Below are 60,948 nucleotides of genomic sequence, written 5' to 3' on the forward strand. Positions count from 1 at the left end.
TCAGCATGCATAATAAATTTCATATGAGTTACTTTTCCCATTGCTGTGATAAAATACTTGGATCAAAGCACCCTGGGGAGAATGGACTCATTCTGTCTCATAATTTGAGAGTAGTACAGTCCTGGCGGCAGGAGCTTGAGGAGGCTGCTGGTCACATCGATCTGTAGTCAAGAAGAGAGTATGGTGAGCACTTTTGCTCAGCTCACTTTCTCTATTTTTCCTCAGTTTAGGGCCCCAGCTGATGGAATTATGTCACTTGAAATGAAGGTGGCTCTTCCCACTTCCATTGACCTAATCTAGATAATCCCTGAAAGGCATGCCCAGAGTCCTGCCTCCTGGGTGACTGAGATTCTGTTGTGTTGGCAATCAGTAGGAACTACCATTTATGTTCATAGTGGATAATCTTTTGTAATTATGATCTTGAAAGAATTATATCAGGTAATGAACTCATAGGGGGAGAGATGTGAAGGCTACAGCCAGGATAAGCAAGATGTAGCTAAGTTCCCTGAGGCTTTGAACCCTGGCCAACTCAGTAAGAATCCCATCTCTATTACTTTCAGCAAATGGAAACTCAACTCCACAGGGCCTAGGCAATAAAAATGATGATAAGACCTTGATTGTAAAAAGATGACAAGCTCCTGGGATTACAGGGATCCCTGTATAGAGCCAGGTACACAGCATATCCCCATTCAATGTGAGCCACTCTTATATGTGGCTTTCAGCATGGTGTCATGACAACCAGTACTAAAGGAAGAAACAGGAAAGCCTGGCCCTGTGCTCTGAATCATCAAATTTTCCTTTGGTAATTTTATGACATGTTATTTATAGAAACCAAGCTGGACCAGGCACATCCTTCCTGGGTTCGGGAAGCTGGGGTAGTAGTTGCCTGGGAAGCAGAGGCACATCTATCAGCTACAATAGTCTAATCCCTCCTCTCTCACGCAGAGTACTGTCCAGATGAAATCTGGTAGAAAGAAGTGGAGTGGAGGAAAGAAGCCACAGAGGGACATTACAAAGGCTGGAAAAGTTGTGAAGCCAGGCAAACAATTCCTACCTCCATGGCTCTGTGGAGAGGCAGAAAAGGAAAACAGTCAATGAATTAACAACAATGACAGGGAAATCAGACAGGACCCAAGGTCCTAGGGAAATCACTTCAGGAAACTAGAAAAGGGTTAACTTGTTGGCTGTTGGAAGGACACTGAGCAAGGGACTCCAGGGGACTCGGGAGAGGGGACAGGGTATGCACTGTCTTCTTCAGGGAGAGATTCAGATGGATACATTTCTTCTGGTTTCTCTTTTTTAGGAGAAAGGATAAATACACACACTCTCTTCCCCATAATTAGCAGTTTATTCTGTACTTCTTTTGGACTTCCTCAACACCAGCCACTGGGAGCCAACTAAAGATTCTGGAGCTTTGGGAGTGGACCCTTGAAAATGCATTCTGCAGCCAGGCAGTGGTGGCGCACGCCTTTAATCCCAGCACTTAGGAGGCAGAGTTCTCTGTGAGTTCGAGGTCAACCTGGTCTACAAAGCAAGTTCCAGGAAAGGCGCAAAGCTATACAGAGAAACCCCGTCTCGAAAAACCATAAAAAAAAAAAAAAGAAAGAAAGAAAGAAAGAAAGAAAGAAAGAAAGAAAGAAAGAAAGAAAGAAAGAAAGAAAATGCATTCTACTTCGAGATCTGAGCAATCCAAACTAAACCAAACCAAGCAGCCACTTGTGATAGATGGTTTATTTCTTCCAGGGGCCCTGAGTCTCTTCTCTAGTTTGCTGCCATTCAGAGTTAAGATACCATTTATAAGTGCACAGACAGAGCACACATCAGACCCCCTCCCTGCCAGTTAAACCCCTTGTATCTTCCTGCTGCCTCAAGACTAAAAGTCAAACAATAAATTGTGGACAATAGGCTTCACGTGATCCCGTCTTTGCTCACTTCAGTCCCTAGTCCTCATTCCTCTCAGCTTCTGGCTGTTCATGTTTGCACTGCCTTTGCCTTAGACATTTTTATACTGGGCTCCCTCCTGTGTAGGCCTTTGTAGGAAATTCTCTTCCCTCTGATTGTGGTATGACCAACACCTTGCCTTTCCTAGTCCACATAAACAAGGGGCCTTCCAGAAACACATGATCCAAAGTCCTCACTCTCGCTCACCAACACTTCTCACCTTCTAGCATTTTTCTTGGGTACTAGCATGGTGACTATGGCTGCTCATTCTCCTCTGCCTGATCTGTCATCTTCACCACTGAATCTGTAGTAGAGTGTGCCTGAGTAGACTCATCTCCCTACCCTTGCCCTCTCTGCTTCCTTCCATGATTTTGTCATTCACTTTGCAATTAATTCCTTCCTGCTTCCTTCCACACCATGCAAGCACAGCATAGCCACGTTCTAAACTTTATCCTCAAATTCTGGTGTCCTGAAGGAAGAGAGACAGTGTGTGGATGATTGATTGGTAAATAAAACGCTGATTGGCCAGTAGCCAGACAGAAAGTATAGGCGGGACAAAGAGAGAGGAGAGGTCTGGGAAGTGGAAGGCTGAGGGGGAGAGACGCTGCAAGCCGCCACCATGAGAAGACATTAAGATACTGGTAAGCCACAAGCCACGTGGCAGCTTATAAATTAATATAAATGGGTTAATTTAAGATATAAGAACAGCTAGGTAGAAGCCTGAGCCATTAGGCCAAACAGTTTAAATAATATAAGCATCTGTGTGTTTATTTTATAAGTAGGCTGTGGGACTGAGGGGAGCTTTGCAGGACCTGAAGAGAAACTCTCCAGCTACAAGTCAGGGTAGGCACAAGCCTAGAAGATGCCCAGGTATTCTGGCTCTGGTTCTGTGATTCATCCACATTAAACTGTGAAACCCTGTCCTTGGCTGTCTTTAGATATATCTAAAGACCCAACTGTGGGGAGTTTTTCCCTTGAGAATGTCCAAATTCATTTAATGACAAATGCACCAAGCTTGGGAGAGTGGGGACAACATAATGCCCTAGTTGAGGGATAAAGGATGAATTCGACATCGAAGTTGCTGGAAGAGAAATCACGATAAAGAAAATGTTTCAGTAAAGCCAACAACATGTTCAAAGGATAAAATATGAGGGGGTGGACAATTTTACTCATCTTCAACAGAGCCTAGCCTTGAGGATGGTCTAAAAACTTCCCAGGTGACCTTCATAGGTAGTCAAGGTTGAGAGAAAAAGAATCAGAGCATGGATAAAGGAGAAGGGATAATGAAAGGTGATGCTAAGGAAGTCAGCTCTACAGGTCACACAAGACTTGGAGGACCTTGCATTTTCCTCCCTCACCACTGGGAAACTCAAGAGTTTTTTATAAAAGAATGATGACAGGATTAGTCTTGTATACTTCAGAATATTCCTGTTGTGGGCAATGGATTGGTTTGGGGGGGGGTGTGAACATAAGACAACCAGTTTGGAGGCTCTTGCAATAATTCAGGCAAAAGATAATCACAGTCTGAAGTTGGGCTGATGAAAGCAGGGGTGAAGAGAAGGTGAAATCAAGAGATATTTAGCAAGTAGAAATGCTTGGGCTTGATGAAAGACTGAATGTGGGAGGGAGATGCCAAGAACCACCTGCTGTTAGTACAGTTGGGTGGAGCATGCATCACTCACTAAGATAGAGATCACTGGATGGGAGGCACCAAGCACAGGGTAGAGGTGATTCTGTGGAGATGTGGGTGAGGACATCAGTCTGGGAGCTGTTGAGTTTTGGGTGCCAATGGGCCATCTAAATGAGACCAGAGGACCTCGAATGATACCTTAGACTTAGGAGAAATTCCTAGATTGATAATAGAGATTTGGGAATCACCAGAAAAGGTTAAGAACGCATGAGACTACCCAGAAGTGAGTGAGGAGTGCGAAAAGGCAAGGGTGCTCACAGGAACTCCGAGTTATTCTCTCTTTCAGACAGGCAGCTCTTAACTACCGAGGGTAATTACACTGAGTGGCAAGCTGGCTTGTCCTAGCTGGTTCTCTTCAAATCTCCAGCCAGTACGAGCACCTGCTGCTGGCCCATGTTACCCCTGGTTCTACCGGTGTAGTGAAATCAAACGGTTATGCAGCGAGGGAGCTGGCAATTGTGCTTCAGACTCGGATTCAGTAAGCCACTCTAAATTTCACGTTCCTGTTTAGAGTTTCCTTAATATATTGGGAGCTGTGCGTGTGACATCTGAGCTATTTCAAAGAATGCAGGTCTAAATCATCGGAGAATGGGGATGGTCAAGAACTAACTCAAGGGCCATTGAGATGCCTGAGTGGGTAAATGTGCTTGACACCAAGCCTAGTAGCCTAAGTTCAATTCCTGGGACCCACACGGTGAAAGGAGAGAGGCAAGTCATCCAAGCTTTCCTCTGACCTCCACATATTTACTGTGGCAGACATAACTATGTGCTCACATATGCCCACTATATACGCATGCACAAAATAAATAAATGTGAAAATAAAATACGATAAAAAGGAGAGCTAGCTTGGGATAAAGTCTAGGAGGAATTTGCTATGAGCAGTAGCAGAACTTCCTATGGGTGAAAGGAGGAAAGGTAACTACACTTTAATTCTAGACTTTGTGTGATTTTTATCTTTGGCTTTCAATCTGAATGAGTCCAAGTTACCTGTTATACTCTCCTCAATTAAAAAGCAACCCCTGTGTGTTATAAATAATGATGGCCAAGGGGTTTCTTTTACATCTCACAATAGCCCATAAAATAGATAAAGCTCCATTTTAAAGATGAAGAAACTCTAGCTAGGCATGCACTCAGGAGGCAGGGGCAGGCAGATCTCTCTGTGAGTTCAAGTCCAGCCAGGTCTACATAGTGAGTTCCAGTTCAGCCAGGGCTACTACGCAGAGAAACCCTGTCTCAAATAAAATAAAATAAAATAAAATAAAATAAAATAAAATAAATAAAATAAAATGAAGAAAAAACTCAGACTTGAACTAATGAACTTGACCAAACACACACACACACACACACACACACACACACACACACACACACACACAAGTCTGAAGAACTAATTTAGTTTGTCAGTGTAAATTCCCTTCAGCTTCCTAAACTAGCTTTCACTTCTTTCTTAAGGACCTCTGGAAGAGCCCCAGCAGAGAGCTACAAGAGATGGAAGGAGGGTCTGAGACAAGCCCAGCAGACATGCCCTGAAAGTCCCGTGTTTGTGACTTTGCCTTTTGTCTTCAATCCCATCTCAGCACAGATCGGAAGTATCACCACCAAAAGTCTGGGAGGAGGGGAGCCAAAATTGTCTGGGCAGTGGTAGAGTGCTTGTCCAGCATGTGTAAGACCCTGAGTTCAAACCCAGCAATAAAAATAAACAGCTACATACTCTTAGGACTGGAAGAGACTAATGGGTCATCTCCCTTGAAGTCTAACTTACAAATGGGTAAAGCAAGGCCATAGAGGACCAGAATCATACCATGTTAATGTATCCCATATGGCAGCATGACAATAACTTCAAACTCTGAGATAAATGAAAGTAATAATAATAAAAAGATAAGGAGGTGACAAAAAAGTAGGTGCCCACTACATGTTCTTCTTTTCTTTCATCTATATCTTCATAGAGCTGTGATTGAGGAACTTAACTAGGAAATGGCTAGTTAAGACACCCCCCACCCCCTCCCACCACCCCCACCCCGTCTTTCACCAAAGGCATAGGAAGAAGTAGATGGAAGTGCCTAGAAGGTAGAGTGGGTGGAACTAGTCAGGGACAATAGGATTATTGGTTCCACCGGTTTATTATTCACTAGTCACTAGAATTAGGCATAATAATAGTTTGCATTTATATAGTATGTTCTAATTTATAAAGGGCTTTTATGACATTATCTCATTTGATCCCACTGACAACTTTGTAGACAAGGCATGTATAATTATCTTGTTTTATGGATGAGAAAGACCAAGACTTGGAGAAGTTAAATGAATTATATATTCAGTTGTTAAACTAGAGCCTGAACTAGAAAACCAAATGTTCTTACTTAGAAAGCTTGAACTTGACAAAGGTCATTAAGCTACACTAAGCTCGAACCTTAGGAAGGTTAAAAGCATTTGCTTTTAAACACCATGTTCCACTAGCCATTCAACATGATATTTACTGTGTCTTGTGTTCGTAGTTCCTTGCTCATTCTAAATATAATCTGCGTGTTCTTGCTGAAGCAGGTACTCATTAATGAAGACAAGTTTGCGTAAGGCTTCCAGAAACTTCTCCATACCTCAGCAACCCATTTGCTGACCACGGAAGCAAACACATGCCTGTGGCCTAATCGCAGAGTCCCCACAAGCGCTAATTGCAGGGAAGACGAACCAAGCTGTGACTGAGGCACAGCCCAAAGATTGTCACTCAAGGCCTCTCAACCTTTGGGCACTGGGCTCATGAAAAGCTGCAATGTGGTAGCATCCAGCCAGGGGCCAGTGGAAAGCGACGAAGAAGCTTTTACTCCTAGGAGTCCGCGTCGTCGTTCTCTTTTGCCCTGCTAGCGATTCTCTTTAGATACCGGTAGCAGCTGTTGGCTGTCTTGGAAATTGTCTAGCCTTAGTAGAGTGCATCAAAAGCGCCCTGTGGAGTTGGACCCCTGGGGCTGCTCTGTAAATAGCACCTGTGACGTGTGAAAGGAAGAGAGCCAGAAAGCTCTGCTGGTGCTCCTGCGAGACTGTCAGCCGGTTTGTGAGACCTGGAAAAGACAACCCAGGAACACGAGTCTCCCACCGAAGGGTCTTCTGACTGGCTGGGCACTTTCCTCTCTTTTCTCTCCTTTCCCCGGCTCAGTCCTCTGCCAGCATGTTTTATCCACCCTGTCTGTCAGATGATATTCTACAAGAATCCAGCTTGCCCGTCTATTTATAGAAGCCAGTCCTGCCATTCAGCCCCCTGGGGAACGAGTTTGGTCCTGGATTATGTCGCATGTGAAAATGTACTTATTTCCAAATGCTTCAGCTCCACCCTTGTCCCGTCTCATCAAATACTCCTCTTTGAAGAACACTCCCTGCTCCGACGTCCACTGAACATTAATGTGTTCTAAGTCACAAAGGTCGTTCACACTAGTGGAGAGTGTCACAGACAATATAAATGTGTAGCTAAAAATCTGAAAGTTTCTCAGGCTCTTGCTCCGACATAAAATTATTGGTGCCTTTTAATTATTAATTAATTAATTTAGTTTAGCTTGGAGGTCCGGTGAAAAGACTTATGGGTAGGTAACGCTTTGGTAGTAGGACTGGAGACTCAGACAGGAGAACTCGCCCCAGCAAAGTCAGCAGGTTATCAGAAGAGAAAGGTGAAGGAAGTAAACACTGATCTTTCAGCCCCCGGGGGAGGAGAGTTCTCACAGGGAGTATGGGCTGAGTGAGACACAGAACTGGGAAAGGTGTCTCATCTGCTAACATAGATAGCCAGCTAGTGCCGGTCATCAGCGTTCCAGGAGTCACAATTACAAATGCTTGAAAGCCCTGAGACAGCCTCTCAGATCCCAAACTCAGGCACTTTAAGCATCTCAGCAGCTGAGAATTTTCAACTAGAAGAGATTGACTTGTCAATAGGCCTAAGGACCTGAGTTACTGCCCAGGTCCCACATGGTGGAAGGAGAGAACTTGACTCCTGCAGGCTGTCCCCTGTCCTCCACAGTTGCATCCTGGCACGTGCGTGAACACATACACAACAAACAAACAACAAACAAATAACGGTGTGTGTGTGTGTGTGTGTGTGTGTGTGTGTGTGTGTGTGTGTGTGTGCGTGCCTTAAGACCAAGGAAAGAGATGGACTTGTTTCGCTTTTGTGTTTTGAGTTTTGAAACGGGAGCTGCCCCTCCCCCACCCCAGCCGCCACCAGAGTAGTTCAGGCTAGCCTCTAACTAGCCATCCCACAAACCTGCACCACCACACCCTGCTCCAGCCAGACTTCCGATCCAGTCTCTCTTGCCACCATTTAATGCTGCTGATGTTGCTGCTTCACTCGCGGCTCTGTGGAAAACTGTAGCCGGGCACCTGATTAACAAGTCCCACTGGTTTTTTCTCTGTCTTAGCGCAGAATCTGACAGGCTGTACTGACTTGGCGATACTAACACCAGCTCCCCCACACCTGGAGAGAGGCTAGGGAAGCAGTCAGTCTCCCATCCTGCTGACTTCAGAGAAGAAAGGTAATTGCTGCAGGTTTACAGCCCAGACTCCCTCGAGACCCTGGTTTACCGGGATTGTGCCTCCTGCGAGTCTTTTGATGGGGTGATGATTGAAGTGTCTGCACTTTTCTTGCTTTGCAATGATTACGGAAGAAAAGCAAAACCCACTGTTCATGCTTGCTGCTGTATAGTTATTTTATTTCAGTTTAATTTGACATTTTAGGTTTTTAATGCAGACTTAATTCAACCAAAGTTTAAATTTTCTCACCATCATCCAAGGAATAGAACAAGGGTAGATTGAGGAGAAAAAAAAAAAGGAAAAAGAGGCAAATTTTAGCATTTCTAAAGATGTCAGTCAAAGACTAAAGAAAAGGGTGGCTGATGATGTAACTCAGTGTAGAGGGAATATCTAAGGGTCACAAGTCTCTGGATCTAATTAACAACAAAAAGGACAAACACGAGGAGAATGAGGCATTGACCAGAGAGATGGCTCATGGATAAGGGTACCTACCATCAAGCCTGATGACCTAACCTTGAAACTCCAGGGCCTATATGGTGGAGCCAACACCTACCAGTTGTCCTCTGACTACCGTACACATACACAATAAATAAATTACTGTGAAATAGTGATCATGACAATAATAAATAGACTGATATCTATGCCTACTATTTGTCAATACTTTTCCTTATTAGACACACAGAGAGAGAGAGAGAGAGCCAAAGAGCAACTTCAGGACTCCCAAGGTCCTTTTCTCTCTAGCAGGAGTCAAATGAAGTCAGTGTGACCTGTTATTAGATGCAGTTGGGATACAGCTTGGGCAAAGCAAGGTGGTTGAGGATCTCAAAATTATACCAGAGAGACATCACTTGCATATTCTCGCCAGATTTTTTTTCCCACTCTGGCATTTCATATCTTGAATTATAAATGCACCATGAAAAGATCAGACACTAAGGGATTAAACTTAGCAGAGTCAACACACACACACACACACACACACACACACACACACACACACCCTAGACAGCCTTTTACTTATTCTCATTGAGAACATCACTGCAGTGGGCAAGATGCATCAGATCACTGAATGCATTACCAACTGTGAAGGAAAAGAATAAGCTTGAGGAGCCAGAGAGAAGGCTCAGTCGCTGCTGCCAAGTCTGGTAACCTGAGTCCAATCCCCCAGGATGCACATGGTACAAGGAGACAATTAACTCCAGCAGTTGTCCCCTGACCTCCACATGGACGCCGTGGCACATACACATACGAATACACAAATAAATGTCATTGTTTAAAGGTTGGGGAGTGGTTAGAGAGATGACTCAGCACTTAAGAGCACTGGCTGCTATTTCAGACCTGAATTTGATTCCCAGCACCCACATGGCAGATCACAACCACCTGTAACTGAAGTTCCAGGGGATCCCACACCCTCTGGCCTCCATAGGCACCACACACACGGGGCACACACATACATGCAAGCACACACCTATATGCATAAAAATTAATAAATTTTAAAATTCTGGATAAACATGGATTAAAAAGTCACAGCATCCACAGGATCTTAGAGATGGAGTATCAAGACTGTCAAGTCAGGATTTTATCATTCTTGAGGTACTCTAAGCAGATTTGGGCACACTCACCTTTAGTGACCTGTTTAGTTTTTGAAGACAGATATATTTTCAGTCTGTCTTTACATGTTCAGGGTCATTTCCATACTTACTGAGCATACTTAAGCTGTAGATTTTGATTCATGCTGAATGCTTTTCTCAGAGTAACCTCAGTCCAGTCATTCCCAAATAAGGTTGCAGCTTAATGCTTCCCTGACTACAGTGTATCCAATTATTGAATGGGAAACTGTAATAAATGGCCTTTATGGTTCTTTTGAAGGTAGGGTTTATGGTTGCATGGATAGAGCAAGAGCAGGAAGGAGGCATGGGAAAGGTTAGAGACTTGAGGCAGGTAAATGAGAAGAGGTGAACCCGATTTTTCTTTAAGAGCTAGGTTGACCCCTGTTCCTCATGCTGCTAGACAAACCCTTCATTGAGCTAGATCTTTGGCCTTGGACCTGACTTAACTAATGCAATTATTTTCTGCTGAGGAGAGAAATGTTGAACTATGCATGCTGAGTATTTTCTCCTCTAATTGTTCACTTCCAAAGTGCACCCCTAGCTGCTATCAGCTGAGGAAGCTGTCCTGGGACAGGCGAGGCCGTTGCTTAGACTGGTGCCTGGGCAGTGGTTCCCGGTGCAGAAGGGTCCACCTCTCACCGGAGTGCCCTAAACACTCTCCAGCTCTATGCAGGAATTGATTTCGTCTCCACTCCATGTAGCTAAGTAGCTTGCTGTGTCTAGTCATTAACTTGTTAAACTGACTGAGACAGCTGCAGTAGGAAGAGTAAGACATTGCCACCAGGAGCTAAGAGGATGCAGAGGAAATGGTTTGAAAGCAGAAATTTTCCTGTTTTGCCTCCGAGAAATTCTAACTACTAGGGAATTCAGAGGACAGAGCAGAGCCTCCAAGATTTGTCTCAGCTACCTACTTCTACCTACGTCTTCCACATGGCAATATTTAGCATTGCAGCTTCTTCTAATGCTTTTTTTGAAAATTTCTCAAGATTTCCTTTTTTTATCCAGGAATTGTTTGTGCGGCGATTTATTTGTTTGGAGATGCTTGTTGTCTTTCTGTTATCCTAATTTTATTTCGCTGTGTTTGGAGAAGATACCTTGATGTTGCCCAGGCTAGCTTGGAATTCAATACACGGGTGAGGCTAGCCTCTGATTTAAGATCCTCCCATCCTGGCCTCTACAGTGATGGGACTATGGGATGTACCACCACGCCTGGTTGATATCCTTTTACTTTTTAGGGTTTTTTTTTCTCTACCCTGCTTTCTTGTGAGCTAGTTAAAACTTTTGTTATTTTTGCTTGCTGGTTTTGAGACAGGATCTCACTGTGTAGCCCAGGCTGGCCTCAACTTCATAGTCTTCCTGCTTCAACTTCCTGAGTGCTGGAATTATAAGTATCATAATGTCCAGTAGTTGAGCATTTTTTATAATTCCATTTTGTTTACACATAGTGTTTTGAGTATAGCTTCTGTATAGCTTTGTGTGTGTGCATGTGCTCATGCACATGAGTGTGGTTGCTTGAATTATTAGACTACATACACCTAATTCACCTTTTTTGATTGTTGTCTTTTTGAGACAGGGTTTTACCATGTAACTCTGGCTGGTCTGGAATTTGCCATGTAGACCAGGCTAGGCTGAATTCACATGGATCCACCTGCATCTGCCTCCTAAGTGCTGGGACTAAAGGTGTGTACCACCACACCCAGCCCCATAATTATCTTATGTCATCATTTGATCAGCTTGAATGATGTGAATAGCCAAATTATAAGTGGTATTCAAAGTCTAGCATTTTAGTATTTGACTCCTTCTGAGAAGGATGTGATGCCATATTGGTATAGGTTTCAGAACTCTCTCAGGTCTCAGAGGTACCTTCTGGCCACTCTATTCTTCAAGGGGCTAAAGAGATAGCTCAGTGTTAAAAGCACTTGCTATTCTTCTGGAGAACTTGAGTTCAGTTCCCAGCACCTACAGCTCACAACTGTCTGTAACTCTAGTCCCAGGGAATCTGATACCTTCTATGAGTACCAGCTCGTGGTATGCAGACATATATGCAGGCCAACTATCCAAACACATAAAAAGTAAATAAGCATAGAAAGATGTCCATTATCCATTCCAATGAGAAAGGGACAAATTAGATCATAAAACCTAGACAAAAATTTCAAAGTTCCATATTTAACTGTATAACTTTTAAACTTGTTAAACATTTTAGGAGGAAGGTTTAGCAATAGCAAAATTGAAATATTCAAATTTTGCATGATGATTTTATTTTTAAAAATTTTGCTAATATTTTCTGCCAGGGAAGAAATAGATTATGACTCACCCTAGATCATCAGATCACATGAGATGCATGAACTGGATCATCTGGCTTTCTGACGGATGTAGAGATTCAGGAATCACAAAAATGTGGGGTTGAATCTCAGCTTTGTCACTGATTAGCTCTGTGGCATTAGATAACGAGCTTAAATTTTGAATAACTTGTTTTCTAATTTATAGAGTATAGTTGAACATTTTCCCTGCAGCAGTTTGTTGTCAGGATTAAATAACATCTAAGTATGTCCAATGCTGAGCGTTGAAAAGACAATCAACTCAAATATCTTCCTTTGCTGGGAGCTCCTGCTAACTTTTACTGATAAAAAAATATTTCCAAACTATGCTTCCATCCTCAACCAAGATTTGTATTTATTTATGTCATCTTGACATATAAGTAAGAAGCATCTCTCAGAGAAATGTGCTACATAGCTAATATTTTAGTAATACTAAAGAAAATCCTTCCTCAAGGAACATAAAATAACCAGACAGCATTTCCTGATCACTGACTATGCGTTGGGCAAGGGGTAGACACTGAAACACCTAGTGCCATGGGTTGCACACACATCCTCCTTGAGAGCTACAAAGACTGAGCTAGCCAGAAATAGCAGAGGTCTGGCAGTTGGATCAGTTCCCAGGGTACATGCTTGACCTTGAAGAAGTTACTCAGCTTCTTTATACCTTGGTTTCCTCATCTATTAAATGAAGCTAGACCTGTGAGTTTAAATTAGGTCATGTCCATTAAACACTTGAGGTCTTTGGAAGAACTGCATTTACAAACCTATAAACAGCATGATTAATGTCCTCACTAGCATTATTATGGTTGTTGATGGGAAATAGTTCAATGCACATGGCAACTTCAGAGTTGGGAACATTTGCTACAGAGAACTGAAAGCTTGAACTGCTGGGGAACGTTTCTCCAGCCTCTTTGTGCCATATGAAAACATATCTCTCCCACAGAGGTACTTTTGCCTATAAATTGCAACAAAATGAGAGCATACCAAGTCCCCTGAGTCACCTTTTTTTCACAATGGTTGAAGTTCTTTTAGGAGAATCTTTTGTGGAACTAGACTTATTTCCATGTATCTATGTAAGAGACATCAAATATGAGTTTTCTTTTTTTCTTTTTGGTTTTTCGGAGACAGGGTTTCTCTGTGTAGCTTTGCGCCTTTCCTGGAACTCGCTTTGGAGACCAGGCTGGCCTCGAACTCACAGAGATCCGCCTGCCTCTGCCTCCCGAGTGCTGGGATTAAAGGCGTGCGCCGCCGCCGCCGCCGCCGCCGCCGCCGCCGCCGCCGCCGCCGCCGCCACCACCACCACCCGGCCAAATATGAGTTTTCTATCAACAACTATAAAGCTTGTGTTTAGGACAAGGAATTAAGACCCTTTAGTCTCTCCCATTTTGTAATACTTGCAAATGTTTTAATCTTCTGCACCCAGTAAAACTTTTGTTTATTCAAAGGTCCACTGCTCTCTATTCTAGAAATTTGATGGCTTGGAGCAGTGACCTTTTTCTCCTCAGAGCAGTGACCCCATGATGTCACTTGCATTTCCTAGGCACCAGTTCTGTTCAGAATACCCAGCTGAATAAGACTGTGAAAACATCAGCCAATGGGAAAAGAAAATGGTCCCCACCTTCCTTAGAATAAAAACCAAGGGCACCCTTGTGAGTACACCCACTTAATTAAGAATACATTTGCCTTGTCCAGACACATCAATTGGAATGGCCACCTCTTTCTTTGCCACCCCAAACTTACTTCTAACACCTACAGCCCTCTCTATAATGACAGAGTACCTCCTGGATTTATATAAACAATATAGATACAGCATCTAGTGTATTCCAGTGTTACGCTAAATTTCCCTCATTATTTTGTAGATTTCTCAGGCCAGCCTGGGTACTCTTCACTCTCATTTCAAACTCAACATAGAGGGCAGCTAATTATGGAGGCTTTTTAGAGCTCCCTATGAAAAAGATAGATCATTCCCTGAATCCCAGTCATCTCACCTGACTTTATTTGTCTTTCTCCATAGTATTAGTTACATCTGCCATATTTACAGTGCCTGGCTTATTCTCTGCTCTCCCATCTGAATACAAAAACTATAGGGAGGGATTTAGTTTTGTTTCCTCTCTATCCCCAATGTCTAACACTATGCCTGATGCATGAATGGCACACCCAAACATTTATGAGTGAATGAATGGTCCTGTAAATGAGGTAGCATTGATACCACCATTTTGTTTTGATCAAGTGCAAGGTTTGAGATGTGCTCATAGGCATAAAAAATGTGGCTGAGCTGGGCTATAAAGTCTAACACTGACCTCATACCCCACTGCCTTCAGGGAAGATCATAGAGATGACACTTGATAGCCATGGTGTGTTTCTGTTAGAAAAGTTGTGATGGCAATGAGGAACAAATAAAAGCCACAGCTGTGTCTAACGTGTCAGACAATTTGGATGGAGTAAGTATATTCTAGTAAACTGTCCTTTTCTTCCCTTCTGATGCTTTTCACACCTAAAAAGTTGTCGCCATGTTCAAGATGGCTGTATATATGTGTGCATGAAAAGAGAAAAGAAAGTAACAAAAAACAGAAACAGAAAGTATCCCAGACAACTTTCTCATTAGGTCTAAGTAAGAAGACTAGCAGGAAATGTCAGGGCTCCACCATCTCTTGCCTGCTTTGCCAACCTTCTGTAATTTCTCTATTCACTTGTGGATGTCACAGCTCCAGTAAGGAGAAAATGGATATGCAGCTCCCTGCATAGGATGCTTCATCCTTTATCGCCACTACTCATGGGTGAAGTTACTAGCAGCAAGTATTTTTTTTTAGCTTTCTTTTTAATTTATTCTTTTGTGTCTTTCAGTGAGCATCCCGATCCCACCCAACTCCAGTCCTCTCGCATCTGTTGTCTGCCCCACAAAATAAAATTTAAAATAAAAAAGGAAAAAAGAAAAAGAAAAAAGGGAGAGAGGAACATTTCGTCATGGAAGTCGCAGTGTGGCACAGTTAAAACACTCAGCAAAGTCCTTTATCCATACATCTTTACACGCAGGCGTTCATCGCAAAGAATCGTTGGTTTGTTTTGCGGCCCCTGGTCTCTTCTGCACTTTGAACACTGGGCCCTCCCTGGGATTCCTCCTGGACATACTGTTGCTGCCCTGTGTCGTGGAGATTCTGTAGCCCTGTGTCCACATAAACTCCCTCCCACACCCCCCACCCCCGTCACACCTGTGCTCCAGCAGATCACAGGCTGGGTGGATGTTGGGGTGGGCCAACACTTAACCCTGGTTCTGGGCCTGGGTAGTTAGTTACAGAGTTATCAGCCCGCCAGCTCTGCCCTGTCTTCACCACCAGTGTGAGCTCTCCAGCATTGCCCTGGCTAGTTCACCCCTTGCAGCAATGAGCAAGGGGCGGGGCCAGTTCTCCCACTTTCACATCCTCAGGGTCAGCTCTCCCACACCTACACCTTGAGGGCCAGCTCTACTGTGTTGCCCAGTCGTCGAGGTGTAAGGACCACTCTCCGGAGTGAGCAGCAAATATTTTGAACTGGCGTTTTGTAGAAAACTAATAATCAAGAGGTCAAATGTCTGCTTCCTCTTCGACACTTTGACCTAAGATGCTTCTCCTTGTGGGGAAAGAGCAGGGTTCAGGGCCAGATTTCCTCAGTCCTCAAGGCTTTGCTGTCTCTCCAGGGAGGAGGTTCTTGCCTAGGGAAGAAGGTTCACTACTAAAATAAATGATCCTAGAATGTGGTCGAGTGAGCATGAGAAAAGGACACTCTGAGAGTCCTGGGAGTGGCGAGGGAAGGCAACAATTCACAGACAGTGTGCTGCTCCTGGCACAGTGCTGTATCCCTGTAAACGGAAAACTGGTTTTGTAGGTACCATATGCCTTTCTGTATCTCAGAAGGACCTCGCCTACCGTGGTGCTTCTTGAGAGCAAACAAATAAAAACGGTCAGCGAAGAAAGCGCAATGGGAAAGGCACACAATCACGAACATCTTAAGTGAGCCCAAATCTCATTGGATAGAAGGTATGCATTTAAGGGTGCGTTGGGATTAGCTGCATTAACTCAGGGATGTGAAGAGTTCTCAACTGAAAGTTGGCTGATGGTTTCTGGTTTCTTTAGAAGTCATTTGGTGGCTAGACACAACCTGACCAGTGTCCATTAAAAGGCACTCAGCTGGGCTCACATGCTTTAGACTATATATATATAAAATCTTTGATTTCTCACCTCACAGGAACCTTCACACACTTCGCTGCAGAAATAATGTTTGATTGTGTCCACTGACATCCAAACTCACAACTTTAGGTTATTTAAAGCAGCTGTAGAGAGATGGAAGGCGGAAAGAGAGGCTTGGTCTGACCTTAGGCAGGACTACTTACTCACTGCAAGGGGACACTTTTGTCACCCACGAATGTGGATGGGATGCTTTTCTCTTTGTGGGAAAAACACCTACAGAAGAAGGAATGTGGACGAGATGCAGCACCTTATAGGGGTGGAAATGACTTCCATAGCCCCCAAGGGAAGTTGGGAAATGTAGTCTTAAAAGAACCAGGCAGATGCCATAACAGACTGCTCATTCTTCTCTCAGAGATCAGGCCTCAATTTCAGTTTCCTGAGACTTGAGCGAGCAGTTTCTGGGAGGGCCATGAACAAAAGACATGGTCCTCATGGTAGCTCTCTTTCTGCACATACTCTGACCGCTCAAGGTTCAGTCAATTGTTTACTGCCTGGGACCCCTCACCAAACTTAAAGCTACGTGCATGGGTCAATGTGAATGTGCTAGGCCAGCCAGCCTCCATGGCAACTCAAGGACAAAGTCTGGGACTTGTCCAGGGACTGCCCCAAAATGGATAACTGTATTCCCCAGCTAACCCTAGCCGATCAAAAGTTAACATGATTGCCACTCACATAAACCAATCCTGAGTCTGTTCCTATGAAGTCTGTAGACCCCAAGCTCCCTTTGCTTTAAAAACCCTGCCCCATTGTTACTTGGGGTCTCTCCCGCTCTTCTGCTGTGTCAGATGGACGGAGAGTCCAGAGTTAACTCGTAACAATACAAAGACTCTTTGCTTTTGCATCGGATTCGATCTCTTGGTGGTCTTTGGGGAACTCTGGGTACAACAGTGTTTAAGCAGAAAACCATCATTCCTAACTCTGAGAGGACATAAAAAAAAATGCAGGGCAGGGGTGTTACAGTTCTTTTCTGTTGAGTCTTTGTCAGAGCATGTAGTTCTGGGTTCATTGAAGGGAGTGTCCTCTGGTCATGTAGCAAGGGAAGAGTCCTAATTTGATCGGCTTTGACGAATCAGGCCATTGCTGTCCTGTGTTCATGAAGAGACATGGAACATAACTATTATAGGGCTGTAAGCAGATGATTTGACTACACAGTAGAACTGAAAATTTGGTGGGGGGGAAGGTTAGGGGAGGGAGAGGAGTGGAGCTGGGAGAAACGAAATAGGCCAGTAAGAGAAAGTGGGCATAGAGTTGATTCAGAATGACAATGACTGGTCCCATTGCCAGACTGCTGCATGGACATGAGCTGGCAGGAGTAGCAGAGAGCTACAGAGCATCAAAGGAAGGGAACAGGAGAAAACAGAGGACTAATATAAAGAATTGTAGCTTGTAGCAGGATCCTTAAAAGTTCTTATTGCGTTGGTGCACGCTTAGTCCACACTCGGAGGCAGAGCAGCAGATCTCTGTGAGTTCGAGCAGCTGGCTACAAGTGAGTCCAGGAAAGGCGCAAAGCTACACAGAGAAACCTGTTCAAAAAAAAAAAAAAAAAAAAGTTCTTATTAATAAAATCAAACCTGAGGCAAGTTATTGGGGTCCATGCTGGTAGATCAGAGAGACAGAACAAGCCACAGCATCTCACCTTGCCGGATCCTCAGCTGGTCTTGTCTCCTTAGACTGGAGGCCTCTGAGTCTTCATCCGGAATGGGTCTCAGCTGAATTACTGCTCAAAGCTAAGCTTAACCAGCACATGCTTAACCAGCCAAAATGCTTCTAGTTTCTGGTCCTCACGCCTTATATATCTTTCTGCTTTCCACCACCACTCTCTGGGATTAAAGGCTGGCTTTCTGGGATTAAAGGCGTGTGTCACCATGCTTGGCTATTTCCAATGTGGCCTTGAACTCACAGAGATCCAGAGGGATTTCTATCTCTGGAATGCTAGGATTAAAGGTGTGAGTGCCACCATTTTCTAGCCTTTGTATCTAGTGGCTGTCTGTTCTCTGACCCCAGATAAATTTATTAGAGTACACAATATTTTGGGGAACACAATACCACAACAGTAGCTGACTTGCAATGAAAGAGATGAGCCAGAGTTTCTCCACATCGTCTAAAAGGCCTGTTTGCAGCTCTATCGAGAACAAATGGAGGGACCTATTGGAGGGTGAAAGCTATTGGGAGAGCTTGTGTAGGATGTTTTGTTTAGATATAGGGTGAAGTTCTGTAATGAAGTATTTAAAGGACAGGGTAAAAACATAATTATGAGGATAATAAGTAAGAAAAAAATGATCCATGGAAAGACCCAAAGTAGTAGGGAGCCAGAAGCCCATACATAGGAGGAGACTTGTGGTTGCATCTTTGTCTGGCTCATGTTTCTAGGCACCATCTCAAACCAGTTAGGATTTGTTGGCATGGAAGCAGTATTGTTTGAGGAGGAGAGTGAAAATCTTGGAGTAATGCAGGAATCAAGGAGTTGAGCTGGTCCTGAAGGATGTTAAGCTGATCTGAGCTGGTGAGTCAGAAAGGTTAGCTGATGCACAGAAGGCTTCAGTCCAGCTGTTTTAGTTCTGAGTACCCCAAACAATGAATAGTTAGAAGAGGGTTGAGTTGGATAGCCCATGGCCCATTAGTCACTGAACTGCTTTTAGGGGGTCTGGGGCCATTGATCTCTTGATAACTGCTTCAAGGCTGACAGAAGAGTGACAGGGGAGCAGCAGATAGAGTGCCGCAGAAGAGAGTCCACCCAAGGGGCTATGATAAAACTGAAGAGTTGGCAAAATCCAGAACATGATGTGAACATGAGCTGGGGGTATTAACTGGACGACTTTGTTAATAGATGAAATCACATGAGGAAAACTTCTGTACCAACATTAACATGGGTTAAATGCAATTGTCCAACTGGCTGGAGCATGCACCAGAACTCTGGAGAGGGATAAGGTGACTCTGATCAGCTGTTTTTTTACATGAGACTCCTGCATAAGGAACAAGCAGCTGGAGTTTTGTAAAAGGAGTCAAAGTCAGCATCCAAGGGATGAATACGAACAGAAAGTGTCTAAGTGGTAAATCCCTCGCTTCCACGTGGGGCAAACTTTCCATATTTGTTCCAGATGTTAGCAATACCAGCTGTTATTTATGGAACAAAAACAGAGAATCTCAAGTTAAATATGATTTTTGGTTAGAAACAATTTGCTAAGGTAATTATTTTTTTTAAAAAAATTAGACTATTACTTTAAATGACCATATCTAGTATTTGAAAACATAACTTAATACGTATTTTTGTTAACATCAAATTGTTATACCTGTATTTCAAGACTGTATAGTAAATATTAGGCTTCATGAAGTTATATTCCCCCAAAAGAAGTGATTTTCGTCTTCTAATTTAAAAAAAAAAAAAATCACGTTTCCAGCATCGAGCAGAGCAGGCGAATCTCTGTGAGTTCGAGCAGCCTACAAGTGATCAGAAAGCAAAGCTAAAGAGAAATGTCGAAAAAACCAAAAAAAAAAAAAAAAATCCTCCCAGAGATGACTGCCTTGTCTAGAGTAAATGATTTAATTTATGTTTTCTAAAATTAACTCTAGTAATAGAAACTTTAAAAAGTTTTCTACAACATTTTTTATGCCAGACACTCAGCCAACAGATGAGAGATGAAAGCAGCCAGTCATGTTGAGTCTGTAATAAATAATTTATATGTAGCATGGACTTTGCAAAGAAGGCTAAAGCCAACTCTACTCCTTTTGTCTCTGGACAAATCTTTAGGTCACCAAACACTGACATTACTTAATATCATTCTACTTTAAAATAGACTAATTGTTTAGAGGCATAATTTGTAAAGCAAGATAACACAATTCAGTGAACTTTAACAATACCGACTTTTAAAATTTCTTAGAAAGCATCGCATCACTGCCAAAGCCTGTATACTCTTTGTATGCTTCAAGGTGAGAGCTCAGTCACTGGCCCTGGAGCTCTCCCTCTGGGTAGAGACTAGTTTATATTCCCACAGCACCACAGATGAGTGCAGGTTAGGGAGAATCTCCTTCATCTAAGTCACCTCCTCCTAAGGAGTCTGAGAGCTCGGGACATTTAATAGAATCATTTGTTGACTCTACAGATATAAAACCAATGGTCAATGGCTTGGATATTCTGAATAACTTTCCGAAGCTGTGAGTTTGATGACAGAGTGTCTGGCATCCTCCTTTAATCAGGGAATATAGGTGGCTAGGGAGTGAACCCTAGAATTAGCTTTTGCTAAAAGGAAGAACTGAAAGCCAAGGTAAAGGGCATAGCCAACTGAACTAGTATACAGGTCCCATGCCAGTTGTGGTAAGCTTAGATACAAGGTTCCCCTGTTCACAGCAGCCTCATATGTCAGTTTGGGAGACATTGAGGACAGAGAGAGTAATTATTATTTGCCTCTCGATTGTTTGAGGCATTTAGGATGTGGGTGAAGACTGAGGTCTTCCACAGGGCAAGAGAATCCATCCTGCTATCATGTACCTCATCTTTGGATAAGGAGGTTTCTTTCTGATTGAGTCTTCATGGCTAGAGCTGGTCAAGCCCACTGAGCCAGAATTGGCCAGGCCTACACAGCCAGAGGCAGAAGCAGCAGACTTACGGAGGATCTTATTTCCCAAGCAATCTTGTCCTGTAATGAGGCTAGCATGAAACTTATTCTGGTGGAATGGAGCTCCACCCAAGTGAACTATTTGAGCCTGGGGGTTGCCGGTTATGCAAGGGTATTGTACTTTTAACACACTTTACTCAGGCATTCAATTTTTCATAACCAGTTTTTATATACCTGATTTTTAATATTATTCTACATTAAGCAAGCTAAGTTTACTTTAAACTTGTTTTTGAGTTACTTGCTTTGATAATATATAAGAAAACTATATAATAGGAGATATAAATTGGTCTCACCCTCTAAGCTTGTCTCTATAAATAAATTACATGTGCACTTAGCATGGCTAATCATTAACTTGTATATCTTAATTATCTTTAAAAGTTTACAACAAGTTGGTATCTTTTACAAGATTAGGATTTTGCCCTTTTATCCCCGTTAAATTTGAGCCTTAAAAATTATAATTCTTAAATTAAAGATCCTTTAGTATTAAAATAACTTTAAACCATAATTTATAATCGACAAAGAGACTAGGAACCTCATTTTTATGATCCTTTTATAGTGTATTTTTACAAAATACCAATTTTTTTTTGTGTGTTTTAGTTTCTCCAAGTAACTAAAGCTTAACAAAGATAGCAAAAAATATCTATTTTTTTATGACTCAGTTTTGCCAAATAGCTAAAACTTAATGAAGAGCAAAAATATCATAGATTTTTTATATGATTCAGTTTCATCAAATAGCTAAAGCTTAACAAAGATAGCAAAAACAAAAAAAAAATCACAGTTTTTATATGAACCAGTTCTAAAATAAACCATTTGGAGATACAATGAGAAGCATAGGGATACCGTGTGATCACCTCAACCAAGGCATGTTACCATCCTGATGAGGTCATCAGCCAAGATGATGACAAGCCACATGGCTGCTACTCCATCAGCCAAGATGGTACCCCAAGGTGAGCCCGTCATGCACACACACTTTTCCTAAACAAGAGTTGACACCAAGTTACATACACAGTATGTTATAACAAATTTAAATTATCTATACATCCTTTTAAAATCAAGCTCCATGAGCTTACAAATCCTAAAATACAGAAAGTTAAAGTTTCACCCAGGTTCTAAAGATAGTAAACAAAACCAAGGTAAAGTGGGAAGAATTCAGAGAATTAAACACCTTGCCATTTGTAACCTCTATGCAAAAAGTGTCTTTTCCTAGGCTCTTCTGTTTTGCTCTCCTTCTCCCTGTCACAGAGTCAGCTGGCCAGAGTGACCCAGAATAGAGACTTTGGAGGAAAGTTTTAAACAAACATGCTTGAGTCTGGGGCAGATAGGCCAAATTCCCACTCCAGAAGAGCCAGCCTTCTCGGTAGAGTAGAACAGTATGAAATAATTTTTCAGTATTATTCATACACCAAAGACATTTGACTCTCTGTAAGACAGAACTCAGTGATCAACGTATCTGCAAACAGTTTGTGTGTGTCTGCAGATGGGAGCAGACAATCTGCAATGCTTTTACCTCTTAGCTGATAAAGATATAAGCAGGATTTTTCCAGATTTGGAGAGGCAGAAACACAAGTAGGCCAAAAGCATAAGGCCAAAGAGGCATAAAGAAAAAAAGATTCTATATTACCGCATTTAGGAATAATTGTAAAGATTCGAATTTGGAGGCCCAGCAGAAAAGATGGGCATTCCAGCCCTGGGTGTGGTTGTAAACCAGAGCCTTGAGAAAGACTGGTGTGAACTATGAATCATAGGGGGAGGGGCCTCAACCACACTTGCATTCCTTCTTGAAGAGTTACCTACATCAATTTAGTTATTAAAAATCAAAAGCTCTGAATTTGGGCGAGGAGTGGCCATTTGTCAGTATGTATTGCGGCCAGATTTGGACTGAGAACTGAACAAGTGAACACCCCCAAACCATTACAACTCCAGGGTTAATTAACTACCAGGCCAGTGGACAGTTCTCAGGACTTTTGACTGATGGAGTGATAGGACAGGGGAGAATTCTCAGATTTAGAATTCTCAGCCAAACTCTCTCACATTGTTGGGTGGCATTCACCAGAGGAGACTGCTTGGACATGGGTTTAAGCCAAAAGAAACTCTTTATTAGCTGGCTGGCAACTACATTTGGCATTCAGGATCCCAGTGAAGCACCGAGCCTTCCTCAGGACAGGCTTTTAAGCACACAAATCATATCCTGGGTTGCCATACCTCAGTTAACAAGAACAGGTAGCCAGAGTCAGAACTACAGAAGCCAAAAGGCAAGGTTAGTATATTTAAAGATTGCTCTAGACTTTTATGGATTAGATCTTTGTTTTTGTTTTGGCAGGTGGTACTGTCTACATGCTGAGTTTTATAGCCTGAATGGTACTTCCATTATGGAGTCAGTTGTGCTTAAGGTCTAGGGCCCTGTTACAACAGCCAGTGGGAAGTCTCCAGTGCTATCAACTGAGATGGTCTTAAGAAAGACAGAGGAAAGCTCCAGTGACCTCCCAGACCTAACTAGGTTGCCTCTGAGTTAGGTCCAATGGATTACCTTGTCCTGGCATTTTGCTGTGTGCATATGTGTTCTGGTTGAATGCAGCATGGGCTGACACCTAGAACGTCTGAATGTGTCCGTGTAAGGCGGTGAGATGAGGGAGAAAGGGCAGGGAAAGAGAGTGGAAAGAAAAGGCTTCTGAGAGTAATGGGTGACCCTGCCTAGCCTTCTGGGGTTGGCCAGGACTCATATGAGAGCCAGGGAGGTTTTCTGTGGGTGGGCTTGAGACCCTAGTAGGCTCAGATTTTCCATCCTGGGTTTCAGACTATATGTCAGATTATTTTAAAGTAGCTACAGAGATGGAAGGTGGAAAGAGAAGCTTGGTTTGCTCTTAGGCAGGACCATGTTTATTCATGGCAAGGGGTCACTTTTTTCACCCGTGAGTATAGATGGCCAAATGCCTACAGAAGCAGATGGAATGCTGCACCTTATAGGGGCAGAAATTACTTCCATAGTCTACCAGGGAAGCTGGGACATGTTGTAGAATATTATTTTAAGGTATGTTACTTTTGTTTATGTTGTATTTGCTTAACTCTGTGAAGCTTTGTTACTGTGTCTGTCTAAAACATCTGATGGTCTAATAAAGAAATGAACAGTCAATATCAGCAGGAGAAAGGATAGGTGGAGCTGGCAGGCAGAGAGAAGAAATAGATGGAGAAATCTGGGAGGAAGGAAGAAGGAGCAAGAGGAGGAAGAGGACTCCAGGAGCCAGCCACCCAGCCACCCAGCTACACAGCAAACCATGGAGTAAGAGTTAGATTTACAGAAGTAAGAGAATGGGAAAAGTCCAGAGGCAAAAGATAGATGAGGCTAATTTAAAGTTAAGGAAAGATGGCAAGAAACAAGCCAAGCTAAGGCTGTCCATTTATAATTAAGTATAAGCTTCCATGTGTCATTTATTTGGGAGTTGGGTGGCAGACCCACCCCAGAAGACCAAAAAAAAACAAATAACAACAGGGAAGTGTAGTCTTTCAGCGGGAAACAGCCACCCACAGATTCTAGAGAAATTCAGCTAAGAACTCTTATGATGTCTTATTCTGAACCACCTTGTTTTGTAGCTCAGGCCTAGGTTTTGTCTACCTTCTCACAGAAGCAGAGAGAAGTCTAGGTCATGTGTGACCTTGTGTGTACACATGAACACACACACACACACACACACACACACACACACACAATCTGTGGTATTAAGTGGATTTATGTTGGGAGGTCTGCTAGTCAGAGGTTGCAGTCTACCATGGCCTGGCAGCTCTCGCTGAGCTCAGCAGCATGGAGGACTCCTGCCTCCCCAGCAGAGGACTTCCTACTCTCTACCTGATATTATTTGGAGAACGTCTCTAGGCCCCAATGCCTGACTTATCTCTAGTGTGATCCCTGACACAGTTTTCCCCTGCTGTGCATATGGTAATCAGACATCATGTTAGGAGCTTTATGATAGGACCCTGCTGCCACACAGGGAGCCTTATGATAGGAGCATGCTGTTTAATGCAAATTAAGTGGTGTTCCAGTCACTGTCCCCAGCCTTTATACCTCCCCTTACTCTGGAAGAAAGCTGAGCTGTAACACTGAAGCAGTCTCCCAGAAGGCTATTTCCATTGTGCTCACAGGCCGGATGAGGCCCCGCCTTCTGCTTTTACCCCCTTTGCCCTCATGGCCCAATGGTCAATGGACTGTGGGGAAGTAGGAGAACCTCAGATATAAGAAACTTTTTTGTTAAAATTTCATAAGAGCAATATACCTGGCTATATATGGAGTAATCTGATGATTGCTTTGCTAACCCGTAATATTGATTTGATTATGCATTACAGGAGGTGTGGAGCACAAGTTTCCAACTGCATGATGAATACGAACTTCTTCTTGCATGTCCTGACGACAAATATACGGCCTCACTTGCGATCACGTCAAAGTCTGCCAAGGAGGCTGGGCCCCAGGGCAGTCTTTGGCTGCTCCAGTCTAGTCTCTAAGTGCTACTGTCCTGGAATCTTTTGCTTTGCTGTCCTAATGCTAATCTGGCAACTCCACAGAACGCTACTGAGGCTGTCCCAAGCTGATTCCTTCAAGCATAGGCTTTCTTTGTAGTATATCTTTCTAGTGCTGAATTTATATTATTTACATTGACAATGAGGCTCAAACAGGGGTGTCTAGAGTTCAAGGCCAGCCTTAGCTGCCTAAGACCATGTTCACAAAAATCAAGGGTCGGGGTGCGGTTCAGTGGCAGAGAGCATTTGCCTGCCATGCACGAAGCCCTGGGTTTGGAAGGAAAAAAACAAACAAATGAGTCTGTTGGACAAAAGGCCATCCTCTGGGACAGGTGCTGCTTAAAAGCTCTCCTCTCACTTAAAATCCCTCTCCTTGGGGGCTTCTTTTTGCCTCTCACTGCAACCGTTCCCTGGATAGAGGAGCCACTTGTCTTGGATCTCTGGGAGTTGGATACAGGCAATTAGCTTCAGATTTCCTGCTGAACTACTACTCCACGGCCATCCTATGTGGGAACTGATTGTTACTGCTCGCAGACTGCAGAGTACCTTCACTCAAAGCTACTCTTCGTTCTGCTGGGCTAGGGAGTTCACCAAGTTTAGGGGTAAAGTTATTAGGTAGGAATAATGAGAACATTGCCACAAAATGGCTGCAGCTACCCTTGACTGGGAAAACGGTAAAAGCAGCAAGTCTGTGGAAAGGACCCTTGATCAAACACCTATGAATAGTTTGTCTTGGTGGCCTAGTCCTTCTGACTTTCACAGTGTTTGTAACTGTTGAAAAACTTAAAATACAAAACACCTAACTCCATCAGCCAGGAGCCAACATCTTTTTTCTTTTTTTTTTTTTTTTTAAATATTTTTATCTTATAATTAATTTAATTTCACATATCAGCCACAGATACCCCTGTCCTCCCTTTTCCCACTCCCCAGCCTTATCCCCCAATCCACCCCATTCCCACCTCCTCCAAGGCAAGGTCTCCCCTGGAGAGTCAGCCCAGCTTGGTAGATTCAGTTGAGGTAGGTCCAGTCCCCTCCTCCCTGCACCAAGGCTGAGCAAAGTGTCTCAGCATAGGCCCTAGGTTCCAAAAAGCCAGCCCATGCACCAAGGATAGGTCCTGGTTCCACTGCCTGAGGGCTTCCCATACAGTTCAAGCTAATCAACTGTCTCACTTATCCAGAGGGCCTGGTCCAGTTCCACGGGGGCTCCTCAGCTATTGGTTCACAATTCATCAGAACAGAGCAACATCTTTTTCTTTTCCTCAGTGAATTCATAAGGTTTTTGGTAAATGCCTTGAATGTCTTATGAAATGTGTGGCAATTTCATCGGTAAAAAGAAATATGGCCAAGCAGGTAGTTGTCTAGAATCCCAGCACTATGGAGACTTGCAGGCAGGAGGATCATGAGTTTGAGGGCAGACTGCACTTAACATAGTGAGACCCTGTCTCAACAAAAATAGAAGATAGGAAGGAAGGGAAGGAAGTCAGGCAAACAAGCAGAAAAGGAGGGGAGCTGGTTAAGAACGTTTGCTGCACAAGCCTGAGAACCTGAGTTCAAACCCCAGCACCCACACGTAAGGCTGGATTTGGCTATGGGCACCCGCAATGTTGTGGTGGGCTGAGGTTGGGGTCACTGTTGTTTAATGGCCTACCTCCAGATTCAGTGACAGGCCCTGTCTCAAAGTAGAGTGATCATGCAGGACAACTTATGTCCTTCTCTGTCCTCTATGCATTTGTATAGGCACACATACACACACGCACGCACGCACGCATGCACGCACGCACGCATGAAGAAGATAAAGAAACTAACTCATAGAATATTTTTTTTTGGGTACCCTGCTGTTAGAGTAGAAAACAGTTCCTCCTCAAGAGAATGGAATCTCTGGCCTGGGTGGAGACCCAAAATTCCGGTTGGGCTGGTTCATTCACTTTTGCTAAGGGACTACCCCTAGGAAGGTGGGCTTAACTTAAGCTAAAGAGATAGATGGAATAATTAGCTCCTTGATGAGATACTGTACTGTTCCTTCCCAGAACCCTCACCCCTAGTACGGAATCTTACGGGCCACAGCCATGCAGGGTCATAAATATGCTTGCATTTCTGAACTATTCAGAAAAGCATAACGTTACCTTTCTTCCTTCTATGAATTTTCTAAGCATGTGTCCTAATTAGGCTTCTGTTGCTATGATAAACACCTGATAAAGCAGTGGGGGAGGGAAGGTTTATTTGGCCTCCATATCCTGAGTCGAAGTTGATTGAGGGAAGCAAATGCAGAATTTAAGACGAGAATCTGGAGGCAGGGAGTCATGGGGGAAAGCTTACTAGCTTGCTCCCATGGCTTGTTTGGCTTGCTTTCTTATACCACCCAGGACCACCAGCCCAAGAATGACACCACCCACAATGTGTTGGACGCTCCCACATCAGTCAATAATCAAGAACATGCCCTACAGAGTTGCCAAATAACTCTAGCTTGCGTTTAGTTGGAAAAAACAAAAAACAAACAAACAAACAGAACACTCTCTCTCTCTCTCTCTCTCTCTCTCTCTCTCTCTCTCTCTCTCTCTCTCTCTCTCTCACACACACACACACACACACACACACATGCACACCACATATTTTGTGACACTTTGGGCTTTTCTTCAAATTTTAGGCTTCCTTACTCTCTGAAGCTTCTCTCTTTGCCTTATGGCCGCTTGTGTGCCACACATCTATGGCAGCGAAAATGGCATGGCTTTTTCTTTTTCCTTTTTCCCTCTATTCTCCTTCTTGGGGCAGAAGCTTAGGTTTTAGAGTCTTCCTACCCTGCAGGTCTTCTTTTAAACTCTAATAAAATTGCTGTGTTGACATTTGAGTCTATTTTCAAGTTTTGTTATTAATGAGTAAGAACTCCAAGAGGAGACTTATTTCCTCTGTATGATTGTGTCTTCCATAATTTATTCCCAATGAATAAGGTTTGTGATCAATATTTGTTCCTTTAGTAGTTCATAACCTATTCTATCATGCTTTTTCCAAACAATTTATCATTGAGTCTTATGATTCTATAGCTTGATTGGCCTGGGAAGTTCTCACTCCAGGTCTCTTGAGTCCTTTTAGTCTGTCTACTTGGGCTGGGGCTGGTTTCACAGCCCATCACCTGGGCCATGTACAGGACCCTCTGTTTAGAAGGGTCTCAGGCTCAGCTCAGAGGTCTGCTCTTGCTGTCTTACATTTCTTCAAAAAAAAAAAATTATTTTTGAGACAGAGTTTCTCAGTGTAGTGTTGTCTGTCCTGGAATTTGCTCTGTAAACCATGCTGGTCTCAAACTCACAGAGATCCACCTGCCTCTGCCTCCTAAGTGCTGGGATTAAAGGTGTGTGCCACCATCATCTGGCCATTTCTTCAAATTTTTGAAGGCAGATCTGTGACTTTTCTTTTTTTGCTGGGGCATGTAGTTATACTGTTGGTCTCTGCTGTAGCTGTTCTTCTCTGAAAGTGTGACTAGTCTGTGCCTCCAAGATGTCCCCTTCACACAGGTGGCAGATAAGGCTTGCTATTGACTGGAAGCTCACTGTGGTTGTCATCCAGAATCACTGCTCATGACTTCTCTGTGTTGCTTAGGTTTATCAGAAAGAGTATCTCAAGAATAAGTGATTGGAGAAATCTCCAGAGAAGTTGAGCCGCTTCCCATGGGCCTTCTCAGGAGACCCAGAAAGTCATTCACAGCATATTCTTTAGAACTGGAAATCTCTGAGGACCAACCCAGGTTCTAAGTTAAGAAAATTAGGCTTTATTATTGTTTTCAAACTTTAAAAATTTACATCATTTAAGTGTGTGTGTGTGTGTGTGTGTGTGTGTGTGTGTGTGTCTGTAAGTCAGAGGACAGCTTGTGGTTCTCTCTTCCTACCATGTGGTACCTCGGGTTCAAATTCAGGTTGTCAAGCTTGGCAGCAATCATCTTTGTCTAACAAGTCATTTGCTTACCCACTATTTCATTTTTTAAAAAGACAAATAAAATGGATGTACAATTATGATGTTCAGTATTTTGAAATATATACATTGTGGTATGACTAAATTTAACATGCTATCCCATTTCTAACTTCATTTACTTATTTTTTATTCTTTTACATTATTTTATTTTATTTTTATTTATGTGTATGTGTCCATGCACATGTAAGAACAGTTACCCTCAAAAGTACATCACTGGGTGGTGGTGGCACATGCCTTTAATCCCAGCACTTGAGAGGCAGAGCCAGGTGGATCTCTGTGAGTTTGAGGCCAACCTGGTCTACAGAGTGAGTTCCAGGACAGGCACCAAAACTACACAGAGAAACCCTGTCTCGAAAAACCAAAAAAAAAAAAAAAAAAGTACCTCAAAAGAGGGTGTCAGATCCATAGAAGATGGAGTTATAAGTGGCTGTGAGCCTCTAATATGGGTGCTGGGAACTCAACTCCAGTCCTCTAACAGAACATGGCAAGCTCCCTTAACCATTTGGCCATCATTGCAGCTGCCTCACCTCCTTACTGGTTCCCACCTCGTCGGGGGATTTGTACACTCATGCTGCAGAAGCACATGTGGAATGACCATTATCACCTTCACCTCTGTGAAGTGCTTTCTGCTGCAGAGGTGTCTGGAACACAGGATTGTTCTGATTCCAGGCGATGCCTTTCTCAGGCTAGTCTATAAGCTCTGCCCAGACTGTAGGCATCCATTGCCATATGTTGATGGACATCTTCAGCCTATTAGCCCCATCTTTTGATTTCTTTCTATGATTAAAAACAAGTCTTACTTAGGATCTCTTCAAACTAAGCGTGTGCCTACTAGAATTAATCATAAGCAGTACTCTGATCTCCAGCTGGGGCCATTAGGTATTGAGAGACATTACTTTTTGAATCCTTCCTACCAGTTCATATAGAGGAAAATACTACGTTCTTCTAGATTCAATTGTTGGATCCTGGGGATTTCTTCTCTACAATGTCATGAAAGCATACTTGGAGTTTGATCCTAGGAATACATTCCAGCTTTACTACTTATTTTAAGCCTCTGAAGCCTTCACTTTATTTATACGATGGGAGAAATGACCAGATGGCATGGCACATGCCTGTAATACTTGGGAGGCAGAGGTAGAAGCCCTGCTGTGAGTTCGAAAGCAACCTGGGCTACCCAATGAGCCTTTCAGGGCTACCTGTCTCAAAAGCAACAAGGAAACCAGACAACATAAGCATGCAGACAAAGCAAGTGGTGGGAGACAAAACTCCCATGTGGTTTTTGTGATGACTCTTGGGGATAACAGCAGTGCTCAGAAGGTGACAGGTGCTATCCACAACATAGCACCTGCCTTTAATTCAAGTTACTTGCTTTCAGGGATTAATGCTTCCTCTCCTCCCCAAAACCTCGCTCTTGAGTTACTGGACCTGCCCAAATTCTCTGGAATGACTTACTTCTGTTGTAGACGTAATGGAAACTATCCAAGGATGGCATACTCTAGAAATCTGTGTACTAGAAATGGAGGAGGTGTTGGTTCCTCCAATAGACACAAAGATCAAGCAGCACTATTCATAGTAATAACTAATATCTGAGCAGACTACTTCAATCTATTAGGGGTTTAAATATTTATTTATTTATTTATTTATTTATTTATTTATTTATTTATTTATATTCAGGACATCCCATCCTGGGCCTTGGGCATGACAAGCAAATGCCCTGCCACCAAGCTACACCCTAGTCAGGAACTTTTAATTGTCCTCACTTTGTGTAATGAGGACTGTTTCATTTTAATGTGTGTGTGTGTGTGTGTGTGTGTGTGCACATGCATGTGCAGGTGTGCTCCCCATGTATGATTCTGGAGACCAGAAGCTGATATTGGATGTCTTCCTCTATTGCTCTCTATTTTATTTTTTTTAACCGGAAGCTTGCTGTTTCAACCAGATGGGTTGGCTAGTGTGCTCTGAGTTGTGGTATAGACGCTTGCCGCTCCACCCACTTGGCTTTTACTATGAGTACCAAGGATCCAAATTCAGGTCTTCATATTTGCACAGAAAACATTTTACCCAGTGAGTCATCTTCCTATCACCCATTTCTAAATTTAATGACAAAATATACAGGCTACAGATATAGCCCAGTGGTAGAGTACTTTGCTTAGCACGGATAAGGCTCTCATCACAAAGTAATAAATAAATAAACTATAGTAGCTTGATGAATTTGAGCAATTTGTACAAAATCCTCAAGGTGGTAAATTATGCCCAGAATCTAAATTGAAATCTCTCTGGCTCAGGAGGAGAGAGGAAAATGATGACTGAGCAAACAGGGTCCTTAAAATGGTTCACAGAATTCAGGATGCCAGATGGGGATAATGGCCCATGCTTATACTCACAGCACTTGGGAAGCAGGCAGAAGAATTGCTAGTTTGAGCCAACCAGGGCTACATAGCAAGACTATGTCTCAAACAAACAAATAAGCAAAACAAAACAAAACCAAAAAACCTAAAGTGTCCTTATGATAGATTCAATTTATTGAGGTTTATTTTTTGTTTTTGTTTTTGTTTGTTTTGTTTTCCAAGGAAGGATTTCTCTGTGCAGTATTAGCTGTTCTCAGCTGTCCTGGAACTCACTCTGTAGATCAGGCTGGGCTTGAACTCACAAAGATCTGCCTGCCTCTGCGTCCCAAGTGCTGGGACTAAAGGTGTGCACCACCATTGCTCAGCTGGATTCTAATTTTTTAAGCTGCTTAAATTCCTTAAAAGAGGGTGTTCTATTCTCTGTGTAGTCATACATCTCTTGGTGACTTGGGGAGGCCTCCACTTGGTTGTTTGTGTGGTGTCCTCAACATTTCCTTTGAGTATTCCTAACTGAATCCTCCCACTTGCTGAAAAAAAGCTAAAGTGACTCTCGGACTCTCTTCCCTTGCATTCATTTGGAAGAGGTGCTGGAAGCTATTCACAAATCATTAATAGGATCTCTTGGCTCTTGCTGCCCTCCCAAAGGGGAAAACAGTTTACGCCCCACCCCCACCCTGTCTCTTTCTTTCTCTCTCTTTCCTTCCTCTTTCTTTTTTGCAATTAACTATATGATCCAATTCTGTTTTTGTTTTTTAAATTATTTTATTTTTATGTGTATGGGTTATTTTGTTTGTTTACTTTTTTATTTTTTTAAGACAGGGCTTCCATGTGTAGACCTGGCTGTCCTGGAACTCACTCTGTAGACCAGGCTGACTTCAAACTCAGAGATCTACCTACCTCTGCCTCCTGAGTGCTGGGATTAAAGACATGAACATGACCACCACCTGGTATGTACAGTGTTTTGCCTGAATGTGTTGGTATGGGGATCCTATCACAGATGGTCACTCAGACAGTTTATTGAAAATCTTTATTCCAATTGGCTGGAACTATACTCAAGTACTCAGGACCCAAGTGTAGCCCTGAGCACTTAGACCAAGGAGTTTTTAAACACGAAAAACCACATCCTGAAATCTAGCTCAGCAGCTGCAGGGGGAGGTTTGCACAAGCAAGCAGTTTAATAGAAGCTGATATAAGCTGTTAGCTGGAGAGGGTGGTTCTGCACAAGCAGAACTTTGGAACACTTGGTCAACTCTGTAGAGACTGGGTTTGAGTTTATTAAGGATAATTTCATTGGAGTTCTCTTATATCCCAATTCATGCATATTCCCAGAGAGAAATCACTTTCATCAAACCATCAGAAGAATCTAAGAGCAAATTTATAGACAAAAAGTAGCTTAAGCAGGGCGTCTTGATGCACACTTGTAATCTTTTCACTTAGAAGGCGGAGGCAGGCTGGGTGTGTTGGCATCCGCCTTTAATCCCAGCACTCAGGAGATCTCTGACTTTCAAGGCCAGCCTGGTCTACAGAGCAAGTTCCAGGACAGCCAGAGCTACACAGAGAAACCTTGTCATGAAAAAACAACAACAACAAAACAAAACAAGAGCCCCAAACAAATAATAAAGAAGGCAGAGTCATGATCAAGAGTTCAAGGCCAGCCTGAGTTACGTAACTAGACTCTGTTTTTAAACTGTTAACCTTAGGAGATGAAATAAAATAAAGGAAGGGAAGGCAGGAGGGAGGAAGATGGAGGGAGAAAAAAAAGGATGAAGGGAAAGGGAGGAAAGAAGAAGGGAAGGAAAAGGGAGAAAGTGGGGGAGACAGAAAAAGAGAAGCAACTGGGGAAATGACAGTGACTGCTAAAAGGAATGGGATTTCTTCTAAGGGCAAAGAAAATGCTCTAAAATTAGATCTCAGTGACGGTTGCACAAGCCCAGGAGTACATGGAAAAACACTGAACTATAAACTCCATTTTAGTGAATTTCGTGCTATATGATTTCTATCTTGATTGAAAATGCATTACAACGTTTAATATAGTCAAAAGACAAAAAGCCATCTGCTATCTCGAATTAATTCTCGCCAGCCATATTTTTTTTCTTTTTGTATTTTTCATGTTTCTGCATAGACAACAAACTTCATAGTTTGTTATGACCGTTGATTAACTATATGTAAAGTACCTAACACAGTGCCTGACACCTAGTAAACACTCAGCGTGTGGTAGTTGTGAATGTTCTGAGATTCGAAAATAAATCCTGGCACCAAGGCTGGGGGCAGCTCAAAAAGAAAGTGGGGAAAATGCAAGTGCTGAAGGAGGGGGAGGGGTGTTTCAAAACACAAATTTCTGTAGTTGACGTAGCTGCAGCACTCGGAACCCCACACCAGCTGGGGTGGTTCTTGCACAACATCAATCTGGCCAAAATTCCAGCATAGATGGCGTAGATGATTCCAGGCGCCATTCATTACTAAGAGCTACCAGCAGTGGATAGCTGCTGGGCGAGGGAGAATTTAACACCTGCAAACTTCTCAGATGGTCAAGAACCTGAGACTAGATAGCCCAGGGAACTAGAGGAAAACCAGATATTACTATTCTGCTAATGGAATGTAGCAACAAACTGGCTAGCAAATTTCTGCCATACTCATTGATCAGTGTCTTGCTCAGCCATCATCAGAGAAGTGTCCTCCCCCAGTAGATGGGAATAAATACAGAGACCTACAGCTAGACAATGTGCATAGAGTAAGAGACTTTGGAACACTTGGTCCCAAACGGGATGTCTCCATCAAATCCCTCCCCTCAGGGCTCAGGGAACTCTGGGGTAGAGATAGCAGAAAGATTTTAAGAGCCAGAGGGGATGGAAGACACCAAGGAAACAAGGCCTTCCTAAACATAGCAGGACTGGTACACATAGGAATTCAGAGACTGCAGAAGTATGCTCAGGGCTTGCACAGGCCTGGGCCTGATGGGGCCCCAGTGCTGAGTGTGGACATGGACAGAAGCCCACATCCATAACCCAGAAGCTATCTTTAATTGATAACCACTAGCAAGTGAAAAATTATTTTTCTCCAATGGAATCTCACTTGGGATACCAACTACTCATAAGGCCAGGCCCCATACCCAACAGTAGATGGCCAAATCAAAATGAACTCAATGGTTTTTTTCATTTTGTTTGTTATTTGTTTTTATTTTTTATCCTACTGGTCTTTTGCTTACATATTATGATTTCCTATTTTGTATTTTTGTGGGATTTCTGTTTGCCAACGTGTCTCTGTGTCTATATGTGTTTCTTGAGCTTTTCTTTTCTCTTTACTCTTCTGTTTGTTTGTTTTCTTCTACTCAGGTTTGGTGTTTATTTTATCTATTATCTTTTTTTTTTTTTTTTTTTTTTTGAGCTGAGGACCAAACCCAGGTCCTTGCGCTTGCTAGGCAAGAGCTCTACCACTGAGCTAAATCCCCAACCTCTATTTTATCTATTATCATTATTATTGTATGCTTATTTGTTTTCTTTTTCTTTTTTTTTTTTTTTTTGGTTTTTCGAGACAGGGTTCCTCTGCATAGCTTTGCGCCTTTCTGAGCTCACTTGGTAGCCAGGCTGCCTCGAACTCACAGAGATCTGCCTGCTCTGCTCCGAGTGCTGGGATTAAAGGCGTGCGCCACCACCGCCCGGCCTGCTTATTTGTTTTCTAATGAGAGAGAACAAGAAAGGGTGTGGATTTGGTTGGGCAAGGAGGTGGGGAGGAACTAGGAGGAGCTAGGAGGAGCTGGGAGAGGGAGAACCATAATCAAAAGATATTGTATGAAAACAAATAGAAAACAGAGGCCTTGTTTGTAATGCTCCCCAAAGAATCTGTCAAATCAGATCAATACCCTGGACTATGTTCAGCAGCTGTTGAATTAAATAACTTGTTGTTAATAATAGTTGTTGAATAACTATGAGAATACCTAAGAGTGGGAAGTATGAAATCTATTACCTACTTTCAAAATGCTTTCTTTAGGCACAATGGAAACATTATTGGATGCGTTTAAACTGAAAAACTTGAGCTGGGAGATGAGTCAATGGCTAAAGTGTTTGCCATGTAAAAAGCCTGATAATGTGAGTTTGATCCCTAGAATCCCAAGATGTAAAATTAATAATTTTTTTTAAAGGCAAGCACACACCCACTGTGTTATATCCACAACCCCTGGTGTTTTGAGACACCAGGAATGTGTACAGAATGTGTGGCTCCTTGTACCTTTCTCTTGAGTGGCCTTACAGCAGGAAACAGAAAAAAATATTGGTAAACTTGGGTTGGGCAAAGCCTTGTTAAGTGTGACAACAGAAGAATAAACAACAAAATAAAGATAATAGGACTTCATCGTAAAGATCCTTTTATGCTGCAAAGGATACTACAGAGAAAGTCAAAAGTAAACATTAGTTTCAACAGCATATAAAATATGACTGAAAAAAAAAAAAAAAGGAAGCTGGGCAGTGGTGACTCACACCTTTAATCCCAGCACTCAGGAGGCAGAAGCAGGTGAATGTCTGTGAGTTCAAGGCCAGCCTGGTTTACAGAGTGAGTTCCAGGACACGTAAGAACAGCTAAGGCTACAGAGAGAAACTCTGTCTTGAAAAACAAAAAAACAAAAACAAGAACAACAACAACAACAATAACAACAACAAAAACAAAAACATGGGAAGATCAGAATTACCCAGGCACAAGGACAGCAGGCAGACTTGGGAAATGTTCCTTATTTTTAAATGTAGTACAATTCTAAACACAAATATCCAGCTTTAATACAGAAAGTAAATCTAAGTCAGGCAGTGGCGGTGCATGCCTGTAATGCCAGCACATGGGAGGCAGAGGCAGGCGATCTCTGTGAGTTCATGGCCTGGTCTACCGGAGTTGGTTTCAGGACAACCAGGGCTACATAGAGAAACTCTGTCTCGAAAAACCAAAACCAAAACCAAAACCAAAACAAGAAGAAGAAAAGAAAGAAAGAAAGAAAAAGAAGTAAATCTAAGGATAAGGAATTTTGTGGCTACCCTTAGAATTTTAAAATCTAATTTTAGTACATTTATTTATTTGTAAATGTGTGTAGGTCAGAGGACAACTTGTCAGAGTCAATTGTCTCCTATCTTGTGGGTCCTGGAAATCAAACTCAACTTGTAAATTTTGATAGCAAGTGCCTTTGCCCACTTTAACCACGTACCTTTACCCATCTTGTTGGGCCTTGAATGGTCTCTTAAATAAAAGACTTTATGTGAAAAAATAAAGTGAAAAGAAAGTGAAAAATCAGCCCATAGACTAGGAGAAAAGATTCACAGATATTATATCTGATAGAACAATCATCTAAAGCATATGAAGAAGTCCAACAATAAAAAGATAAACACAGAAATTAATAAAAGGCAAATAATCTGAGTAGACATTTCCGAAAGGCCATGTAAAAAGGCCAATAAGCAGGAGCAAAGTACTCAGTTCCATCAGTTTTAAGGAAAGTGCAAATCCAAGACCCACAGACCCTGTGTCACATCCATCAGGATGGCCATGACCAAGGACAGAACAAGGCACGAGAAGGGCATGAAGGTCTGAGGCTCCTCTCATTGTTGGTGGATCCTTAAATGGAGTGGCCTTTTGGGAAAATAGTTGAACAGTTTCTCAAAAATGTTAAGCACAGTGTTACTGTATGACCTAGAAATTCTTACCTGGTATATCTAGTGAAATATCCCAGAGAACTGAATAAATATAGTCACACAAAATCTGTAAACCATCATTCTTAAAGCATTACTCATAAATGACAAGGAGTGAAAATACCTGAATTTCTGCCAACTTGAAAAAGAGATAAATAGAATAGGTCTATTCTTGCAGTGGAACATTATTCAGTCATAAGAAGCAATGAAGTATTGATTCGTGCTACAGTTAAGTGTGAACCTTGAAAACATTACATGAGAGAAGGCAGCCAGTCACCAAAATACACACACTGTATGATTCTATTTATATAGAGAGAATGGATACACACTAAGAAAAGCACCCTAGTGATTGCCTAAGGTTGGGGATGGATGGTCTCAGTTGTGTGAATATACTAAAAATGCATGAAATAACTATACAACAATACCCTTTAGATAAATGGATTATATAGTTAATGAATTATATCTCAGTAAAGTTGCTTTTCCATTCTTTGTTGTTTCATTTTTTTTTTTTAAGATTTATTTATTATGTACACAGAAGAGGGTGCCAGATCTCGTTTTAGATGGTTGTGAGCCACCACATGGATGCTGGGAATTGAACTCAGGACCTCTAAAAGAGCAGTCCATGCTCTTAACCTCTGAGCCAACTCTCCAGCCCTATTGTTTTATTCTTTTGAAACAAAGTATCACTCTGTAGTCCAGGCTGGCCTTGAACTCACGGCAGCACCCCTACCTTAACTTCTTGAGTGCTGGGACTGCAGGTGTGACTAGAACACTAGCTTTGTGGGTCTGGTCAACAATATTCTTAATTTTGTTTTAAGAGCAAAATGGAAGAAAAATAAAAACCTGAAGTTTAAGTCAAAAGGCTCACCCTTCAAAGTAAGTTTAACGTAGCAAAACAGAGAGTACAATGTTTCTGTTTTCAGCTCTGAGAGTCCCTAATTTTAGCGAGAACTCAGACTTGCAGTATTATGTTGAAAACGTTCCATCCTCATAAACATTAGATTGGTCCTTTTCATAAAAACCATCTTCAATGTATTTGCTTTTAAAAAATGAATTATACATTAAGTAAATACTAAAATGTATCAGTTTCCTACTTACTCTTTATGTGATGCCTGTTTCCCCAATGTGTTCTATTAAATTAGAATTATAGTTTTATTTTGGTACTCGTGGTAACAATGTAAAGATAAACTTTTTCCTGGACCACGGCCTTCACAATGATAAAGATAGGGTTCTACCAAGTTATAAGTCCAGACTGCTTGGGATTGGAGAGATGGCTCAGAGTTAAGAGCACTTGTCTTCCAAGCAAACAGGGTTCAGTTCCCAGCACCCATGTTGGCTCACAACATCTGTAATTCCAGTTCCAAAGGTTCCAGTGTCCTCTTCTAGCCTCTAGGTACACATGTGGTGCACATGCATACATGCAGGCAAAAACATCTATACACTCAAAGTAAAAAGAAATAAATCTAAAAAAATTCAGACTGCTTGGGCTCTTAGTCAATGTGAATTTATGGGAGTACTTAAATTCACTAAACATAAAAGAAGAGGGAGGGGCTGGAGAGATGGCTCAGCAGTTGAGAGCACTTGCTGCTCTTCCAGAGGAGGGGGGTGTATGTGTTCAATTGCTAGCAGCCACATGAAGGCTCACAAACTCAGTCACTTCAGTACTAGGGGATCTGATGCTGTCTTCTCCCCTCCAAAGGCACCAGACACACAGGTGGTATAGAGGCATACATTCAGGCAAAACACCGATACATGTAAAATAAATAATAATTAAAATAAAAAACGATAGAGGTAGTAGTATTATTTCATGTTATTCTGAGATCTAAAGGAAATGAGGCATACAACATACTTAGCACAGTGTCTTGAACATGGTGAATGCTAAAGTAATAATTGTCCTTAGTTATTAATTATGGTAACAGTGACGAAGGATTGAGGTTACTAAGAAATGTGTGAGCAGAGCCAGGGCTGTCAGGAAGGTGCTTGCCACGGAAGCATGAGGACCTGAATTCGATCACCAGCGCCCATGTAAAAGCTGAGTGCACCTGTTACCCCAGCACTGAAAAGGAGGAAAACGGAGAACCTCTGGGGCTTGCTAGCGAGCCAGTCTATCCAATAGGAGAACTTTAGGTTCAGCGAGAGCTCTTATCTCAAAAAATAAGGTGGAGAATCGAATAGGGAAAATCCCCAGCATCAACCTCTGCCTCCATGTGTGAATGCACGAAGGCACGCGCACGCACACATGTACACACAAAGAAATGGGTGAAAACAAAATTGCAGTGTGGCTGAGAATTGAGTATTAGCATCAAAAAAAGCAAGTACTTCTGAGTTTTACTATTAGGCCAGTGTTAGACAAATATGCTATATATTTAGTTAAGGTATTCGGAGAGTTTTCACATTTACAGACAGAATATTTTTGAGAGAAGCTTGTTGTGCATAAACTGTGATGCCTCATGAGTGTTTTGAGACTATAATGTGGCTCCAGAAATGCTGCAGATCCTGGAATCTGAATGGGAGTGTTGGAGAGTCTTCCCTGCTCTTCCTGTGAGGATTGTCCAACCAATCAATATTCTTAGTGATACAAGCAACCATTTTTTTCTAGAAGTTTGTTTTTTTTAAAACATTTTTCGTGTGTGTGTGTGTGTGTGTGTGTGTGTGTGTGTGTGTGTGAATGTGCCACAGCGTGAGCGTGAGGAACAGAGAACAACTTATGGGAGTCCCTTTTCTCCTCCCATCCTGTGGGTACAGGAGACAGAAGTCAGGATGTCAGGCTTGGTGGCAAACATCTTTACCTGCTGAGTAATCCTGATAGCCCAGTATTTTAATATTTTAAAGTCTATATGTGTGTATACTTTGTGGATGTGTGGTGTTGGGAATCAAACCTAGCATCTTCTACCTGCTAACTAAATGGTTTATCACTAAGCTTATATACTTAGCTCTAAAGACCACCTTAATTTCTTAGGATATTGGCAAAATTAGTGCTAATAGTTGTGAAATAATAACTCAATAAATCTTAAGATGTAAAAGATTTAACACCCTGGGCTTTATTTGTATACTTTAGAAATGGGCTTTAAACTTTTTCTGGATTAACTAAATTCTAGATTTACAGGTTCTTTGAAGGCTCTCACCATTCTCTCAAATGTTTATTCCTAACATTTTGAAGTTATCACAATAGGTAAGTTCTCTGGGGTAGGTCAGTCTTATACATTTCTAGGTAGCCATTTCTATGTATAATCTATGTTCTTAGGATAAACAATGCTTGGCACCTGCGAAGATCTGTTTAAGGAAAGTAATGAACTGTCAATGAAAACTGACCAAGCAGAGGCCCTCTGGTTTCCTATCCCAGGGTATGAGGTTAAGGAGTAACTTAACCTCATTGTGACTCATTTTCTTCACTTTTCTCCTCCCCTCCCCCACTCCTCTGGGGACTGAAGAATCTCACACATAGTAGTGCTCTGCTACTGAGCCATATTCCCAGTCCCCATTTTCTTCATCTTAAGATGAGAGTATTACTTAGGGACAGAGCCAATGGGATTAAATGGGATCCCATATTGAAAGTGCATTAGGCACATAGTAAAATATTGTTTTAGTTATTAATATTGTTATTGTGGCAGTGGTCAGAAAGAAGGTCAGAGTTTCTGGAGATGCCTCAGAACTATAGATAATTACTATACTTGTTGAAGAGGAAGCATTTGTTAAAGTATGATCTTGCAAATTGTACTTGGACTCTTTTCAAAAGGTGGAAAGAGAGTTGCATTCACCAGAGAAGACTGATTGGAAATGGGTTAAGCCAATAGGAAGTCTTTATTAGACGTCTGTCCACAACACTGGGTGGTCGGGATCCCAGTGCAGCCCTGAGTCTTTCTCAGGGTGAGCTCTTAAGCACAAAAACCATGTTCTGGGTTGACATAGTTCAGTTAACAAGAACAGTTAGCTAGAAGCAGAACTACAGAAGCTAAAAGGCAAGGTTAGTACATTCAGAGACTTTCCCAAAACTATATGGGCTTTGATGGATTAGGTCTTTTAGTTTTGTCAGGTGGTGCTGTCTGCGTGCTGAGTTTTACAGCCTGAATGGTATTTCCATCATGGAGTCAGTGGTGCTAAGGTCTGGGGCCCAGAGCTACTTGTTTAGTATTGGGTAAGAGCCACAGGCTGTGGGAGAGGGAGAAAGTGTGGACGTGGGGGCGGGGGACGGGATGAAGCAATGGGGAAATAAATGATTTTGTGGCATTTGGGAGGATGGAACATAAGAAAAGCAGGAGGCATGCTGCTGATGCCTGTAATAGAACTCTGTATGCTAATTTCCTCAAGGCATTGACTTAAACTATGCTCAGAAATTATTACCTTCAACCATGTTGTTTAAACTTGATTTTGTTATCAGAATTTCAACACTTGTCTTAACCCTTGTCAGGGCAGAAATTGGTTTACAGAATTGATGTCAACAATCTCATAGTGCAGTTAGCAGACTGCCACTGGCACTTAACGTAAGTGCAAACTTGGTAAGTCATAGTGCCTCTGACATGATTTCATCACTTGCGGAAAGGGGACAATTATTTACCCAAAAAGATGTGGGGACCGAACATTCCTAGCACCTGCTCCTTGAGAGATACGTTTTCTATTACATTCTGTGTCAATGGAAAAGGTTTAAAAACTATAATATGTATTGGCACCGGATTGCCTTAATGGGATTTAAGGTTCCCAACTAACGTCAGTGTTTTCAAGTGGTTACTAAATTAATTTCCCTCCCTTCACACATAATACCCAATGCATTATACTTATTTCTTCTTGAGCACATTTTTTTTGAGGGAGGGGGGGTTTCGCGGTGTAGCCCCCGCTTTCCCTGAACTTGCTCTGTAGGCCAGGGTGGCCTCAAACTCAGAGATTTGCCTACCTCTGTCTGCCTCTGGAGTGGATTAAAGGCATGCGCCACCACCTCCCGGCTCTCGAGTACATTTTACTAATACCGCTGCCTCTTAAGCCTTGGGTGGCCAGATACTGATGGATCAGTTAATCGGATTGATTCTAGAAAGCGTTTCCAAGCACTGCCTTTTGGAGGCTGGCCGGGCGTCCAGTGCGGTAGTCGGGAGTGAACAGCTCTCAAAGCATGGTCGCAATGACCGGAAAAGGCGCGCAACCCAGAGAGTTCAACTCGGCTTTTTGATTCGTTCTGCCACCTAAATCCACGTCTCGGTGAGAGCAAACTCCGAGTTCCGTTCCACATTAAACCCAAGTGCCTCGAGTCGCCGCGGAGGTGGAGGGTGATAGCTCCAAACCCCAAACGCTAGGGATGTGCAGCCGAGCGGATGCAACCTGCAACCTACGGGAGGGTAGTGTGACACCTCACCCCCCCTCACCCCCCCGGAAGTTTTTGAGGCTCCAGTAACTAGGTCTGGGAGTCACCTTGACCCTCTCGGAAAGGTGGAGAAAGTCCTCGGCCGGAGAAGGGCGGGGTGGGCGAAACCAAAGACAGAGAACACTTTCGTGAGCAGAAGACACCCCTCACGTGTCCCTGTTTTCAGGGGCAGCTAAAGACCGAGAGAGTTTAAGGGTGACAAGAGCAGGTGGCAGAACTCCGCCCAGCACACGCTTCTCCACCTTCAGCGAGCACGCTTCGCTCCCTCCGTGAGATCCCGCCTCCCAGGCGCGCGCGAAGAGTTGCTGCGCGGTGCACGCTGGGGGTTGTGGTTCAGGAGCGCACAGCCGTCTCAGGACGAGCGGCCGTGGCCTACATGCCCCATGGTGCTGTGCGGGCGCAGGCCGCTCCCGGATGTGTGCCTAGCGCCGGAAGAGAAGGCGGCCCCCCTCTCTCGGCCCGGCCATCTTGTGGGAAGAGCTGAAGCAGGCGCTTTTGGCTCGGCGCGGTCCGCTGCAATCCGTGGAGGAACGCGCCGCCGAGCCACCATCATGCCTGGGCACCTACAGGAAGGCTTCGGCTGCGTGGTCACCAACCGATTCGACCAGCTATTTGACGACGAATCGGACCCTTTCGAGGTACTGAAGGCAGCGGAGAACAAGAAAAAAGAAGCCGGCGGGGGCGGCGTTGGGGGCCCTGGGGCCAAGAGCGCGGCTCAGGCCGCGGCCCAGACCAACTCCAACGCGGCGGGCAAACAGTTGCGGAAAGAGTCCCAGAAAGACCGCAAGAACCCGCTGCCCCCCAGCGTCGGCGTGCCTGACAAAAAGGAGGAGACGCAGCCGCCGGTGGCGCTTAAGAAAGAAGGTAAAGCCGGGCGAGGCGGTGGGGAGCCCCGGGCGGGCGGGCGGGCGGGCGGGCAGGACGGGGGCGTGCGCCGCCGCTGCGCGTGTGCAGCCAGCGGGAGGGCCCGCCGGAGCCTCCCCCCCCCGGAGCCCTGCTCACGGTCCCTCGCCGGCGCCGGGAGCGCGGCTGACCCCGAGCCCCACGCCGCCGCTCGCAGGCTCCGCTCGGTGGGAGCCTTCCCGCCTCGGGCTGCCTGAGCGTGCTCGGAGAGGGCGGCCCGGGCGTTCCCGCCGATTCGGGCCGGGCGTTCGCCGCCTGCCTCTCGGTGCCCGGGAGCAGCGCGGGCACGTTTCCTGCTCGGCGTGCTCCTGGGGGCTGCTGCTGCTGCCGCTGCTGCCCGCTCTGGGCTCCTGCCCTGCCATCTTGTCCCACAAATGGCGCGGACCTTTCCAGGAAAGGCCGGGGCTTGGAGTTGTTACCCGCTTGGGCTGCGTCTCGGTGTGGGGGCACCGTTCGAGGGGAGGGAGGTGCTGTGTGTGGGTCCCCACGTGCGCTTTTTTTTTTTGTGGTTCCCCCTAATTTCGCGCTCGTGTTCAACTTACGGTAACTTCCCGGCGTGAATGGAAACTGTTGGGAAGCACAGGAATTTGGCCCCCCACTCTTGTTAGAGGGAGCTCTGAATGAAGACCGGTCATGAGCAGGTCCCTTCTCACGTCGCGATCCCTTCTCCCAACTCCCCGAAGCCCCCAGGTCATAGGGCTTTTCCTGCTTTTGGCTTGCTGGGTAAAATGAGTGCCCACCCTGTCAGGTCCCGGCAGCCGAGCTCCTGGGAGTCTGCAGCTTCGCCTCCGCACGTGCGTGAAGCGTGGTCAGGTCTTCATTGGCGGTTCATAGTCCCTTGCAGGGCGCTGAAAGTTTCGTAGTTGTTTTGATTTCCTTTTAGCATTCTTCCCCAATACTGGCTTATTGTGGGGGAAAAGGCAAAGCAATTAAGGGTTAAGAAAGTGCAAAATCAATAGCAGGTATGTGTAGAATCCAAGCTGTGAGTCTTTACAATTGTCATTATATGTTAAAGTTGCCTCTTACTGCCTGCCACGTGCTCATGAAAGGAATTGTTTAGGTTTTGGTTTAAGGTATCTTTTGGGGCGCGGGGGCGGGAGGGTGTCTCTCTTTTTTTGTAAGGCTTGGAGTAAACCTAGTTGATTGAATAAAAGGAAGAATTCTTGCGCTAAAATGAGAGATTTGGAAGGGCAGCATAGTCTGGAGTGTTAGGAAACATCACCTGGGCAAAAGTACCCTGCCGATTAAGCTTCTTGACATCACACAGTTGAATAAGGCATTTAATTCTTGTGTTAAGAAATTGGCTGGTGTATTTTAAACTGTTTACCTCTTTGATGACACTGATTAAAAGAAAGTACATGAATAAGTTGTGTCTAAAACACACCAGGTAGATGCGTTCACTCATTAAAATGTTCAAAGCATGAAGCTTAATTGAAATTACTCAAGTTTCACCACGAATCCAATCTATGGTCTTACCTGGAAACTAACATTGTAAGTCATAAATGTAGAGAATTTTTATTATAGCCATGATTGTCATTTACTTCAGTCCTTTGGAAAACTTATTCACATTGCTGATCGACATTTTTCCTTAGTATTTCAATTTTTTTTTTTTTGGTGTTGGGGATTGAACTCGGGACTTTGCCCATGCTGGGGAAAAGCTGTGTTTCCTACATCCCCACTTCTTAGATCACTCTAAAACCAGAATTTCTTAAAAAAGGGGTATACATAAGGGGAAATTTTGAATAAACATGTGAGTTCTGTGTATTGGGTGGTAGTTGGTACCTCTAAGAAAGGAAGGAATTGTTAACCTATGGTATGTCTCGTGTCTCGATAACACAATGCTAGAATGTAATGGTGTCTGTCTGAAGAACTTGAGAGTTGGCAAAATGTTAAGTGTAGACCAGGTCTTTGGATTAAAAAAAAAAAAACCAGGATTCTACTGCAGTTAAAATTCAAGTATAGGTAAGTACATCAAAAAAAAAAAACCTTGCATGTTTTAAAAACTATCAAAATTTTTCATTAGATGAATTTACTTTTTGTGGTGATATTGGTAGAACCCAGCGTTTTACACACTATACTATAGTAGTTCTCACTGAGCAACACTCATTTAATAAGGTTTTCTGATTATGTAGGCCTCATTGAATATTGGGTGGGGAAGCAAGCCATTGTTCCGTGGGTGTGTTTAGCTTGGTTATCATTACAAGGACTGAGCTGGTTCCATAGCTCCACCCTAACACACTGTACCTCTGATGAAATTTATGTAAATGTCTTGGTATAAGGTCTACATTTAGGTCTTGTCCAGAGAATTTACAGAAAATGAAGTTTAAATATTAAAGAATTTCATCTTTACTGTGTGACTAGTTAGGGATATCTGAACAAATTGGTATATCCTGATGGTGTTCCCTTTTCTTAAACTAAGTCACATGACTTAAAAAACAATTTCTGAGCAGTTTTTTGACTGTCAAAACCTGTGGTTTGGTAATTAGAGCATACCTGAAATGGTAGGCATGTATTTACCATCAACTTGTCCTTAAGACTACCAATAATTCAATTCATATTGGTTCTTTTTGTGAGTTTCCTATGTTATCAGAAAGAAAAATGAAGGTAGAAAAATTAGTTTAGGTTTAAGTGTCATTTAAAGAAAATTCTATTTTGTTTTTTGAGGGTGGGTACTGTGACCGAACTCAGGCCATCCCATGTTACTAACATTCTGGATGGTTGCAGCCTTCTTAGTACATAATTGCTAAATGAGGATCTTTCTGTGTGTGATTTGTGAAGATGCTTTGAAAACAGATACTTGAAAGAGCAGACATGGGGAAAACTTTCTATCCATACTAATAATGTAGTATTTCCTAATGGTTACATTATAGTGTTAAAAGTTAGATTTGGGAATATGTATATGGATTTGTGTATACATACTTGAACTTTGAATGTTAATGAGGAAAGTGGTGGTTTTTTTTTTTTGTTGTTGTTTTTAAATAGCTCTATTTGCTTGCTTGAGGTGGAGTTGGGACATGGTCTCTGTAATCCAGATTGGCCTTGAACTTCCAAACCTGCTTTGTGCCCCACTCTTTTCTAGTGTTAATATTTTATGCACCATGTCTAGCTCAAATAGCTATTTTAAATTAGGGTTTTTTTTTCCCCTGGAGCTCATAAATGTCTTTTATTTTTCTTTCAGAATTATAATTTTCTAGATTTAAGAGTTCTTTACTGCCTTCCCCCCTGCAGATTATATAGAAAAATAATAGTGTGAATTTCAGTGTTTTCTAAGGGGCATATTTAGTGAATATCCAGTGCTTGGTTATTTATTACTGGCTACTGGTATTAGCTTTGATGTCTTTAAAGCCAAAAATATATCACAGGACTGAAATACCTGTAAGTTTAAAATTTTGTAGTAGGCTTTTGACTTCTTGGAAAGTAAAGGTGTGATGGTGCCCAGTGATTTCCAAGTCAGTTCTAGCTTGTAGATGAAGTTTGAGATGTTTACTGTTGAATAAAAATGTCCTAAAGCAGTTTGTTACACATGGGTGATGCCCATCAGCCTTAATAGTCTAGCCTAAACTTTTGTGTTGTAAAAATGATTTGCTTATGCTGGTTATTTGTCATAAGGAATAAGGCGAGTTGGAAGAAGACCTGATCAACAACTTCAGGGAGAAGGGAAAATAACTGATAGGAGACCAGAAAGGCGAACACCTCGGGAAAGAAGATTTGAAAAACCACTTGAAGAAAAGGGTTCTGAAGGTGGTGAATTTTCAGTTGATAGGTAAGCTTTAAACAAGCTTTTCCCGCTTTGTTCTCTTATATTTAGATCTTAATGTATAGCTGTAAATTGGGCATAATTGCCAGGTTACTTAGGTGTATTTCAGAGAAAAGTGAGTATATGTTGTTGCATTTATATTTATGGATAACCTGTTCTAAGTTAGATCTCTTAATAGTAAATATTTTGAGTCAGTGGCCAGTTTCTTTTCCTCCCTTTGTCCAGATACTGAGTTTAAAAGGATAGTGGTATTGTCTGTCACTCATCATGCAGGCTAGATACGATTATTATAGTTGAGAGTATTGGTGAATACAAGTATGACTGATGCAGTGAGTCAGTAAGTGAAAAAGTGTACTGACAGCAATACTTTATTTCAAGAATAGCAAAAGTTTCTAATTCTTTCTCCCTTTACATGAGTAGAAATAAGCTTGGAATTACATATTTATTTGTTGAGTTATAAGCCAGTAAGCATAGCCTATATTTTTGAGCCTTGGAGTGGATTTTCCCTGTTCCTTTTTCTAGAAACATCTGAGGTATAATTTTTATATTTGTTTTGTAGACCGATTATTGAAAGGCCTATCCGAGGCCGAGGTGGTCTTGGAAGGGGTCGAGGAGGCCGTGGACGTGGAATGGGCCGAGGCGATGGATTTGATTCTCGTGGCAAACGTGAATTTGATAGGCATAGTGGAAGTGATAGATCGTAAGTCTCACTGATTGTTGTATGTTTTAGATTTAAATGTGCTTATTTAATAAAAACAAAATTTGAATTTCTAGAACTAAAGAGTATAATGTTAACTCAGTTTTGTTAGTTCTTTTTCGCATTACAGTGGCCTGAAGCATGAGGACAAACGCGGAGGTAGCGGATCTCACAACTGGGGAACTGTCAAAGATGAATTAACGTTGGTATTCTGATTTTTTTTTTTTATTAAGTTAAATAATTTGAAACCAAAATGCTTAACTTACTAGAGGCTTGTCAATACTTAAATTTTGTTCTGGAGATAAGAATGGATGTTCTGTCTCAAAGCTATAGCCTTATAATGTCTTACGGGATATTTAAATAAAAACAATTAAATATATGAATAATTTTATTTTAGTGATGGATGTATGTAGTTTTTCTGAAGCCCCATGATAAAGATACTGGGAGTATTATGACTTTAATTGTTTGAACTCTAGTTCTCTTAGTCTTCCTTACACCCCCACCCTCAATTAGGCTTTAAGTGTCATTTAAAGAAAATTCTATTTTGTTTTTTGAGGGTGGGTACTGGGACTGAACTCAGGCCTTCCCATGTTACTATCATTCTGGATATCACCCCCAATTTTGTATTTTTGAAATGAGTCTTAAATACTCCGGGCTAGCCTTGAACTTGCTGTGTAGTTAATTACAGGTATCCACTATTGCATCTGACTTATAAAATCTTGTTTTAAAAGTGTATAAACTAATTTAATAATTTGTTTTTCTCTTAGATGTCTACTGGAGCATAAAATGAATAGAAATAGAATAAAATTAGTAGAAATACATAAAGAATGTAAAAGTTTTTACTTTGTTATGATGGACTTTTGGCTACATGTAAATGGACCTAGATGCCTTTCTTTTTCTTTCTTTCCTTAGAGAGTCTCCCAAATACATTCAGAAACAAATATCTTATAATTGCAGTGATTTGGATCAATCAAATGTGACTGAGGAAACACCTGAAGGTGAAGAGCACCCAGTGGCAGACACTGAAAATAAGTAAGTGGTTTTGTGTGGAGATGTAATGCTCCAACCTGGGGATTTGTCTGGATTTTTACCAATAAAGTATCTCATTTGATGGCACAGACATGAGACTTTCTTACTTTGAGACATTGTCTTGCTGTGTAGTTCAGGATGGCCTGGAACTCAGTATTCTCTTGTGTTACCTTCTAAGTCTTGGGAGTACAGGTGTGTAATACCATGCCTGACTTAGTGTTGATATGATAATTTTACTGTTTTTATACACCTTAGAAAAATTAAGGAATATGTATGTATTTTAAGTAAAATCTTCAAGCCCTGATCATAAAAATCAGCTGTTGTTACCCAGGTATGAAGGAAAGGAGCAAAGTACTTTGCATTTGCATTTAGGAAGGGTAATTATAATGATAGCTGTACTTCGCTGAAATTCTGAATAGGTGGAGTGTGCTAAACTGAACTAAGCTGGGCAGTGGTGGACCACTCCTTTTAATCCCAGCACTCGAGAGCAAGTGCAAGGCCAGCCTAGTCTACAAAGTGAATTATAGGACAGCCAGAGCTACACAGAGAAACCCTATCTCGACTAAACAAAAAGAAAAGAGAAAAAACCAAACTGAACCAAATTGTTGGTATAAGAGGTGTTTTGTAGTGTTTAGTTCAATGCAATCTCAACATTATCAGTTGTAAATACTATATCTTGAAACTTGAAAAACAGCTTTGTATAAAATTAGGTTCAGACTGAAAAGCAATGATGAGAGTGCTCATTAGCATTCTTTTTAAAAATTCATATGTATGAGTGTTTGCCTGCATGTGTGTTAAGTGTATTGCATTCATGTAGTATCTACAGAGGCCAGAAGAGGGTGTTGGATCTCCTGGAACTGGACTGTTAACTAATGCTACAAGTAAACAACGGGCTGTGGGTGTATTTTGGGCATACTGCTTTTATTTCCTTTGGGTATGTTGTGGAACTCAATCTACTGGGCATAACATGAGCATTGCTGTCCTGAAATCGTGGCACCTGTTGCTAAACTAACATTCATTTATGGGCTTGCCAGGTGGTCTGAGGACCCCTACTTTGAGTATGTATAAGTCTGTAATGATTGCTAAGGGATGGGGGGGCTCTTCTCTGTTGGTGTTACTGCTCATAGGTTTTCTGTGTTCCTGTAAATAAGCACTCACCCATGCTCCTATAAATAACTAATGAAACTCATTGGTCCACCAAGCAGGTGGGATAATTTTCTTAACCGTTGTGTGTGCTTGTCTGGAGTGAATACATGTTTATTCATGTCTACCCAGGAAAAGTTAAGCTCAACACAATATATGCCCAATGATAAAATTTTTGATGTTTCTAGGTTTTTATTCTTTTGAGAATCTTTGATTTCCTTTGTGGTTGTATTGATGACATTTCTGAGGGTGTTTTGTCAGGATCTCACTAGCATTTATTTCTCTTTTAATAGCCATTTGTGACAAGGGTGAGATGATCTCATTGTGATTTTGATGGTGTTGTGTTTTGTTTTTAGTCAGGGTCTTAAGTAATCTGACTGCCCTTGAACTATGTAATGGAGGATTATTACTTATGTATGATTCTTTCCAAGCACTGGGATTGTGGGTGTGCTCAGTCATGTCTGTTTTGCATTGGTAAGACTTACCTCAGGACCTCATACATGTCAGATATGTACTATCATGTGAGTTACATCCCCAGGCCCATAGTTTTCATTTACTTTGTGTAACAGCCTTAGCTGCCCTGGAACTCAACTTTGTAGAGCAGGCTGGCCTTGAACTCTGCTGGCTCACCCACATTAATCCATTTTTTTTTTTAAAGTCAGATTAGGTGGGTGGTTTTTTTTTTTTTTTTTTAATTTTTTTTTTGTCTGTTGGGCTGTTTTGGATTTGTTACATACTTTCTATTAGTCACTTGAATGGGATACAGGTATTTCATCTGTGCACATTGTCTTTTAGTTTGTTGTAATTCCATTAGTCAGATTTTGCTTTTGTTAACTTGCCTTTGGGGTTTCTTTGGCCAGCCAATTCCCTGAAGTACACCCTCCATTTAAACTTCGTTATTTTTAATTTTACTTGTATGAGCGTTTTGCCTACATGCATGTGGTATCCACGGATCTGGGTCTGGAGTGTAGATGATAGCCTGTATGTAGGTGCTGGCATTTGAATGTGGGTCTTTAGGAAGACTGGCTAGTGCTCTTAACTGCTGTACCATTTATCTAGTCTTGTTTGGTTTTGAGACAGGGTCCACTGTGTTGTAGTGCTGGCCTAGAACTCTATAGACCAGACTGTCTTTAGTTCACAAGAAGATTTCTGGGATTAAAGGCATGTGCTGCCACTCCCTGTTCAAGTCATTTAAATTTTTTAATTGTTGAATTGGAACTTCTGAGACTATATCAAAAAAAAATTAGAAATGTGAAATGCTGTTTTGGTGAACAACTCTTAATGATGAGAGGAAGCATTGTATTTTGTGGGCTTGTTGATATAAGGAAACAATCACTAGAGTATATCAAAGTAATGGAATTAGATGGTCTCTTGCATTAAGAATTGGTGTGTGTGTGTGTTTTACTTTGGAGGGATAAGCATAATGGGGATTAATGGTACCTCACAGTACTCAGCACATCCTTTTCTTTTATTAAACATATTTGAGTTGCTTTCAGGGTGATCCTCAAAGATTGTGTTTCTCAGAAGGAAATGATATATTCATGGGGTATTAGAAAGGATTCCTCTACTTGGGACTTAGGAGCAGTTGGGGATAATTGTTCTAACGAATATGATAGTCACCATTTCGGAGCAGTCTATTCTTAGAAAGTAGGGGGAAATGGATTATAATTTTTTATTTTCAGGATAAGTTTAAGAAGCAAAGTGGTCTTTAAAGGTAGGTATCACGGACTGTCGACTGGTGAGTCATGAGGACAGTTTTCCAGAGCTTTAGTTCTGTTATGTGTAAAAGTGACTTGACAGACTTGATGTCCAATGTCTTATCAAGAGTGAATGTAAATTTGTTTCAGGAAGTTGTAAGATAGAATCTGTCCAGATATAAAGAATTACATAAAGATATTTTAGCAATGATGCTAAACTAAATCACTTGGTATCTTTGGAAGGAAGCAGAGCTCTCAAAATAGCAAATGATTTGTTTGGTGACATTTGGAATTGGACTAAGATAGTGGATTCCTAGGTCAGTGCTTTATGTAGAAAGGGGGACAGATAACTATTTTGGTATAAATGTTGAAACCAATTTGTTTTGTGGACAGTTACATTACTGATGAAACCTCAGTCTTCTGTCCATATGTTAGAGGTTGATTTGAGAGTTGGAGTTACATAGAATTTCAGATTTGTAGGAATCAGGCTTGTATGCTTGGCTAGAATGCTAGTAACTGAAGTAGAAGAGCAGCAGATAATGATCTTTATATATGAAATGAAAACGAGATGGGGTTATGTGTTTCAGTCAGTAAACCGCCTGCTGCTCCAGCTTTAAGACTGAAGTTAAGTCTAGCACTCACATAAAAGCCAGGCGTGGGTGCACACCTGACCAACTTTAACCCTCCTAGTGCAGGTGGGAAGATTTTCTAGAGCCATCCAACCTTGCCAGTTGGTGAGCTTCAGGTTCAGTGAAAGATCTGGTCTCAAAAAATAGAGAAGAGAGTGATCATGGAAAATAACAATGTTGACATTTGGCATACCTTTGCATGCACATGCATCCATGCACCATATACAGTTTAGGAGAAAGTAGACCATGAAATCAATTACACGAGAGGTTACAGTTTAAAATATAGTTTCAAAGAAATAAGGCCAATTCTTTGTATAGTCATTTAAGAAGGCAAGTTGTAAGGTAATCTGTATTCACAAATCAATATGCAAATGAACTGGTCTCTACCATGCTTGGAGTTGGTTGCTGGGTTATAACAGAAACCTGTGATTCTTCTCCAATAGTCTTTCTAACAGATACTAAGAGTCAGGGTCATTTTTCTTATTGTAATTTGAAATATATATGTGTGTGTGTTTAAAATTTTTTTTAATGTATATAGGTGTTTTGCCTATTTGTATGTATGTGTACCATTGCTTGTCTGTTGCCTATGGAGTTCACAATTGGGTTCCATATCTCCTGGAACTGGAGTCACAGGGTTTGTGAGCAGCCATGTGTGCTGGGAACTGAACCTCAGTTCTCTGGGAGAGTACCCAGTGCTCTTAATCTCTTAGCCATCTCTTCAGTCCTCCAGAATTTTTTCTACAAATTTGTAACAACCATCAGGTGTAAAATTTAAATATCTTTTTCACAGGGAGAATGAAGTTGAAGAGGTTAAGGAAGAGGGTCCAAAAGAGATGACTTTGGATGAGTGGAAAGCTATTCAAAATAAAGACCGAGCGAAAGTAGAATTTAATATCCGAAAACCAAATGAAGGTGCTGATGGACAATGGAAAAAGGGATTTGTTCTGCATAAATCAAAAAGTGAAGAGGTAAAATTAAAATTGTTTGAATTTGTTCATTTGTGCCTTGAATTATAATTTTTGTTTTAAATTTCATATGGATAACTTGTTTTGTTTGGTTTTTTTGAGACAGGATTTCTCTATTTAGCTCTAGCTGTCCTGGAGCTTGCTCTGAATACTAGACTGACCTCACACTCACATAGATCCACCTGCCTCTGCCTCCCAAGTGCGTGCACCACCACAGCCCAGCTAATTCAGATAACTTTTAAGCTTTATTTTAGACTTATTTGGTGTAGAAAACTTGCTCAGAAAGAAAGAAAAAATATTCAGGACTTAGAAAATGTTAGTATTTTTCCTTGTTATGGAATGGTGTCTTATAAAGACTGATTAGAGTTTCTTATGGAAGAAACATGGAAACTAATGTAAATACTTCAGAAAGTCATGCTGATAGAGGCTTATGTGAATATGAATTTAACCAAATTATTAAAAAAAATTTTCAAGTAGCTTTTGCTGGCGTTTTTGATACATGTATTCATTCATATAATAAATTGGGCTGTGTCACTTATTTTTGATATTGGGAATTGAACCCAGGAACATGCTAACATGCACATGCTCTGCCATTGAGTCATAACTTCTGGCACTCAATTTCTTAATACATTTTGGTTTATTAGACATACAAATAGCTGAGACCAATATAGGAAACACTGTTAAGTGAAATTGAGGTTAAATAGAGTTGGTTTTCTAAGTTTAGAAAAGGCATGGTTTTTAATATTTACTCCATAAAAATATAAATGAGAAAATTGTCTTAAATGTCAGGTCTTAAAAAACATTTTTATCCCAGTTCTTACAGATAAAATTGTTAGTGTTATTGATTGAACAATGAAAATTAATGTAGGAGTTTCCATTTAGAATAATAAGTGGCCTATGTTAATATGAAAAAGATTAACTAGGCTCTGGCTTTTCCAGTTAAAATCTAGTTGAAATATTAGATAATTCATTAATGTATTGAAGTCTTTGTGTGTTACATGCATGTTATGTTTCCCAATTTGAAATCTTTTATTCTGATAGCAGTCCTATTTAGCTGTGTGTTTTTTGTTTTTTTATTTTTTGTTTTGTATCCTGTTTTCAGTTAACCTGTAGTTAACTAGGGTCCAAAAATAGTAAGTAGAAAACTGTAGAAATCCATAATTTTACATTGCACGCCACTCTAAATAGTGTTGTAGAAGCTTAGCATTATCCTGTACTCTCTGAATGTATGAATTACCGATTTACAACTGTATCTGCATTGTGTATACTATTTGCCCATTGGTTAACTAATAGCTCATATATAGGTAAAAGCATAGTGTAGGGTTTGGTGCTGTGGTTTCAGTCGTCTCCTGAGTTAAATGTCCTGCAAATACAAGGGACTGCTGTATCATGCAAGGTAAGGCGTAAGAAATTTTTGCAAATTGCTTCTGAAAAAATTTGGAACTTTGACATTCTTATTTATCAAATCACTTATATTTGGGTTCATATTTATTGTGCCTTTGTGATGTGAATACTTACACAAATATGGGCTTACTGATTTATTTAACACTGATATTACCTGTATGACAAATAATGGGGTGCTTCCGAGAAGGAAGAAATGTGGTTTGGGGAATGGTACTGACAGATCTGAGGTCAGAGCAAGTTGACATCCTAAATGCTCTAGAGAGATAAGTGGATTTGTCTGGTTTCATCACATTCTAGAAGTCAACCTAAAAGTTAGAAATGTGCCCTGAACATCAAAACTTTTTTGTAGTAAACCATCCAGATTTAAGTTTGTTTTGCTTTTGTGCTCTAGAAAGTTATTGACATCAATGGTTTGAAATACCAAACATTTAAACCCAGATACAAGACAAGCTGTTAAAAATGATTTTTTAGTTTTCCTAGTGCTTTTGTAGATTTATATTTAATGATTTTTAGATTTCCTTAAAATTTATATTTGAGAAACTATTGTCTTTAGATTGAGTTGTCATAACTAAAGGGATAGAATTGAATTTGGCTATCAGTATATGGAAACATTAATGTGAACAATGTTCATTTGTGTTTTTAAAGTAGTTACTAGCAGCTGTGATACTGGCTATAAAGGACAGTGTACTTGTTATCCTTAAATAGATTTTATATGTATTAAGAATAAATAAAAACTAGACTTTTATTGGTATAAAGCAAACTTTTCAGCCAAGGAGTATAACTAATTTTATCCAGAATGTATAAAACTAGAGGCATTAAGCGGTATTAAATTCTATTAATTCCTCCTTCCAGGCTGAGATATCTTAGTTTTGTAATGTCTCATTTATTAGTAAAGTACTTTTAGTGCATTTAAGGTGTGGACTTAACGTATAGTTCTAAGAATCTCTTATGTAAAGTTTGACTTTCGAAGTTGGCAATTTATGTGGAGGAGCAATGAAGGCTGAGTGAGTAATCCTTGTCTGAATGCTTGAACATTCCTAATTTGAAAGTCGTGGTGCACAAAAAATTTAGTATTTAAGGTAGGCATGCTTGCTCAACTTAAAATTATATGTAAACAACAAAACTTTGTGTACATTCATTCTTGGGTAAGAGGGCCTAGTTTGGAAGAATATAGATTAACAAAAACCTCAGATTTATCACTAGTAAAAACTATGTCTTCTATCCAAAGATCATCAGGGATTCACATTGGAATCCCAATTTTAAGGACCCATTGTAAATGTCACATAGATTTAACTGCTGAAGATTTAGTAGAGTGGGAACTTGTCACTTGGATTATATGTCATTAACCAAGGACTGCTGGTATCACCTGCAATTCAGAGAAACTTATGATAAAGGAAAGTTAAAAGAATTCCACAACAAAGTCATTACCTGACCCCCAAGTGAACTGTACTACCTGTAGAATTAGAAGTGGATGCTGTGGAATATCTTTCTGTATGCTGTGAAGGTGTTGCTCTGATTGATTGGCCAGTAGCCAGGCAAGAAGTATAGTGTAGGCGGGATAAGGAGAGAGAATTCTGTGGAAGTGGAAGGCTGAGTCAGGAGACTGTCAGCCGCCCCATGAGAAGCAAGATGTAAAGGTAGAACTGAGAAAAGGTACCAAGCCACATGGCTAAACATAAATAAGAATTATGGGTTAGTTTAAATGTAAGAGCTAGTCAGTAATAAGCTTGAGCTAATGGCCAAGCAGTTCGTAAATAATATAAGCCTCTGTGTATTTACTTGGGTTCGAGTGGCTGTGGGACTGGCTGGTAAGAGGAATTTGTCCTGACCACTGGCAGGCTGGGACACAGGAAATCTTTAGTTAGAAGTGGATATATTCATTCACACAAAGTACAGGATTAATAATTAGGTCTTTAGAGAGAACGTACATTTAGAAATTTTGCAGCATTACTTTTATATTAATTAACCCAAGGGCCTTAACTTAACCATTTTAGGCTCATGCTGAAGATTCGGTTATGGACCATCATTTCCGGAAGCCAGCAAATGATATAACGTCTCAATTGGAGATCAATTTTGGAGACCTAGGCCGCCCAGGACGTGGTGGCAGGGGAGGACGTGGTGGCCGTGGCCGTGGTGGACGTCCAAACCGTGGCAGCAGGACTGATAAGGTGATTTTAAGAGGCTTTTTTTCTGTCTTAAGCAATTTAGGACTTGTAAGAGATTACTGTCTGGATATTCTGGAGGGTGGGGGATACAGAACTAAAGAAGTGACTTATTTTCAAGAAACAGCATTTTTAACAGTTTCACTATGTGGCTCCAGCCTGCCTGGAACTCATCTGTGTGGATCAGGCTGTCTTTGAACTCTTTGATCTGCTGTGAGGTGCTGGTAAACATACACTGTGATAACAGGCATTAGTTTTATTTCTGTTTAAAGGACTTTAATGATTATAGTAGTGCTGCCAATGAGTTGAATGAAGCATACTGTTGAATTCTTACTTTGTGCTTGTCAGGGTGCTGCGTTAGGCTTTTTGCATGCTGGCATAATTTCTTTTTACTCTGGGGTGTTTATCCTCACTGCTGAGTAAATTGAGGTATAGAAAATTCTTAGGATTGCTAAAGTTTCTGTGAAACATACTCTATGCCATGATTTAAGAGTGGGATACAATATTAATTTGTTTATGGGTGCTATGTCAAGCTGTTCCCAAACTTGCAGTCAGGCCTCACCCTCCCAAAGGTCCTTTATACCATGTTCAGCTCTAAAACAAGTTCTTAATGAGAATTTTGATAGATGCTCAAGGAGTTGATTTTGAATTCAGAATTGTCTGTTGACAGAGTATTAGGGATAACTTTAATGTCCAGTTTGAAAAACAAACCATATTTATTTTATTTTTGGAGCTTTTTTTGTTTTGAGACTGGGTCTCACTACATAGCCTTGGCTATCCTGGAACTTACTGTAGACCAAGTGGCCTTTGCCTTCCAAGTGCTGGAATTGGCAAAATCTTGTCCCAAATGGGGTGGGGAGGGGGCAGGAAACGTAACAATCAGTGGTAGAACACTTAACCTAGCAATATACAAGCTCTGTACATGAGACCTAGCACATCAGATAATTAAAGTACTTCATTGGAGAAACAGAGACTCATTGCTGGTGTATGTATAGTTTTATTCTGATGTATAATTTTGTGTCTAAAAGCTTCAATCGATTTTATGTAGTGTTTTAACCTGAAGACTTTATAGAATTCAGTGTCTAAATATAGACACCAACAGCCTATTTTTAATATTTGAGAATTGTGGTTAATTTTTTGTTTCTTTTTTTTTCCTCCTCAGTCAAGTGCTTCTGCTCCTGATGTAGATGACCCAGAGGCATTCCCAGCTCTGGCCTAACTGGATGCCATAATACAACACTGGTTCCTTTGTGGACCCTCCTGTTCAAAGCTTTTGCATGCTTAAGGATCCCAAACAACTAAGAATTAAAAAAAAAAAGACTGTCATTCATACCATTCACACCTAAAGACTGAATTTTATCTGTTTTGAAAATGAACTTCTCTAGCTACACAGAAGTAACAAATATGTTAGTCAGTTTTGTATTTAGAAATGTATTGGTAGCAGGGATGTTTTCATAATTTTCAGAGATTATGCATTCTTCATGAATACTTTTGTATTGCTGCTTGCAAATATGCATTTCCAAACTTGAAATATAGGTGTGAACAGTGTGTACCAGTTTAAAGCTTTCACTTCATTTGTGTTTTTTAATTAAGGATTTTAGATGTTCCCTCAATTACAAGCCGGTTTTAAATATTAGGCACAATACTGGTTTTAATATCTGCTTTGCATTTTCACACATGGTCAGCTGGGACATGTAAACTTCTGATTTACCAGATTTTATGCTGCGTGAAATACTAACCACTATGTATTTTAACTATATATTTTTATTTGGGAGTTGAATTTTTTTCCACAACTTATGATAGCTGATATATACTAAATCTTTATACAGAATTATCAGTACTTGAATGAATTCAAAACACATTGGTTTATTAACTCTTGGCTCATGCATGGTTTATTAGGTTCAAATTATATCTGATTCACCTATATTTACTTTTAAAATGTTAGGCTTCCTCATTTTAAAAGTAAAACTAAACACTGCTTTTGGAACTTGTTTAAGCTACTACTTGTTTACAGATATAGCCTGTGTTCATTAAAATAGTTCTGTGGGTGTGGACAGAGTAAGTTAGTTTGATAATGCCTAACAGTTAAACTTGTGTAAAATAAGAGCCTAGCCATTTGATATTTGCGTGCGAAAGGTCCCCAAATCAAGGTGGTTATCTGTAATTAACAATCTTTATTTTTGATTTATATAGACCAAAGGGCACTCATTGGTTACTATGCTGAGATGGAAAACTATCTTGTAGTATTTTAAAACCAGCTTTACTTAGTTTGGAACAACAACACCATACATAAAATATAAAACAATATCTTGTTTATGAACTTCCTATATATTGTTATGATTTTGCCCTGGGTTGATAGACAAATGTTTCACAGAAAATGTTATAAGTTTCCATTTCCTCCATTAGAAAATTAGGTAATTAATGGATTTTTGAACAGAAGCATCACTGCTTATTAAAAAGTATGTACACAGAATTATCAAAAAACAAGTTTTCTAGGATATTTTTATTCACATTTATTAATTAACCAGGGAAGGAATTTTATTCAAAGCTTTTAAGACTTGTCAGTTGTTAGTAGTTTTTTTTTAATCTGTTGTAATTTTAGAAATAATGGAGATCTTAAATCTTACATTTGCTAGTTAGATGATTGATTTTTATGTACACATCTAAATGATATTGTATAGTACATTTAGTTATTCATTTAATTGCAATTACTTATCTGGTTGCCAGCATGTCTGACAGCTTGAAAAGAAGGGTTTTGTGTTTTTTTTTTTTTTTTTAATAGAACTTGATGCACAAGTTCTGTACTAATGCTGATACCTGACTTTTCACATGTTAAATGACACCTCTCCAGAGGTAAGGGTTAGCCCATGTGGACTTGTTGGCCCTTTGAGAGTGCAGCATATGCACCCATAAGTCAGTATGTTTAAACTTTCAAGTATCTTAATTGACTTTTTAGTAGTAACACCTTTATAAATTCAGATTTCCAGCAACATATTGCAGAAAACACCTTCTCTTAGAAACACAGGTTTTACTGAGCCACTGTCACCAGAAAACACAGTGGCATTTGCATCATTGTTGTAAACTTTCAAAGTAGGTTGAATTTGAAGAGGTAGGTCTAGTCTTTCTGATACCTTTGAGTTTGCTTTCAGGTTTACTTTCATGTGAAGAACTGAACGTAGGCTTTGTTTATTGAAAATAACAATTTATTTGCATGTTCATTTCTTGAAAGATACAAAAGCAATCAAGTGGGAGCCCCTTTATATACGTTTCTTGGCTTCCCATTTTCTGATCTCTGCACTGTCAAGATAATGCTTTTAAGATTTTGAATGTTTAAGTATCACGTGAGGTTTAAAGTGAACCGCTGACTCCTATGCGAAGAATACTTAATGACAAAGTTGGGAAAGTTAGTACAATAATTTCAAGAGTGGATATAATAGTTGGCCTAAATGCTTTTAAATATAAATGGTATCAGTTGAAATTTTTAGGATAGTTCCTGCTTGGATTGATGGGAGAATGAAATTTATTAGTTGAATACTATTTGGAGTTGTCCAGAGATCTTAAATGTACCAGCAGGTACTACAGTTCATTTTATTCAGTTCAAGACACGTAATTTCCAGAGTTGTGAATGTATTTGGTTTATTTTGGGTATGGGTTTGGAGAGATTATTACATATTCCTTCTGATTGTTATTTTTATAATTACTAGAGATGATTGATGAAATAGAAAAAATGTTATACTTAGTTTGCAAGTGAAGTGTAAGTATTTTGTGTTAAATTTTTAAAAAACGTCTTCAGAGCATTAGCAGGTGGAAGAAACCAGGTATTAAAAGTTAAAAATGAAA

At 41.2% G+C, this 60,948-nt stretch overlaps 1 protein-coding gene across 4 annotated transcripts; it reads left to right on the top strand.

The window, feature by feature from the left end:
- The first annotated feature begins 43,153 nt into the window (after positions 1 to 43,153).
- Serbp1 (SERPINE1 mRNA binding protein 1) lies at positions 43,154 to 58,981 on the top strand. 4 transcript variants are annotated; one of them, XM_028880767.2, is made up of 8 exons: positions 43,154 to 43,586; positions 47,235 to 47,388; positions 47,942 to 48,082; positions 48,192 to 48,281; positions 48,992 to 49,111; positions 53,368 to 53,545; positions 56,941 to 57,114; positions 58,271 to 58,981. In XM_028880767.2, the coding sequence occupies exons 1-8, from the start codon at positions 43,274 to 43,276 to the stop codon at positions 58,325 to 58,327; spliced, it is 1,227 nt and encodes a 408-aa protein (XP_028736600.1). In that variant the 5' UTR covers positions 43,154 to 43,273; the 3' UTR covers positions 58,328 to 58,981. The 4 variants fall into 4 exon arrangements, with proteins under 4 accessions (XP_028736600.1, XP_028736602.1, XP_028736601.1 ...); XM_028880769.2 differs by having other exon boundaries at positions 49,037 to 49,111; XM_028880768.2 differs by having other exon boundaries at positions 48,210 to 48,281.
- Positions 58,982 to 60,948: the final 1,967 nt, after the last annotated feature.

This window comes from Peromyscus leucopus, chromosome 3, assembly GCF_004664715.2.
Source record: "Peromyscus leucopus breed LL Stock chromosome 3, UCI_PerLeu_2.1, whole genome shotgun sequence".
NCBI lineage: Eukaryota > Metazoa > Chordata > Mammalia > Rodentia > Cricetidae > Peromyscus > Peromyscus leucopus.

Bases quoted from the DNA above. Each gene is read 5' to 3' on its own strand.
- Serbp1 (XM_028880767.2), top strand. From the start codon at position 43,274: ATGCCTGGGCACCTACAGGAAGGCTTCGGCTGCGTGGTCACCAACCGA. The intron at 48,083-48,191 runs GTAAGTCTCACT...CAGTTTTGTTAG, and splicing joins CATAGTGGAAGTGATAGATC to TTCTTTTTCGCATTACAGTG. The intron at 57,115-58,270 runs GTGATTTTAAGA...TTTCCTCCTCAG, and splicing joins GTGGCAGCAGGACTGATAAG to TCAAGTGCTTCTGCTCCTGA.